This window comes from Apium graveolens, chromosome 2, assembly GCF_009905375.1.
Source record: "Apium graveolens cultivar Ventura chromosome 2, ASM990537v1, whole genome shotgun sequence".
NCBI lineage: Eukaryota > Viridiplantae > Streptophyta > Magnoliopsida > Apiales > Apiaceae > Apium > Apium graveolens.
The window spans coordinates 95073205-95145293 of record NC_133648.1 but is presented as its reverse complement, the minus strand read 5'-3'; the positions used below and the strand labels follow the sequence as shown (position 1 = coordinate 95145293).

The 72089-nt window shown below is 34.0% G+C and overlaps 5 protein-coding genes across 5 annotated transcripts; 2 read left to right on the top strand and 3 right to left on the bottom strand.

The window, feature by feature from the left end:
• Positions 1 to 26599: 26599 nt before the first annotated feature.
• On the top strand, positions 26600 to 30380 carry LOC141691538 (uncharacterized). The gene is made up of 7 exons (XM_074496269.1): positions 26600 to 26905; positions 27280 to 27593; positions 29107 to 29305; positions 29569 to 29916; positions 29993 to 30063; positions 30147 to 30237; positions 30321 to 30380. Exons 1-7 carry the CDS (start codon positions 26600 to 26602, stop codon positions 30378 to 30380), a joined length of 1389 nt encoding a protein of 462 aa, XP_074352370.1.
• Positions 30381 to 33428: 3048 nt separating this feature from the next.
• Positions 33429 to 36914, top strand: LOC141707663 (WPP domain-interacting protein 1-like). Its single transcript, XM_074510965.1, has 2 exons — positions 33429 to 34870; positions 36071 to 36914. The coding sequence occupies exons 1-2, from the start codon at positions 33820 to 33822 to the stop codon at positions 36715 to 36717; spliced, it is 1698 nt and encodes a 565-aa protein (XP_074367066.1). The 5' UTR covers positions 33429 to 33819; the 3' UTR covers positions 36718 to 36914.
• Positions 36915 to 38788: 1874 nt separating this feature from the next.
• On the bottom strand, positions 38789 to 39490 carry LOC141691531 (uncharacterized). The gene is made up of 2 exons (XM_074496263.1): positions 39059 to 39490; positions 38789 to 38905 (listed from the first exon to the last, which is right to left on the bottom strand). Exons 1-2 carry the CDS (start codon positions 39488 to 39490, stop codon positions 38789 to 38791), a joined length of 549 nt encoding a protein of 182 aa, XP_074352364.1.
• Positions 39491 to 39511: 21 nt separating this feature from the next.
• LOC141691525 (putative mitochondrial protein AtMg00310) lies at positions 39512 to 40066 on the bottom strand. The gene has a single exon (XM_074496258.1). It carries the CDS (start codon positions 40064 to 40066, stop codon positions 39512 to 39514), a length of 555 nt encoding a protein of 184 aa, XP_074352359.1.
• A 6143-nt stretch (positions 40067 to 46209) lies between these two features.
• On the bottom strand, positions 46210 to 48635 carry LOC141706017 (uncharacterized). Its single transcript, XM_074508859.1, has one exon. The coding sequence runs from the start codon at positions 48569 to 48571 to the stop codon at positions 46544 to 46546; it is 2028 nt and encodes a 675-aa protein (XP_074364960.1). The 5' UTR covers positions 48572 to 48635; the 3' UTR covers positions 46210 to 46543.
• Between the last annotated feature and the right edge of the window lie 23454 nt (positions 48636 to 72089).

Here is a 72089-nt window from a genome sequence, read left to right as displayed (position 1 = left end):
ATTCAAATCTTTCATTAATTCGTCAATCGATATGGGTATACATCCAAGTTCTTCCTGGAACACTATTACAGATGATATAATCCCTTTACTTTATCTTGAACCTTCAGTTCTTAAAAATATTCTTCTTACTAGCGTGTACCAGTAACATCCTGTTCCTCTTACTCATCAAAAAGAGCGTATTCTTCGGGATCAAACCTTGCACCTGATCACAGTAACATCACACTAATTGAACTAAGCCTTCAATTTACGTAACACCATTACTTTTTCCAAATTTCTTATCGTTTTGATTTCGGATCTGGAAATCATGTTAGAGCTTGACTCAATCTAATTGGAATCGATCTCCATTTAACTAACCATTAGTTGGTAAAGTTGATCAATTAATTCCTTTAACTGATCACTTAAACCAAGTGCTGACTAGCAAACTAGAATCGAAGACCAATTATATAAAGTCGGTTTGGTCATAACAACTTTCTCAAGAACCGAGATCGCAATTATTTGGAATACTGACGAGAACGATAATATACTTCTTTGTCCTTAACTATAGGGTAATTTCTGAAAATTTGGGCAGCACTTCCCCTACACCATTGACTACCAGTCGGACTCAAGCCGACACCATCAATCAACCAAATCGTCCGTAATCATATCTGTCCACTCCCATCAGTCACATCCATCCAGTCAACACAATTCAGATTATATCATTTTTGATCAGCATATGTATGATTAACTGGCATGACATATATCTTTTTAATTGGGAAATTGGGTCTTACACCAACAATGATTAATATAACCATACCCTTCTCAGTCCATTCAGAATATTACGAATTGTTATTAATGAACTTAAAGTTTGATTTCATGATTCTTTTAATTTATTTCTGACCATTTTTAATCGGTTTATCTTTTAATAGCTGCGCATGGTCTTCATTATTACCATCACAATCTCGTAGAAACTCAATCGTTAGATCATTATTTCTTGAAAAATTTCACAATCGAGTCACCGTTGCTTCATCTCCACTTATGGCTTCGCATCGAACTTTCGTCATTGACCCGGGTATGAGCATTAAATTCACCATCACTTATTTACGCAAATTAGAGAACTTCATAATTTCTTGAAGAACACGTTCGAAGTTTGATTACATATAAGATTTCTCCCATCTTGAATCTTCACGACAAGTATCTTCCAGCGATGAAGGGATGTTTCACGTCGTAATTGCATGTCTTAGTCATTATTCAAAATTTCCTTGATCTTTGATCATTGTCCTGATACTCGTTTGCTCCGTTTGAAGCACACAACTTTACTTCCTTATTTCGTAATTAATCTAATTATTACGGTTCACTAACAATTACTTTTCCATCGAAATTTTCCAATTCAAAGTGCATCGCGTTAACGAAATCTACCATACTGATAAGATCCTCATAACATGAGCAACTGTCAGATTTGATGTCCTTGCCACGACCGCATTGTCGGTGTATCCATTCTTCTTTGCTCACAAATATCCCCCATTTATCGGCTTGCAATCATATTCTTCTTCGACACGTAATTCTACCTGTCGCACGGGACTATTCTATTTCTTTTGTAATCATCAGAGAACAGACTCGATGCAAGAAGAGAGTTTGTGAATATGATTTTAAATGAAAAGAAGGATAGGGAATAACAATACAACAAATTGTTGGAAGAATCTGTAAGTTAATAAATTGAAGGAATAAAAATGAGTGAAGAATGAGACAACCATATTCGTACTCAAGATGGCCAGTCTTTCATACTATATGGCATACAACACATGATTAGGTGGCGTCCCACCCGACTCTCCGTTATTTTAACAAAGCGTCATATCACAACACTGTTGCCTCAATCAGGAATCAAGAATTTGAGAGGAGAAATAATTCAGAAGAAATACAAGAATTTTTCTTTCATTTTCGCCTCATATAATTTATCAACAGAGAAGCTCATACGTATTCAAAATTCGAGAAGAACATATGCTATCATTTTTGAAAAAGAATAACATTGTAGATCACCATTGGTCACCGTCCATGCTCCATTTACGTATGCCTCCAGGGACCATTCGGATGAGAGATTCACCGTTTAGGTCACGTTATAACTTCGGAATGTCTTCTGGAAATGCCTCCATATTCAAAGCTTTAATAATTCGATCACATCGCGTCCTTACAAAATTTATAATCATTGCTTCCCGTCGCATTCAAGAATCAAGAAAAACGTATATTATCGTATTAGAAGAAAGGATGTCAGTGTCGATCACCTTCCATGCTTCACCTACATCTGCCTTCAGGATCGTTCGGATACAGGTTCACGATTTAGGTTACCTCATTGCTTCGAAATGATGCCTGGAAATACCTTCACACCAAATGCTTCAATAATTTGATCTTAATCGCGTCATTCTGAAATTTAAAATCATGACTTCAGATTTCATCTATGTCGTGTAAAATATCCATCGACTACGCAACGCCTCAATTCCGTCGATAAAATATGATTCCTCTTCTACCATCTAGAAGATTCTGCCATTTCCTTCAATCATCCTTCGTCCATTCGAATCACGAATTTTGTTAAATTTTAATAATTTTATAAATTGGGTACATAATATGTTGATTCAATTATTGATTTTATTAACCAACGTTTACTTTCATTTTTCACAGAAAACTTTAAACCTTCTCCCTGCTGGGGTTTACTTGGCCCTTCGAATTAACAACACTGAGCCTAATTATATTCTTCTTTTTAGGTCATTTTTTTGTTTATAATAACAAGAACATAAATAGTAATTTGACAACCAATTTGTAAAACTCATTTTATGCCAAAAACCTTCTGAAAGTTGATTAAGATATCCCTTCCGGAATCTCATTTTAAAATTTTGGAAATCAAATATTTGGTCGTCATTACTATATAAGTTACTTGCTATTTTCCTGATTTACCAATGAAATGTCTAATTAAAAGAATGTCCATATAAGGGTCTCTTCACTTTGGTACCTCTTCCACATTTCCTCGGATTCAGCTCGCACTGATTAATCGTCAAAACTTCATTCACCGTCGTAAATCATTTTATTCGCAATTCTTATCGCAACGCTGACATTTAATACCATCTTTAACATTCTTGTCGTCATCCTTGACGTTATGCTTACAACCACGCATGTGATTCGATATTCTGTCCGTAGGTAAGGGTGCACCTTCTTGCCAGTCTTACCTGTACCTAGTAAGTTAAATATCATTCCTCGCGCAGATAGGTGATAAGAATCTTCTCGCAACAGTGGTGCCTTCGAAATGCGTAATGTTAGTTCTTCATCAGCTTCCATCCACTGGTTGCCTTCGACGTAGAACTCGTCCTAATACCTAAGTCAACTCGTACTAAAGCTCACCTAGCATCTCTTTCACAAGTGCTCACAAAATCAATCGCATTTTCTTCAAAACCACATGAAAAGTAGGGTAACATACCCAGTCTCCGTCAATCCGTCGATTCCTCATTATTGTATGATCTGAGAACCCAATATACCTATAATGTTGTGATATTCGCCTTACACTTTCCCAACGTTCCCATCTTAGCAACTCCATCTCAGATCTACTAACCCTAATTCGCACTCAACTCAATTTATCCTGAGTATGCCTAGGGTCTTTCCTATCATGTACGACCTATCATTTTTATCTTACTTTCACCTATTCTTATTTCAGTGACCAATAACCTGTAGCTCTGATACCAACTTGTAATAACCCAAATCCGGGGTCAAAATTTGGTGTCACTAAATAATCTTTACATAAAATAAAAGAATATTCAAATAACCCCTTGAATCCGGATCGTTTACAGGTTTTGGTATGAAACAAGAATCTAGCCCTTTACAACTCACAATAACTAGAATACAATTATAAATACCTTTGAACTAATTCTCTTGTCACATTCCTCTAACATCTTCAACATCTCGCAGCGGAAATTTCTCTAACTCCTGCTGTTTATCAAAGCTAATCACTTTTACCCTTATCTGTTTCTAGCAGAAATAAGAATTTACAAAGCAAGAGTGAGCCAAAAATGCCCAACAAGTATATAATTTGAGTTTCAAACATTAATATCAACAAAAACTTCCGGACAAAATCCGAAAACAATTTTAAACCATTCTATTTATTTTGAGTGAGAGAGCGAATAAACGTTGGTTGTCACCAGCCTTTAACTAAAATCCAAAAATGATAAGCGATTCCCCGATTCATCTCCTGAATCAGGGTTTTGTCCGGTTTTGAAATCATAAGACCATTTGAGAGAGAATGACGTTAATGGCGATCAATAACAAATTAGACTGGACACTAGTTCGCATCTATATTATGTTGATCAGTCAGAATATAATGCAGATCTATATCTCAATATATAGATCCAATCGGGTATCCAGGCACTACGGCCCATCTCGAGGCACCAGTCATCCCGGTCCTCGGGATTAAGACACACTTAATCCTTAAAACATCATCATTATCCAGCCCATGGAGTATTTTGATGTCAAATCATTTTGAATTCAAAACATCCCAATTCAGGGTTCGCAAATAACCCGAAAGAATGGGTATTTGCTCAAGAGAGCAATCGAATTATGGGAATAAGAATAAAAAAGATCATGCATAATCAGAGTAATTGCAGCGAAATGTAAAACATTTAACTATTCTGAACTTAGAATAGGAACGAATAAATATTTGCAGAAAATCAGGAATACTTGCAGTATTTAAAAGAAAAATCAAGAATACTTGCAGTATTTAAAAGAAAAATCCAGAATACTTGCCTCGATAAGCTTTAACCGCTATTACTAGTTGACTTTGGTTCAACTTGAACGTTTGGCTTTAACGTCAAACTACTATCCTATTCTGGACACGATCCCAACATTCAGACTCTTCAGTTGAAACTTCGTTGATCTCGACGTTTAATCACTATATTGTTCCTAGTCCGATGTCACGTCTCGGGTCTTCCAGCTAAAACCTACAGGGTTGAAATACCCTAACTCAGATAATCGCTTAAGCTTAACATCAAATCACTATCCTATTCTACTCATACGATTTCATAACCGAATTCATATTTATATGTATTATCGAAATACATATAGCAATTATGGTTCATATCTTCGAAAATCGGTTCGGTATTTAATTTTGGAAAATACGTATATTTGTCATTTTGAAAAATAGGGTAATCGATTATTAACAAAATATCTTGTCACGTCACGCAAATTGGTTTCATAAAGTTCAATTATATCCTCATTCGACGTTTCCGACAATTATAGGTTACGTTTCCGTATTTTCGGAATTAATTTTTCCAAAAATCGGGCAGCGTTTTCTTTGTTTATCGGCTTACCCGTCGAAATCAAATCGACGTCAATCCACAACAATAATCCAATCACAACAACCACACCCAAACACCATTCGCAATCCCAATCATCGATACAATTCAATTATTTTTATGTTTTTATTAGTATTTTTGTTCACATTTTTATTCATATTTTTTTTATTCGAATTTTTCATTTCGCAATTTATTTTATCAACTAATTTTTATTTGATTATAATTTAGGACTCGTATAAAAATCATTATCGCCCACCATCGGCTCGCCGAGGCTCATCGCCGACGGCGGTAAAATTTTGCGGTTATCCGATAAATTCTCGGGTTTTCAACGCAAAACTCCACCGATTATTTTAAAATCATTCCCGCATGAATAATTAATATCACGAATATTATTCAAACAATTCCTGCAGAAAAGAAAATAAAAGTTTAAGATTATAACAGTTAAATCCACTGCACAAACTTGGCCCAACAAGGCCCAGCACAAGCCCAACGGAAAAGCCCAACCGAAAAGCACAACAGATTAGCACAGCCACCACACGCGCGGCCACACGCCGCCCATACACACACCAACACAACCGACACACACACAATCACGAACACACACACACAACTCACACACGCGTCACAACACGCACCCACGCGCCACCATACCTCTCGGAGATTTCCGAGAGGCAGCAACACGAAGAACAACACAGGCCGACACAATACATACACCCCCGTATATATATATATATATATATATATATATATATATATATATATATATATATATATATATATATATATATATATATATATATATAATCAGCAATTATCCATCATTATAGAACTGTAACAAGCCAACAGAGCAACTGGGCAACAACCGGAAAAGAGTAGAGCCGGTGAACTTACGGGAACCCGACACAACAGAAGAAAGAAGTGAGAGAGAAAGGCTCTGAAAGAGAGAGATAACAATCGAGAGTTGAGAGAGAGATTTGGGAGAGAGAGTCGGTGAAGAGATGAGGAACGGGAGAAGAAAAGGGGGAACAGGGGAGGGTATCTCCTGTTGGATTTATTTTTATTGTATATTATCTCTTTATTCTAATTAATTCCTGACCCGTTTGTTCGCAATTTAGCGAAATATTCGCATCGTAATTAACGTTTTAAACAAATAACCTACGAGTAATAATAACCCGAGAATTTATCCGAACATTTTTTTTAAATTCTCGAGATAATTAAAATTAGTTATCCTAAAAATTTTATAATTTTAAAAATTATTTTTGAAACGCGCATTCAGACCCACATTTATCATTTAACGAATGCACTTGCAGTTAAAGAAAAGCCAGAAAATTCCCGAAGAAATTTTAAAATTCTCAAAATATTTGAAAGTTAATGAAATCAAAATTTTCATAATTTTTGAAGTATTTCCAAATTAATTACTGATTTTATAATTTCATGAAATCAAAAAATCCTTTAAATTTAAATAATTAATAAAATATTGACTTTTAAATTTTATAAACCCCTAAAAATAATAAATAAAATTATTAATCAATAAAAATATTTTTAGAAACAATTTTAGCATTTTTAAGAATAAATATTCAATAAAATCACTTTAAAAAGAATTAAATGCATACAGCTCGATAATTAATTATAATAGTAATCTTCGCGTCCAACCAATCAAACAAAAATAACAATATAGCAACACATAGCTGACAGAACCATCACATATTTTATTTATTTAATATTTCGATAATTACAGTTACAAACCGGATCCAAAAATAGGTTACTTAGCCGCTAAGTAACTAAATAACAATATAATTTTGATACCGGGTTTGGATAATTATCAAAACAGAGTATCTTATAAAACACTTTATACAGAAATAAGGTAATAATGTCTCGCCTTTTGAGAATATGGATTCTTATTGATATATAAAATGATTTGCATATCAAAAAATTCACTTCGAGACTCGTACAGGTCAAACCGTACCCCGGATCGAAAAAGTCAAAACATGAAAAGTGTTCAGAATTATCAGATTAAGTTAGAAAAGAGTTTTCGGAAGAGTTTCGGGTTGTAAAAACACAAAAACGATTGAAGTGGGACGATTTCTGATTCTAAAAATTAATGTTATAATTATGTAAGAATAATCATTATTAATTCTATAAATCCGTATAAAATCATATGGTTATCCAAAAATTACCAGACAAATACCAAAATTATCTATATGTAATTCTGGATAATTAAAAATTAAAATATTCACATTTTCATCAGAAATAAACATCCAAATATTAATATCAATTATCAAATAATTCACCAAAATTCACATAAAAATCAGATAATAATTATTTACTGATAAAAATAATTACATAATATTTCCCAGACGTTACACTAACTTTCTTCAAAGAAGGTTTTATTTGATAATAATCATAGTACAGGCTATGATATTCCTTACAAGTATAAATAGAATGTCATAAACTACCACAATGAAAACAAGGACTTTGTGGTTTAAACCTAACAGACTGACTCTAAACTCCTGATCTAGGAGGTAAAGAGTTTATATCTTTATTTTTCCTGCAAAGAGAAGCAAGATGGTTAGAGTTTCCACAGTTATAACATTTCTTTCTAGGAGCATTAGGAAAAGGCATATAATTACTGCTTTTATTCACACCTTCATTTCCATTCCTATTTTTCCTAGCTTCCTTTACCTTGTTCACATTTCTAATCTCTTTCAACTTATGCTTAAGCTGCTTCTTTGTCATTGAACCTATGTTTACTGAAGCTGGTTTGTCCTGTTTCAATTTTTCAGAAGTTGACTTTTCTTTGACTTCTGTTTTAGAATCATTCATCTTTTCAGACTTTGACACATCAGTTTTTGCTACAAATTTAACAGGATTAACTTTAGGCTTTTCAGCTTTCTTGGTAAAGTTTGGTTTAGATGACACAGTTTCCTTTTCTTCCTTATCATCTAGGTAACTGTTAGTCCCTAACAATGCAGCAAGAATTACAGAAGGGGGGGTTGAATGGAATTCTTGAAACTTTTTCACAAAGATATAAAATGTTCTATCTTAATAATATATAACTGTGTGAATTGATTTGCAAACTGCGGAATAATAACTTGGAATGAATCAATACACAAGTAATTAAAAACACAAGTCTTTAAAAACTTTATGGTGAATTTGAATCCACCAGAGATATATATTATATCAAGAGAACTCTGTGTAGCAATTAGCTCACAGCTGCTTACAAATTTTAACAACTAAGAATGCAGAGAAATGCTAAGAATACAGCTTACAAATGCTTCTCTCTTGGTTACTTAGTTAATTCTATTTGCTACTTCTTGGTTTATATATCACCAAGATTACAAAGTAATAGGACAAGATAATAAAACAAAAACTATCAAGTTTAATATTATGCTGCTTCATTACTCTATTCTAGCATCTTTGAATATCTTCATAATAGCATGGAAATGGCAATGCTTCTTTGTTCTCTAAAACCCAGTTGAATAGGCTTCCACATTCCTTTTGCATACACTCGACGCATGTGACTGTGTTGTCACTGTCAACAGATGTTTGAATTGATCATCCGTCGGGTACATGATCATCCGTTGGGTTGCCTTGTTGATCATCCGTCGGGTAGCTTTGTTGATCATCCATCGGGTAGCTATTTGGCACTTGACTTCATTTCATTTATGCAGAATTACAAGACATCATCTATGTACAATTAATCAACCTATTCTGCATATCTAATTAAAGTCAGCATGACTTATATGCTACTACAGAATCTATACAAAGGTGTTTGCAGAAATGTGCTACATGACTTATTGTTACATAAGCTACTCACTCGATGGATGTCAAATCATCATCCGTCGGGACTATATTGAGTCATCTGTCGGGAATATATTTGCTTATCCGTCGAGTGCTACATTTTTCACTTAGTAAAATCTACTAAGGTGTTTTATTAATGAAATCATCAAGTCCATAATATATTCACAACAATCTCCCCCAATTTATGTCTACTGGAATTGTAGCCATAAATTAAGAGAGACTTAATGATAACAAAACACCCTAAAAATACAAATTTAAAAAAGTAGATAATACTGTAAAGTGCTTCAAATAACAAAATGTACAAAGTTTTGCTCACAGTCATTTTCAAGGTGCTCTTCTAGCCTGAGCAGATTTATCTAACTTGAAGGTCTGGATCTCTTTCCAAGCTTTTTGTTATTTTCTTCTATCTGATTTTGGAGCTGTCTGTGGAATTCCAGTTCATCAGATTCTGAGAGATTTAGCTTTTCTTGCTTCTCCAAAAGAGTCTTATTGCTAGAGATGCTCAATTGGTCTTCTAATCTAAAAAATCTTCTAACCCCTTTGTCATCCATGAACTCCATCAGCCAGTAGGGCCTTAGATATACTCTACTTCCAGTGTAGGGAATGGTTAGAGTCTTTGGGAGTGCATCTTTAGCTCTAATACTCCTCAGTTCTTCAATCTTCTTTAGAACCAGTCTTCTTGCAGTTACATTGAACCCAAAGTTCTTCTTGAAAGATGAATAAACCTTTATCAGTATAGCTTGGCTTTCTTGAAGGATCCTGTGAAGTGGCCATTGAATCTCCTTTCCTCCCTTGTATTTGAAAACTAACCTTTCAGGTAGATTTCTGTATGCATCAATCCCTCTTACTTCTTCTAGTTCATCTAGATAGAGATTTAGATCATAGAATTCCTTGATGTCACATAAGTACATGTAATCTCCCTTGTTGACTTTACTTCTTCTAGTTCATCTAGATAGAGTTTTGACTAGAGATTTGGATTTGAGAGGTGACAACTTCACTTTCTTGACTGCTCTTGACTTTGTTCTCTTTGGCTTGTTAAGGATTGGCATATTGAAGTCAGGAATTGGTAGACTCTCCCGGTCTATTGGTTCATTCTTGGGCACAATGGGTTCACCATGAATGTTCCTGTAAGGATCCACCACCTTAATGTCTTCAAATACCACTAAGGGTTTTGGTGATTGAATTGTAGTTGGAGTGGATTCCTTGGGAAACTCATCCTCCAATTCCTTACCAACAAAGTTCAATTTCCTTTTGGTTTTTTTGGCCAATTCCTTGTATCTTTGAGATTTCTTCTTCTGTTGTGGTTCAACTTGCTTCTTTAGATCTTGAGATTCAGTGATTTTAGATGGCTGAGCAGGAATTTGTTGTGTTGGTTTCACAGTTTGTAACTTGGCCAAGATAGCAGCTTGCTCTTTCTTTTGCTTAGCCTTTTTGGCATCTAGAATAGCTTGCTTCTTTTCCTGCTTCAATCTTGCCTTTTCTTCTCTCTTTGCTTGAGCAAATTTAGGATGTCCAGCCACCACATAAATTTCTTTCCCATTCCTGAAAACTTTAGCAATTTTCCTTTTTAAGGCTGAATCAGCTGGATCCTTGTAGAAGGCAATTGATCTTGACAGAAGCTTCTTCTCATCAGGCTTAGGTGTCTCATACACTGTATCCAAAGGGTTCTTTAATGATTATTTTGGATAGTTCACCCTTGGCTTCAGAATTATTTCAGCCTTTGGAGATTTGATACAGGATGGTTGTCCCCTTTCCAGATAGTTCATCCTCATTTCATTCACAGAGATTTGTCTGACTTGAGAGTGATGAATGGCTGACTTTTCTGGCTTCTTTACTAGTCCAAACTTCTTATGAATGTCCTCATCAATCTTCTCCCAGTTGATTGGCTTCAACTGCTCCTTTTCAGCTGCTCTTAAATTGGCTGCTGCTTCATTTATTATATCAATGCTGTCTGTTACTGGTGGCTTGGTGAAAGCAATTGTTGGCACAATTACTTTACTGATTTGAATGTTGAGTTGTTTCTCCCCCTCACTTGGTCCTTTCTCCCCCTTTTTGTTATCATCAAGTTGAGTAGAGGAGGAGGTTTGTGCAGCCACCAGTTTCTGAAGCAAGTCTGTCTGTTGAGCTTGATGCAGATGAATGGCTGTTAGAGATGCTTCCATAGCTGACATTCTTGTATCCAAGGCATCTATCTTTGTGGCAAGATTAGAATTTTTCCTGAGTTGTCTCTTGATGTCAAGCATTGTAGCTTCTGGAAGCTTAGAGTCCATCTTGTCAGAAATAGCCTTCTTCATCTCATCAATATCTCCTTTGATGGTATTGACATCTCTTGCATGTTGGAAGCCTTGAATTTGTTGTAGTTGCAGAGAAGCAAGATGTGCTTGAAGGAGCTTCTTGGTGTTGGCATTTGTAGTGGTTAGAAGAGCATAATTTGTCTAATTTATGAGTTGGATCAGGGTTGTCTTGAAGTAGTGTTCATCACAATGTTTTGAAAATGTCCATAATGGCATGCCTGATCTTGAACTGGAACCTACTTCTCCCTTATGTCCAATGGCTCTTCTTCACTATCTCCACCTTCATCTCCAAAGAAATCTGCTCAACCACCAGTCTCATAATCAACATCACCAGCTGTAGAGGGCAAAGCTGTGATGGCATCCTTAGCTCTTAGCATTGACTGAGTGGTATGCACCAAATTAAGCGTCATTTCTACATTATCATTGCCTTGTTCAGCTAGAAGTTGATAAGCTAAAACAGGGTGAGTAAATGCCTCATCATCAAGGGAGGTGGATTCTATAACAGCTTGAGGTTGCTGAGATAGTCCCTCCCTGTCTGCATCCTGGACATTCATTAACTCACTAGCAATGACATCCATCCTTATGGATCATGTACCTGCATTTTTCTCTTGTTCTCTCTTTTGTTGCATCAGGGTCTCACCCTGGCTCCCCACCCTCACACTCTCACCTTCACCATCTAAGGTGGGACTCCTCTCACTCTCTTTTTCCAATCCTGAAGAAATGGATTGCATATTTTCACTCTTTTCCTCTCCTTTTTCCTGGGAGCAACCCAGGCTCTCACTAATAACACTCTCTGCCCTCAATCCTAAGAGTGACTGTACAACCACTAAGTCTTCTGCACTAGAGATAATGGATGAAATTTGAAGTTGTGTAGAGACACCCGACGGATGAGGAATATCCATCGGGTTAGCAGTTTGACTATCCGACGGATAAATGCTGTTAAGCTTATCCGTCGGGATACAATCACTACTCGACGGATGAGCAATATCCATCGAGAGAGTATAAATGAATGAACTTGGAATTGAAACTATTGTGGACTCTGTGCTGATTGATGAGATTTTGGGCGCAGATATTTCAACAGTTCCTGAAAGAATTGGCAAGTGAGCCAACAAATCATCCAAAAGATGATGCTCACTTGTACTAGATTTTGGCTTCCCCAACAAAGTTAAAGAAGGGGAATCAGGAATTGATGTGTTGATCATATCCACATCCAGAGAGTTTGTGGGAGAATTTGGTGTTTGAGGTGCTTCTATAACTAATGATTTTGGCTGTGACTCCACATTTATTGGAGCCACATCAAGCTGAATTTGTGAAGGTGATGTGACTGTGTCTTTAGCACCAGTTTGCACAGTGTGTGAACCCTGTGAATCCCCAAGGGTTTTGGATTTCTTCTTTCTGGCATAAGTTTGGGGTGAGCTAGTGTCCCTTACCCTTTTGACCTGTGCTCTTTGTTGAGAGCTTTATTCAATAGTCACATCCTTTTGGGAGGATGCAACTAGAAATGATCTTTTATCCTTATTAATCACTACAGTTTGTTGGGAAACTACAGTGTGGCTAGGCTGGGAACCACTCAACTCTCCATCCTTATCCTTAGGGTTTTTTTTATGTTCATCCTGTCCCTTACCTACCTTTCCCACCTTCACACTCCCCTCTTTGGTTTTGGTGGATTTTGCAACTGGCATCTTTTGAGAGATACCGGAGGAGGCTTTCTTTGACTTGGATGTAGAAACTTTGGATTTGGCAGCTTGGGTAGGCAACTATTGGGTCATTGACACAGTTGTCATAGCTACACTCGATTGCAAAGAAATTTGTGAGGTTGGAATAGTAGAGACAAATGAACGTACCTCACTTACCTGAGGTGCTTCCATTATAGGGAAATAGAAGAGTGGCACCTCTCTATGATGATTTGCCCTATTCAAATCTGCAATAATTCTTCTCTCTTGAACCCAACAATCTAATTTGTTGTTTGGGTTCTCAAGTACAATTTCCTCAGAGAGGTGGTTAGCTAGCATCATGAAAATCTAGCATAATAAATATTTTTACCCCTCTTATTTAACTCTCCTAATTTGAATCTCAACTCAAACAAAATAAGATCACTAAAGTTAAAGAAATTATCAGTAACTAGCATGTAAAGCATGTTAAGCATGGAAATATTGACAGAATCAAAATTACTGATTTTACCAGAAAAGACCTTAGTCACTACATCACACATGAAACTCCATTCCTTCCTAAGACCCAATCTCCTAATGTCACTTAACTTAGAAGTAGAGAGTGTATAGTTCATGTAATTAAGCATATTAACTATATCAGTGTCTGTATGTGGTGAGGTCACAGTATTATCAGGAATCTTGAAACATGCTTTGATAACATCACTATTAATACAGAATTCCTTACCTTTAATGGTGAGTGTGATGGTCTTATCTGTCGAGTTGTATGAAGCAGTAGTCCACATCTCTTCAACAACCTCACAGAATATGGTAGGTGATTCTAGCATTGCATAGCTGAGTTTGCAGTTCTTCACAAAATCCATCATTTTGTGGTAGTCACTTGAATGTTGAATCCCCTTGTTTACTAGAGCCGTGAAGTTGTTCTTCTCATAGATGTATCCAGTTTGTGACATGATCTTGACTATTGGTGCCATTGTTAGAGAGTGGAAATTATAGAGATAGGGATGCTAATTACTTTTGAGAAAGAGAGAATTTAGAGCAGATAATTTGATAATGATAAAAGAAAAGCAATGGAAATGAAATAAGCTTTTATACTATCTCAAAAATAATTGTTAAACATAATAAAGTAAAATGAAGTAACCAATGAAAATTGCCTAAAATAGCCGTTTAAAAATAAACTGTAAAAATTCCATCAATTATCCGTCGTGTTATGCGTACAAACTGTAAGTATACTCGATGGATAATGTTCAGAAAATTAACGGCTAAGATTAAGACAATTCGACGTATGAGGATAAATTGTTATCCGTCGAGTTATAAAGTATTACAGAAAAATAATTGATTTTTATTCACAAACAGTATTCCGACGGATGATCAAACTCGATGGATAAAGATCATCTGTCGAGATGTAAATTTTGACTTAGCCAAAATTCCATCTTAGACTGTAAAATCAATTAAATTTCTGGCTGCATAACAACTTGTAAATTATCTGAAAATATTTAAGAATAATTAAGCATGCCTAACTCACATACCAACCTTGAGAAGGTGGATTCATCCAGTGGCTTGGTAAAAATATCTGCAAGCTGCTTTTCACTTAGAACAAAATGTAGTTCTACGGTACCATTCATTATATGTTCCCTTATGAAATGGTACTTTATATATATGTGCTTTGTTCTTGAATGTTGCACTGGATTTTCAGTGATGAAAATTGCACTTGTGTTATCACAAAAAATGGGAATTATTTCCACTTGCAGACCATAGTCTAGTAATTGGTTTTTCATCCACAAAATCAGTGCACAGCAACTGCCAGCATCAATATATTCAGCTTCAGCTGTGGAAGTAGAAACTGAATTTTGCTTTTTACTGAACCAGGACACAAGCTTGTTTCCTAGAAATTGACAGGTTCCCGTTGTACTTTTTCTATCAATTCTACAACCTGCATAATCTGCATCTGAATAACCAGTTAGATCAAAACCAGAATCTCTAGGGTACCAAATGCCAAGTTTTGGTGTTCCCTTGAGATATCTGAACATTCTCTTGATAGCTAATAAGTGAGATTCTCTAGGATCAACCTGAAATCTAGCACATAAACATGTAGCAAACATTATATCTGGCCTACTAGCTATTAAGTACAGAAGTGAGCCAACCATACCCTTATAACTTGAAATATCCACAGACTTTTTAGTCGTGTTTAATTCAAGCTTAGTTGCAGTGGCCATGGGAGTTTTTGCAGATGTGCAATCCATTAGAGCAAACTTCTTTAAAAGATCATAAATGTATTTAGTTTAACTAATGAATATTCCATCACTAACTTGCTTAACTTGCAAACCAAGAAAGTAAGTTAGTTCTCCCATCATACTCATTTCATACTTACTCTGCATCAATTTGGCAAACTTTTTGCAAAGTTTTTCATCTGTAGAGCCAAAAATAATGTCATCTACATAAATTTGAACAAGTATACTAGAGCCATTAACATTTCTAAAGAATAAAGTTTTATCTACAGTACCTCTTGTGAAGTGATTTTCCAAAAGGAACTTTGATAAAGTGTCATACCAGGCTCTAGGTGATTGCTTCAGTCCATAAAGTGCTTTCAAAAGATAGTAGACATATTCTGGAAAATTTGGATCTTCAAAACCAGGAGGCTGACTGACATAGACTTGCTCCTCCAAGTATCCATTCAGAAAGGCACTTTTGACATCCATTTGATAGACCTTGAAATTGGCATGGGCTGCATAGGCTAAGAAGATTCTGATGGCTTCAAGTCTTGCAACAGGAGCAAATGTTTCATCAAAATCTATTCCTTCTTGTTGACAATAGCCCTTAGCAACCAATCTAGCTTTGTTCCTGACTACTATGCCATTTTCATCCATCTTGTTTCTGAATACCCATTTGGTGTTAACTGGATTCTTTCCTCTAGGCTTGGGCACCAGCTTCCATACCTTATTCCTCTCAAATTGGTTTAGCTCCTCCTGCATAGCTAAAATCCAATCAGGATCCAACAAAGCTTCTTCTACCTTCTTTGGTTCTTCCTTAGAAAGAAAGCTGTTGTATAGACATTCTTCTTGAGTTGTTCTCCTTGTTTGAACTCTAGAAGATACATTACCAATGATGAGCTCAAAGGGGTGATCCTTTGTCCATTTTCTTTGTTGAGGTAGATTAGCTCTAGATGAAGAGGCCTCATTATTGTCTTGATGTATGATTGAGTTTTGATTGTTAGAAACTCCCCCTGAGTTAATGGATCTTTGATTTGAGAAAGGGGAGCTTTCTGTAAGTGATTTATTCTGACTTCCAGCTTCTTTTGATGACCTGACGGATGGTGAATCTTGAGTACCGACGGATGAGGCTGGTTGTCTCCCGAAGGATAAGGCAGATTATCTCCCGAGCATTATGCAACTCGATAGATGTTGAATTTTGAGCTTCATTGGTAGTAGATTTTTCTGCATTATCCTTTGATACTGTTTCTTGATCACTTTCATCATCACTGTCATCACTAACCATCTCCACATTGTCAAATTTGAGGCTCTCATGGTAATCTCCATCTTGTAGTCCTTCAATCTTTTTATCATCAAACACAACATGTATTGATTCCACAATAATGTTGGTTCTTAGATTGTAGACTCTATATGATTTACCAATAGCATATCCAACAAAAATTCCTTCATGTGCTTTAGCATCAAACTTCCCGTTCTGATTAGTTCGATTTCTCAAGATATAACATTTGCAGCCAAAGACATGAAGAAAATTTAGAGTTGGCTTCTTGTTCTTGAATAATTGATAGGGAGTCATGCATTTTGCTTGATTAATCAGAGAAATATTCTGAGTGCATACAGTATTTACAGCTTCATCCCAAAAATATGTTGGTAACTTAGACTCTTCAAGCATTGTCCTTGCAGCTTCAATAAGTGATATGTTTTTCCTTTCTACTACTCCATTTTGTTGTGGAGTTCTTGCTGCTAAAAACTCATGCAAAATTCCATTTTCTTCACAAAATGCTCTCATGATAGAATTCTTGAACTCAGTTCCATTGTCACTCCTAATTCTTCTAACTTTGAAATCAGGATAATTATTGACTTGCCTTATGTGATTGATAATGATTTCACTAGCCTCATCTTTAGACTTTAGGAAATATGTCCAAGAGAACTTTGAGAAATCATCTACAATTACTAGGCAAAATCTTTTCCTTGAGATTGACAACACATTGACTGGGCCAAACAAATCCATGTGTAGCAGTTGCAATGGTTCTTCAATTGTTGAATCAAGCTTCTTTCTGAATGATGTTTTGATCTGCTTTCCTTTTTGGCAGGCATAACACAATCCATCCTTAGAAAACTCCACTTGAGAAATGCCTCTTACCAGTTCTTTCTTTACTAGTTCATTCATGGTCTTGAAGTTTAGATGGGATAGCTTCTTGTGCCATAGCCAACTTTTATCCTGACTTGCTTTGCTGAGAAGACAAGTAACAAATTCTGCATTTGATGAGTTGAAGTCACCTAGGTACACATTTCCTTTTCTCACACCAGTGAGAACCACTATGTTGCTCCTCTTGTTAGTCACGACACAGGCTTCTGAGTTGAAGGTTACTGAATTGCCTTTATCACAAAGCTGGCTGATACTCAACAGATTATGCTTGAGACCATCCACTAAGGCAACCTCCTCAATGATGACATTGTCTTTTGAAATCAAGCCATATCCCACAGTATAACCCTTGCTGTCATCTCCAAAAGTAATACTTGGGCCAGCTCTCTCCTTGAACTCTGTGAGCAGGGTAGAATCACCAGTAATATGTCTTGAACAACCACTATCCAAGTACCATAGATTCTTTTTGTTTCCCTACACACATCAAAATCAAATCAAGTTGATTTTGGTACCCAAGTTTTCTTGGGTCCTGCCTTGTTAGCTTTCTTTTTCTGTTTCTTAGGCTTTATCTCATTTGACTTGGGGATATCATATTCATCCTTAGTCATTTGAGTTGAACCTTTGAAACCATTCATTACAGCAGAATTATCATGCATATTTTGATTAACAGGGAATGGAATGCTATTAGTAAACATGTTATTTCAGTTAGGCATGCTAAATGGCATTTGTGGCATACTAAATGCAGCATAATAAGGATTAGGTGCAAATGGCATATTAGCAAACTGTGCATTCATATTCTGTGTAGACATAGCATTCATAGGCATAGGAGGCATGGCATTCATGTTGGGAAAGTGAGGTGGCACAGATATGGAAGTAGGCATGGCAGATTTGCAATTAACAGATAAATGATTTACACTACCACACTTGACACGGATTTTTCTAGGAGCATATTTATCAGGTGTGTAGTTATTGTGTTTGGTAATCCCTACTTTACCATTTATATTACTTTTCTTTTTAGCCTCTGTTTTAACCTCAATCTTTTCAAGTCTGTCACTCAATTGCTTGACAGTCATATGACCAACATTAGCCTTCTTCTCCTTCTTCACTTGACTAGATTCTCCTGGAACAAAATTCTTGTAAACTGATCCATATTTCTCATTTAACTTAACAAGCTTGGCTTTACACACAGGCTTGCTCACAGTCGACGGATGAGGATTTATATCACTCGACGGATAACCTTTTTTGTTATCGGACAGATGACCCTCATCATCCGTCGAGTCTACATCTGTTAGCAATCCTTCCACCAAATTGGATTCCAGCTTCTCCTTGTTCTTCTTCTAGGCTGCATCACAAAAGGACTCAGTCCCTTGAACTTTGGTGATTTGAGCATGAACATCTCTAGATGTTTTCCATACATTAATCACCTCATGTTCTCGTTCAAGCTACTTCTTCAAGATCTCTTCTTTCTTCAAGGACTCAGTTAATTCATCCTTAGCAATTTTGCACTCAATTCTTAATTTTTCAAATTCAATGAACTGAGACTCTAGCACATTATTCCTCTCACTTAAAAATAAATTATTTTCTTTGATTTTAGCATTTTCCTTAGTAAGAGACTTAAGTGTAACACGCAAATGATATAATTCTGTAGACATGTCATTTATAGCATCATTACACTCAGCTTTAGACAAATGTGCAAGGTTAGTGGTGATTACCTGATTACTTGAAGAGCATGTCTCTGTTTCATCAGACTTGGCCATAAGGGCTAGATTGACATAGCTGACATCCACATCCTCATCTAGACCATCTGCTGCCCAGTCATTTTCCTGTGTAATGAAAGCCCTTTCCTTTTGTTTGAGCAACTCAAAGTATTTCTGTTTATAATCCACAGGCTCAAACTTCTTTTTGTTGGAATCTGACTTTCTACACTCACTGGCAAAGTGCCCTGCCAAGCCACATTTGAAACACTTGAATTTTGATTTATCCACCATGTTTCTATTTGGCTTAGCTGCTCCAAAGTTCTTCTTGAACTTGAGCTTGGCAAATCTTCTGGAAAGAAATGCTAGATGTTCATCAATATCTTCCATGTCATCTTGGCTCAAAAAATCTTCATTTTCTGCTATCAGCCCCTTGCCCTTATTTTCACAGACCTTTGAAGTTGATTCAACAGCTTCCATCTTCATCTCTTTCTCTCTCTCTAACTCAGCAACTAGTGCAATGGACTCTCCTTTCTTCTTTACTCTCTCCATCCGCTCATCTTGCTCTATTTCAAGCTCATAAGTCTTCAGGATGCCATACAGTCTCTCCAAAGTAAACTCCCTATAATCTTGAGAGTTTCTCAATGAGACTGTCATTGGTTTCCATTCCTTTGGAAGAGATCTAAGGAGCTTCATATTGGAGTCTTTTGTCTGATAGACCCTTCCATGCAACTTTAGAGCATTTAGTAATTTTTGAAACCTACTAAAAATGTCAGTGAGAGACTCACTTTCTTCATTATGAAAATGCTCATATTGCTGAATCAGTAGCTGCATCTTATTTTCTCTAACTTGCTCAGTGCCATCACATATAATCTGTATAGTATCCCAAACATCCTTGGCAATTTTGCAGTTGATGCTGTTGTCAAACATGTCACCATCAACTCCATTGAACAGGATATTCATGGCCTTCTTATTTTTCCTGACTTGTTCAATATCAGGATCAGACCATTCATGCCTTGGCTTGGGGACAGATGACTCATTTCCAGTTGCAGCTCTCATTGGAACATGAGGGCCTCTTTCTATGCAATCTACATAGGCCTCATCTTGAGAAAGTAAATAAAGATGCATCTTTACCTTCCAATGATGGTAATTATCTTTGTCCAGAAAAGGAATTTTGACTCCAACATCCTTCTTGTTCATCTTGCTGTTTTGTTGTGATCTTTAAACTCTCTGTTTGTTAAGAGCTTGCTCTGATACCAATTGTTAGTCCTTAAAAATGCAACAAGAATTACAAAAGGGGGGTTGAATGGAATTCTTGAAACTTTTTCACAAAAATATAAAATGTTCTATCTTAATAATATATAACTGTGTGAATTGATTTGCAAACTGCGGAATAATAACTTGGAATGAATCAATACACAAGTAATTAAAAACACAAGTCTTTAAAAACTTTCTGGTGGATTTGAATGTATCCACCAGAGATATATTTATATCAAGAGAACTCTGTGTAGCAATTTGCTCACAACTGCTTACAAATTTTAACAACTAAGAATGCAGAGAAATGCTAAGAATACAGCTTACAAATGTTTCTCTCTTGGTTGCTTAGTTAGTTGTTCTATTTGCTACTTCTTGGTTTATATATCACCAAGATTACAAAGTAATAGGACAAGATAATAAAACAAAAACTATCAAGTCTAATACTATGCTGCTTCATTACTCTATTCCAGCATCTTTGAATATCTTCATAATAGCATGGAAATGGCAATGCTTCTTTGTTCTCTAAAACCCAGTTGAATAGGCTTCCATATTCCTTTTGCATACACTCGACGCATGTGACTGTGTTGTCACTGTCAACAGATGTTTGAATTGATCATCCGTCGGGTACATGATCATCCGTCGGGTTGCCTTGTTGATCATCTGTAGGGTAGCTTTGTTGATCATCTGTCGGGTAGCTATTTGGCACTTGACTTCATTTCATTTATGCAGAATTACAAGACATCATCTATGTACAATTAATCAACATATTCTGCATATCTAATTAAAGTCAGCATGACTTATATGCTACTACAAAATCTATACAAAAGTGTCTGCAGAAATGTGTTACATGACTTATGGTTACATAAGCTACTCACTCGATGGATGTCAAATCATCATCCGTCGGGATTATATTGAGTCATCCGTCGGGACTATATTTTCTTATCTATCGAGTGCTATATTTTTCACTTAGTAAAATCTACCAAGGTGTTTTTTTAATGAAATCATCAAGTTCACAACATATTCACAACAATAACCTAGACCTTATTTCCGATTTCCATTTTCTAAGATTTTCTGAGTTGTTCTTCCAGAGTTAGTCCAAGTTTTGATTATCTCCTTTTCCTTTTCCAGTTCAGATTTATGAGATTTATTCAATTTTAGCACTTCATCTCTAACATACAAAGCCTCATCTCTTTCTTTCTGAGTTTGATGAAGTATAACTAACTCTTTTTCTAAATAGTCATTTCTATTTCTAAGAGCAAGACTTTCAGATGTTAATCTTTCATTTGTTAAAGTATGATCTCTAAAACTAATGAACATGGTTTTCAGATATAATCTTAGCTCAGAAATATCATCAGTATGAAAAGCAAGAGTTGATTGAGGTACCTTCAATTCAGCAGCATCAGAACTGCTATCAGCATTTACCATCAAGGCATAGTTCACCTCTTCTTCGGAATCTGAAGTATCTGCCCATTTTTTCTTCTTTGTGATAAGTGCCTGGCCTTTATCACTTTTTCCTTTCTTGCAGTCAGGAGAGATGTGGCCTCTTTCACCACAATTGTAACACTTGACATTTGAGTTGTCTCCTCTGTCAGACTTTCTGAACCCTTTCTTTTCAGAACTTCCACCTTTCCTGGAAAACTTCTTGCCCTTTCTGAATTTCTTATAGGCTATCTTTGTGATAACCTTCACCATAAGAGCACACAGTTGCATCATCTCTGCATCAACATCCATTTCAGATAAATTTTCAGATTCTGAATCATCATCATCAGAATATGATGACTCTGAATCAGACTGTATGATGAGAGCCTTTCCTTTGCCCCTCTTTGAGATAATCACTTTAGGAGATTCCTCCTCAGCTTTAAGAGCAACTGTCTTTGACTTTCTTCCATGCCTTTTTCTCCTTTGATCCATCTCAAGTTCATGAGTTTTGAGCATACCATAAATTTTATCAAGCGTAGTTTCAGTAAGGTCATAGTTATCTCTTATGGTAGTAGAATTCAAATCCCAAATTTCAGGAAGAGCTAAAAGGAATTTTAGATTTGAATCTTCAAGATCATATTCCTTGTCCACCAGTGACAGATCATTCAAGAGTTTGGAAAACCTGTCATATAAATCAGTTAATGACTCATCAGCTTTTGAGTCAAAGTGCTCATACTCTTGTGTGAGTATAGTCTTCTTGTTCTTTTTGATTGCATCAGTTCCCTAGCATCTTGTCTCCAAAATATCCCATATCTCCTTTGCAGTCTTGCATCCAATTACCATGTTTGACATGATATTATCAATTGCACTATGCAGTAGATGCCTTACCCTTGCATCCTTGGCGATAGATGAGATGTCTTCGGCTGTGTAATCACCTTTCCCCTTTTATATCATCTTTGATGGTTGATCAGCAACTGCAACAGAAAGCTTGGTAGGCTTATATGGTCCATCATTAATTCTATCAAGGTATTCTGGATCTGTGGTTTCCAGAAATATAGCCATCTTTACCTTCCATATAGGATACTTAGATGCTCTCAGTATGGGAACCCTAATAGTTTTATATCGACTGTGGGTTTGATTGTTTTGAGTATCTTTAGTTTTGGTGGGATTAGTTGGAGTTTGTGTTTCTTCAGACATGATTGTAAACTGGATCTTACTGTTTGTAAATCAACAGAGAGGCTCGGATACCACTTGTTAGGTCACACAACACAATAGAAGGGGGTTGAATATAATGTTTATACAATCAAATCGATTTATCAACACATGTATGTAACATTAATCAAGTATATTCAATATAATAAACTCTATTACAATAGAACAATTGTTTCTCTCTCAGTGATGAACAATATCACTAAGAGCTGCTAGATTACAATGTATAATCTTTCTCGTGAATGATAACACATATAGTGTAAATCCTGAGCTGTGTTTATATAGTACACAGTTACAAGATATCTTCTAATTGATATGGAATATAATTCTGTCTCCTAAAATATATCAATCAGATAGTATCTTCTACAAGTCTTCTAGTCTTCTAACTCTTCATGCATATCTTCTATTATTTTAGTCACGATCCTTTCCTGTAAATCAGTTGCTTTCCTTATGTGAAGTACCCGCACTTAAGTCCTGATATAAATCCTGACGGCCTTAAGTTCTAATATAAGTTCTAACTTCAGTAAGTTCTGATTTCCAGTAAGTCCTGATATTAAGTTCTGAAACTAAACACAACATATTAGACATGACATCTCAAATATATCTAACATATTATTAAAAATTGATAGGCGTATAAAAGAAAATCTCATGCTATAAAAAGAATGGGAGACCAAAACATAAAAGAATGTTTATTTATACCAATTTTTATCTTCACAAATAAATAAAATCTCCTTCTGAATATAGATTGGCCGCTAAGTTGGCCGCTAAGTATAAACATATTTAGGTATTCTTTTCTACTTAGAAATATAGGACATATAAATAGAACTATAAATTATAATAATTAAATTTGAGAAGCTCCAAAAAAAGATAAATATGGTTCGAACCATTCTAGAGCTTCTAGGGTTTTCCTTTCTATATATAAATGATAAAGAAGACTAGTCGACTAAGCCGCACTTCGCAGCAGCCTTATAATTTATTTTATTAGACAATATAACATAGATTAATTAATCAAAAAATTTGGAAAAATATAACTTTATACATATTAGACAAAAAAATATAATTTAAATATTATTTAATTACTGCAAATTATATCATATTTTCTTGTGCGACACCCGTTGTAAATTTCAGTCCGAATGGTTTTCAATAATTCCAAACTTCGGATACGATATAAAACTTCGAATATTAATACATATTGATATCACCTCTTTTCGGGCCGATGTTTGTAATAAATTTCAATTCTATTTGATTCCAAGAATCTGAAATTTGTGATACGAATATGAAATTATGTACAAATTTTTAATTTCAATCTGATTAAACTTCATGTGTCTAAAATATCTATGAATATTACTATATTAATTTCTATTGGATCACAATTTCTTGGATTGTTACCCATTATAAATTTAATTCTTGAGTTGACGAATATGAAATTTCATCTTCCAATCCAATTAAAAATAATAAAATTAAGTATCCCAAATATTGCTGTCAATGGATAAGACGCATGTTATGTTAATTGAATGAGAATAATTATTTGTAAAATTTTAGCACCTCTAAATTCATGAAAAATTTGAAAACGGGCGATTATACAACACATTAATGACTTTATATTTAAATAATCAATTTTTAAAATAATTTGATTAAGTTTATAATTATTGAGAGACTTATTTTTTATTTTAGTTTTGAAAATCTCATATTCAACTTAAAAAAATATTTCATTTTTTTTTCAATCTGCTTAAAATAAGTTTCGATTTTTTTCTCTAAAAAATAGAAAATAAAAAAGGAAGTTTTGATTTAAAAAATCTCGTATTCAACTTAAAAAAAGTTTTGATTTTGTTATATCTGGAATTCAACTTAAAACAGATTTCGATCTTGTTTTCTAAATAATACTTAAAATATTTCAATTTTGTTCAATCTCGTATTTATCTTAAAAAAAGGTTTCGATTTTATTCTATTACGTATTTAACTTAAAAAAGACTTTAAAATGTTTTAATTTTATTGTATCTCGTATTTAACTTAAAAAAGGTTTCAATTTTGTTAAATCTCGTATTCAACTTAAATAGGTTTCACTTTTGTTCTCTAAAAAATAGGAAGTAAAGAGGGAAGTTTTGGTTCTAAAAATCTCGTATTCAACTCAAAAAAGGTTTTGATTTGGTCTTATCTCGTATTCAACTTAAAATAGATTTTGATTTTGTTCTCTAAAAAATGGGAACTAATGAAGGAAGTTTTGATTTTAGTATTTAAAAAAGAGGAGCTCTAAAATAATAGATAAATATGATTCGAGCGATTTTAGAGCTTGTAGAGGTTTTTTTATATATATATTTAAAGAAGATTTAAGTTAGTTGTAAAAAAAGTAAAATTTGTTTAAATAAATTTTAAATAGGATTGACTTCTAAATATTTATTATCTTCCCTGTTAATTTGAATAAAAATATTCTAAATATGGATTGATTTCTTAATATTTATTATCTTTCTTATTAATTTGAATAAACAAATTTTAAATACGACTCAGTTCTAAATATTTATTAAATTCCTTATTAATTCGAAAGGATATACGGAAATTTAATTTTATTGAATTAAAATAGAGAAACTATAGAAAAATAGATAAATAATTTACAGACGATTCTGGAGCTCCTGTGGATTTTCCTTTATATATAAAGGATATAAAAATATTGATATTGATTACACTATATTTCTTAAAAACTCCGTAAACTAAAATGAAAATACTGTATCCGATTTTCATTTATATTGCTGTGACAAAATTTGGTTGTAATTCTTCTAATTACTAATGAGTAATGAGGTATATAAAGTTAACAGAATCACCAAAATTAGGTGAATGACATCACAATTATAATAACGTGTAGCCTTTTTTCAATTAAATAAAAAGGTTAAAATTTTAAAATTCAAGTAATATAAATTGTGGTTTTAATATTTAAGAAATGCATTTTCAGAAGGGGATTTGTATAATATATCCCAAATTAGTATGTTATTTTACAGATGTATCATGTTTTGTTTGATAATAATTAAAATGTCCCAAGGTTAAATTCTAACTCTTATATAACTCATATACATATAATTAGTTTATATATTTGTATATTTATCTACTTAAATTGACTAAAATATCCCCAACATTTTACAGATAAGTTAACAAATTAGAAATTAGTTTTAAGTAACCACGTAACATGACCCGCCAAATTTTTTTATGTTAGGTGTCTACTCCCGCCATTACTAGTTATTTTTTTATCAGGTCTACACTCCCGCGTAATACACATCCCCCTACCTCCTCTCATTCCTCTCAGTGTTTTCTCATCATTTGTGTTCTAATATTTCTTGATTGTTCATCTGTTATTCTCTTTTCTAAAATCTAACAATTCTAATTGATTTTATAATATAATTTCCTTTTGTTAATTATAACAGAGCTTCAAGATCAACCTTGATCTGTAACCCACAAATTAGGTGTGTAACACCTAAAAAGTTGATTTATCAACCATCTACCAAAGTATACACTCCAAGAAAAAGTCCACGTTTGATTGAAAAAGTTAACATACTAAAGCAAAATATTTCAAAGATGGTGCTGAATTTTGAAGTCATGTTGAATAGTCAAGTCTAATGTCTGAAACCCGTGTTGCGAGTAATCAAGATTTTGTGAATATGGATGTTGATGGCCTAGATCCGAATTTCTGGAATTTGGTCTCTGAAAAAGTTGATAATTTTGAAGAAGCATTCGGTGTGATTCAAGAACCAATTATACAACTTGAGAATTTTGGAGAAGATGATTGTCATCCTGAAGATCAACCATGGAGCCAACCACTTATGTATAGTGAGGGTGAAGATGATAGAGAGTGGGATGAATTTCTTTATTATTTTAGCATGAAAAACAGAAGTGATGATGAAGATAATGAGAAGAAGTTGAAGGTAATTTTCCTGCTTTAACAAAGCAAAATGTTATAGTTAATGACAATGTGGCATCTGAGAACTTTTCTAATATTCCAAAAAGTAATATTAGTATTTGGCCATTGTTGAATGATAGTGATTTTGATAATTTTTTTGCTGTTGATTTGGTGGATCCGGAGTTGTTTTCTGAACCAGAAAATGATGAACAAGTTGTTTATGATAAAATTGAAGTAGCTTTGCAATTTTTGGACAAGACTGATTTTCAAAAATATCTTAGAAAATATTGTGTATCTAATAGTATAGTATGCAAGTTTCATAAAAGTGACAATATTATGATCGAGGCTGTATGTCAAAATTTTGGACACACAATCATGTGTCCCTGGTACGCACGGAAGATCCATGGTTTAAGAAAATGCAACCTACATCACACTTGTGTTGGAGATCCTAATGGAAAGAATTCAAGTGCAAATCATGAGTTTGTGGATGAGTATTTGTTTGAAAAGATGAAAAAATCATATAGCAAAATTATACCCAAACCTAATGAGATTGCTGATGAGTTCTGGGTCTTAATTCTCTATCATGTTGCCTGGAAGGCTAGAAACGAGAAAATTAATGGCAGTTATGATGAAAATTTCAAACTAGTACCAAGCTTATGTCAGATGATTACAAGAACCAATCCAAAGTCAATTGCAACCTACACATATAACACGTACATTTTTTAGTTTATGGTATTCTCTATTTTTAACTTATGATAATTAATACATTCTTTATTAAGTTAGTACATAAAGTAATATATATATATATATATATATATATTAGCATTAAAACTACAAAATAATACATATTTAAGTGTTTAATATTGTTTTAGTTTTAAAATTAGTAGATCTTTTTTTTCTTTCAGAGAAATTAACTTCATATATTAGTACAATATTGTTGTAATTTTTAAATTTTACTACATGTTTTTTCCCATGCAAATTAAAATATTTGTAAGTGTTAATATTGCTCTAGTTTTAAAATTGTGTACCTATTTTTTTCTTTTTTTACTAATTAATACATGTTATAGTATAACACTACTTTAGTTTTAAAGAATATGTACATATTTGTTTCATATAAATTAGCACGTATTTAATTGTTGATACTAATTTAGATTTTAAAACTAGTATATATTTTATTATAATTGTAATTTAGCATTCAAAATTAATACATATTTTTTTCTTTACTACAAAATAATATATATTTAAGTGTTTAATATTGATTTAGTTTTAAAATTAGTAGATACTTTTTTTCTTTCAGAGAAATTAACTTCATATATTAGTACAATGCTGTTGTAGTTTTTAAATTTTACTACATGTTTTTCCATGCAAATTAAAATATTTGTAAGTGTTAATATATCTTTGGTTTTAAAAATGTGTACCTATTTTTTTCTTTTGTTACTAATTAATACATGTTGTATTATAACACTACTTTAGTTTTAAAGAATATGTACATATTTTTTTTCATATAAATTAGCACGTATTTAATTGTTGATACTAATTTAGATTTAAAAACTAGTATATATTTTATTATAATTGTAATTTAGCATTCAAAATTAATACATATTTTTTTCTTTACTACAAAATAATATATATTTAAGTGTTTAATATTGATTTAGTTTTAAAATTAGTAGATACTTTTTTTCTTTCAGAGAAATTAACTTCATATATTAGTACAATACTATTGTAATTTTTAAATTTTACTACATGTTTTTTCCATGCAAATTAAAATATTTGTAAGTGTTAATATTGCTCTGGTTTTAAAAATGTGTACCTATTTTTTTTCTTTTTTTACTAATTAATACATGTTGTAGTATAACACTACTTTAGTTTTAAAGAATATGTACATATTTATTTCATATAAATTAGCATGTATTTAATATTTGATACTAATTTAGATTTTAAAACTAGTATATATTTTATTATAATTGTAATTTAGCATTCAAAATTAATATATATATTTTTCTTTACTACAAAATAATATATATTTAAGTGTTTAATATTGATTTAGTTTTAAAATTAGTAGATACTTTTTTCTTTCAGAGAAATTAACTTCATATATTAGTACGTTGTAATTTTTAAATTTTACTACATATTTTTCATAGAAATTAATATGTATTTTTAGCTAAAGTTACTAATACTTATAACTTTAATTTATGTGTGCTTTAACTTTTCTTTTTCTTGTTTCAGTGAAGATAAAACTTTTGAGTCCGTAACAATATCTTTTGATGCACCTATGAAGGCTTTTATTAATGGTTGTAGAAATGTGGTTGGTCTCGATGGATGTCATCTTAAGGGGAAGTATGGTGGATGCTTATTATCTGCTCTGGATGGACAAAACAGTTTGGTGTCTTTAGGAATCATGATTTGTAATAATGATTTGTTTCAGGTTTGTAACTACATTTTGATATTTCTTGTTAGCTAACCTCTGTAATACATGATTTTGCATTAATTTTTAAATTGATCACAGACTTATGTTTAAGAACTTCAAATCACATTTCAAAGGTTCTAAACTTCACACTATATTTTGGAATGCTGCTAGAGCTTATAAAGGTAAACACTTTGAGGTGATATTCTTCATTACTATTTTTTTTGTAAATTCTAATAGTTTTCATTAATTAAAAATTGCTAGATAAATAATTTTCATTATAGGCACACATGGATAGTATGATGGTGGAAAATGTTAATGCTTTTGAGTACTTGATGGGAGAGGATCCTAAAAGCTGGTGTAGGGCTTTCTTTGATCATAACAGCTCTTGTGAACACTTGAGTAACAATTTCTCCGAAAGTTTTAATAATATGATTACGAAAATTAGGGAGAAACTTGTTTGTACATTAGTATTAATGTACGGTCAATTGGTCATGGGGTTGTTTTTCAAGAGAAGAACTGCATGTGTTGGTTGGGATTCTGGAGATTTGGTTCCTAGCACCAAGAAATTACTAAAAATAATGTTCAAGAAAACAAGGGAGTACAAAGTAGCAGGAGCTGTTGCTGGCAAGGTTTATGAAGTTAAAAGCATTCACTCTTCAATTTTCACCGTTGACCTTGATAAAAAAAACATGTAGCTGTGTGCAGTGGCAGTTGAGAGGTTTTCTTTGTCAACATGCAGTATGTGCTTTGCAACAGATCAGACCCAATTGGGTTAAGTAAGTGTTCAATTTAATAAATAAATAATAAAATAGTTGTTAGTACATGTTAATATTATTAATATATTTTTGTGGATTCTCAGTTATTGTGCTAGATATTATTCTGTGGATAATTGTAAGATAACATATGCATCAGAGATGGTACCTTTGGAAGGTCCTGATGATTGGGAAAAGGTATTTATATTAAAGGGTTGCTATATTAAATTATATAACCAATTTTTTAAGACAACTAATAATCATTATATTTGTTTGTGTAGCCTGGAGCAATTATTGTCCCACCTTTACTGAGAAGATTGCCTTATGATGAGACATTTTAGGAGAAAAAAATAAGGTGCTGCAGCAAGTGTAAGCAACCTGGGCATAACAAAACAACCTTGTTGGTGGTCCTATAGGCTCTAACTCAAAAAGAAAAAGGCTTAGAGTGAAAATTGATAATTGAATTAGTTTATTTGGATTGTTGATTTTTTCCATAGTTATAGTTATGTTAATTACTTTTGAAACTTTTGAATTTTTTTAATAGTTTTGACTGGAGCATCTATATATTTACTTTTGTGAGGATGATGATTTTTAGTGTGAGACACAACTAAAACAAATAGTGTGACATTGTTAAAAAGTTTCATGGCAAGAATATGTTATAATTTGAATTAATTAATTAAGTATTCTACATTTAAATAATTTTACAAGAAGTAAAGTAGTAATATTTAAAAATATAAAATTTATGAAATTAAGACTAAAGGTTATATATGTCATACAAAAATGTTAAATAGTAAAATTAACCATGGTTAACATAAAATTGTTAAAAAATTTGAAAATGGGATATATTTATAAATAAAATTATAAATGGGACATATTTGTAAATCCATATTTAAAATGGGACATATTAATAAAAAAACCCTTTTCAGAAACATGGTCCATTGTGTCTTATCTAATTAGTTTAATAATCAAGTTTTTATAAATAAAAATCACATATAATTTTCACATCAAGTTTTACACACGTACATTTTACTCCCTCCGTCCCGCTGAATTCTTTACATACTTTTTTCTCATGTTAAGACTATTATAAAATATAATTTTATAATTTATTATTAAAATTTTGTTTTAAAAAAAAAATAAATATTATATTTTTATTTAAAAAAATAATTTAAAATTATTTAAAAAATCATATTTTACGAAAACTTTAAAATACTTGCCTATTCCCTGCCCCGAATGTAAACAAACCCATGGAACCGGTGAACTACATTCGTGTGTGATTTGTTTGTTGACAAAACATGTGTACGTTATTCATTTAGGTTGCTTATAACTGCAGACCTTGGTTGCATATCGTGATTACTAGGATGAATGTGGGTCCCGTTGAGCGGATTATGGATAATAAATTCAATCAATCTAATTAATTTAGTTTTTAAAAAACTGAATTCGTTAAATAGAAAAATTATTTTCAAATCAATTTTATTCTTTATATATTGGGTCAATTGGGTTGGGTTGGATTAAAACTTAAATAAAATTACTTAAATATTTTTAGGTGTTAAAATTACAAATAAATTTAATTAAAAATTGAAGTGTACCTCATAATTTAACAAGAAGATAAATATTATTATATATTATATGTATCATCTACTCTTCTAGTTTAAAGTCAATAACTAATTGTGTGTTATTCGTAAAATAATAATTTTATTTTGAATATATTATTTATTCTAATAAATACATAAATTAAAATTTTAAATAATAATAGTATAATTATAAAATCGGGGGGGCGGGGTGGGGGTAGGGTGGGTTTAAATTTTTTAAACCTTGACCCAACCCATTATATTCACGTTGACAAAAAATTAAACCAATTAAATTTCGGGTTTTGGATTGTTCGGCTTCGTCGACCGAAATAAGGAACCGGTTGGGTCGATTTTTCGATTTGATCGATTTTTTGTTACCTCTAGTGATTACATATTTTCTTTTATTCACTTAACCAAATTTCCCCTCGTTTTATCTCATATTATCTTTTGATACTCTGTTTAAGCACTTACTCAATTAAATTCTTATATTCATGTCGTTTAATTAGAAATCATTTACATTGTACTTCTTTCTTAATTATTATTATTATTATTATTTATTACATTATCAAATGTACATGTTGACATGAAAATTGATTTTTAAATAATTTATTTTATATATACAGTATTAATTATCATAACCTAGTAAAATATCATAACGTAAGTATAAGAAAAATTACCTGCGCTTGAAAAAAAATGCGTGCAACAGTCAACAGTGTATCACTAGCCTTTATTTGAAGAAAAAAGAGAAAAATCTGTGGAGAGTATCATGGGTCTGATCTGATCTCACCTAGGGTGCCAGCCCAGCCGGCCATCTCCATCACACTCCGTGGGCCTCCCTCCCATGTGCCCCTTCCCTTAATTTTCATTTATAAATTTATGACAATTTCATTAATATATTTTGTTTCTTTTATTATAGTAGATTTATAATCCCCCGCAAAATTCACCATTTAAACTATTAATCCTGTTTAATTATATCCAAAGTGTATAAATGATTCAATTTTTAAAATTCAATAGATTCTTATAAGTAATTTTAATTATAATATAAATAATAATTCATCAAAATTTAAAGGATATTTTACCAAATATCCATTTTTTTTCTTAAAAAACCTAAAATAGCTATTGAGAAAAAATGCCGACCAAAATATTCGCTAGAAACGTATTTAAGTAATTTATATATTATATTGTAAGGACAATTAGTGTATTTAATATATATTTTTTGTTTCTAGGAGTGCACATATTTCAGAGCGGTATTCTTTATTTTATTTTGATAAACAATGCGTATATTAAACTTATATTAAACAGGCACATTCATTAAAATCAAATTTTTTACAATATTGAATCTACGTAGACGATATGCGTATAGTTTATAAAAATGAATATGCACGATTTAAATGCTTATTAGACAGGTAGTTTGGACAATATTTTATGTCGAGGTATTCATCAATTATTCAAAACTGATATTTTTTTAACATTATTTCAAATTTAAATGTTATATTTATTTAAAATATGAATCATTATAAAACTTATAATATAATAAATATATATATTTAACTGTTATAATTATGATAACATTTTAAATAATATTGAAATATTAAATAGCATCAATTTTCACTCCTTGTTAATTCTTTGATAAATCGACGATTTTCGATCAATCCTAAATATATATTGTATAGTTCTCTGCCTTGGTTCCTATTCTCGATTTTTACGATACTAATTTGGGATAATATTAATTAAATAATCTAATAAATTAAATAATTAATTACATGATCTAATTAATTATTCGTGTTTCCATTTTATTATTGAATTACAAGAAAGAACCATCATTCTCTATCTTTCTTGTTTTTTCTTGGCGCAAAAGTTACCCTTTTTTCATAAATTCTATTTGTGTGTATTTGTATATATTTATGCAATTTGATGTCATTAGCAAGTTATTAGTGGTACAAGTTTCCTAGATTCGCATGATTTCGTACAAGTTGATTTATGTCTAGATCCAGATTATTTAATCTATAATTTAATGTATTATTTAATTCTAAAGTTATTGTCGTTTACAACGATTTATGGTTCCTATGTGCTGGAATGATGGTTAAACGTTCTTGATCTTGATCTCAACTTTATCTGACCCTTCTCTATAATATATATGTATATACAATTTTACATTTATTTTTGTGCTGTATAGTTTGTAAAGTTTAGATTTTTATAAGTTTATAGAGTGATGGATTTGGAAAGTGAGAGTTCTGTAATTGGATCTGTGGAAGATAATGAAGTGATTAATTCGAGTGAGAATCTGATAATTCGGAATGGGAGTAATGGAGAATGTAGTGTTGAACATGTTAGGGAGGTATTGTTGGGGGATATGAAATCTGAGGGGATTGATTTAGTGTCGAGTGATTCGATGGGGACGAATTCTCGGGTGAAGAAAGGGCTTGGGTTGAAGAAGTGGAAGAGGATTCCGAGGGAATCGAGTAAGGAAAGGGGTAATAGTTTGGATAATGGTGTGGTTGGGAAGAGGGAGTTCTCGAATGTGACCCCTGATTTGAAGAAGGCTGTGGTTTCGGCTGGGATGAAGGAAAGAAGTGAGGGTTCGGTTTCGTCTACTAATGGTGTGGTGAAAAGCTCGGGGCTTTTTGCTCATGGGTTTGGTTCTGGATTGGAAGTTGGACTTGGACTTGGACCTGTGTTTGATGAGGTTGCAGATGTAGAAAATAGTGAAGATCGGAGTAGTAAGTCATCGACTGCAGAAAGTGCTCCTCAACGGAGGTTGGAGATACCTGCAGCAGGGGGATTTGTGGGTGATAGTAATGGGATCATTAGTGAAAATGGTGATCATGATTTAGCAGCTCAGAGGGAGCAGGGTAGAAATCGGACGGGATCTGGTAAGAAGGCTAGAGCGGAACAGGTCAAAATTGAGAAGGAGAAGTCGTATTGCAGCGTGGAGTCTGATTCGCAGGGATCCAATTTTGTCTTTATGCAGGAAGCTAACTCTGTGACCAGTAAGGGTAGACAAAGTAGGTCCACAAATTATGATGGAGAAAACAGTGATGATGAAGCTCAGGGCAGTGACCAGCATTTTGTTGAGGAACTTCAGTCTGGATTCAGGAAAAACATGGCGGAATTTGAGGATGTCTCCCAAAGTTATTTACCCGCTGACTTGAATTGGGATACCAAGGAAGAAAACTGTAATAACAATGGGTTATCAGAAGATCAGGATCCTTTGCTTGAGTCTATCACCACACTCCAGTCTGCACAGGAAGCACTAGCTGAAGGTGCTCGATCCTTCTTCATTACAGTATTCATTGTGCCTAATAGTATAGTCTTTGGCTATTCACCAAATACTTTGTTTAGGGAAGCCATTTATTTTGTTTCCAAGTTGCAACAAGGGAAATTTACAGGTTTTGCAAGCTCAACAAATAATTTAGTAAAAGTACTTGCATTAAAACAAACATCTCTGCTGAATTATATACTGATATTATTCGAGTAAAGATGAAATACTATGGTGGTTAATTGTTAATGCCCTGTTTGGAGTAGAAATGAGGTGGGATTGAAATGCAATTTAAATAATTATTTTGACGAATTTATTAAGTGAGTTGCTCTACTATAATTTCAGCTAGAGCTCAGTCCTTCCAGTTTAGTTATGAATGCTCGTTTCATCCTTCCACTATCCTTTACAATTCTAATTATTTGAAATAAATCAAAGTCCATCATTTTTTCACCCATCTCTTCCATCCTTAGCTTCCCTCTATGTTTGTTTTCTTCTCAGCTTTCATTTGATTCCCACCTCCATACTTCTACCTAACGGAACAAAAGTTTTCACCAGGTCAAAACAATATCTAAGGTAGCAATTTATGTTATTCAGGAAAGTAAGTATGATGTGTACTTCGTACGATCTGCAAATGCATTAGAGTGCAGTAAGCAAGATTTTATTGGGCTGATGCAAGATGCTAACTGTTCATTTCTTTTTGTTGTTTTTGCTGGGTTTTTTGGCCTTTGTTGGATCTGCTCTTGCTGGCTTTGTTGGACTGCTGAACCCTTCCGCCCCCTAGTGCGTTTTAGCTTTCTTGGTTCTTTAAGTTTATTCCTATGGCAAAACTTTTAAGTCATGTGCAGCAGCTTTTGGTTGTCGTTACAATTGTTCTCGTACAGTCTGCAATCGCAGTTTAATGCCTGTTTGTAGGGTAGTTTTTTTTAATTCCTCCTTGTAGAGAAGGCAGTTTGGTGCTGTATTCTGTTGCCTTAAAAATTTAGTCCTTGGATACATAATAAAATATAATCTTTAAGTATTAGGGTTGAATAGGTACATCTAAAATTGTCCGGATCTTAAGCTTTCTCCATTATGATCCGAAAATCAATTATGATCAACTTACTGATTCCATGCCCCCTCCCCTCTTTCTACTTTCATGGGTTTAATTTCTGTGACTGTAATTTTGTGGCGGTGAGGCTGATTCTATGTCTTTTCTACTTTGCAGAAGTTCAGAAATTTAAGGAAATTGGAGAAGATGATATATTCTTCTTCGATGATGTGGTCCAGGATGGTAGTCCAAGTTCATGGGAGAGTAACATAGTTAACTTAAAGAAGAATGTTTATGAGTTAGAAAGCAAGCTTGAGGAGGCAAGGTCTCTGCTCAAGGTGAAGGAAAGCAAGGTTATTGAACTTGAAACCTCTTTAACTTCTAATGCATCAATACAAAAAGAAAACACAGAAATCTCAGATTTGGAGCAAAGAAATTTGAGAGAATTGGAGAAGGAACTTGAGGGGCTCTTTGAGCAGAGGATTGAAGCTATGGTCGAGTACTTGGTAACGTCGAGAACCATTAAAGATCTGAAATCAGCAGCAATGAATCAAATCACATTTTTGGAAGAACAAAAAACTGTAGCTACAGAGCAAGCACAGGTAGTTAGCTTCTCTAAAAGTGTAGGAAACAAAGCGAGCATGCTAAAAAGACGAGTGGAAGAGTTAGAAACAGAAATAGAAACCGGTGAAGACGTGAAGCTGAAGAAGGGGACATGTAAGTTTGCTTCAGTTTTCTTCATACAGTTTATGCTACTATGTGTAGCACTTTATTTTTTTGTTTTGCAGTTGGCGCCTCAATACACTGAGGATGTACCCACCTAATTTTGAATTGAGTCTGTTTTTGTTATACTTAGCATTCTCCCTTGAGGATCTAATGTACCTGTTTTTTTCTGTACAAGTTGTGGTATACGGATTTATATATGTTATATTTCTTAATCTTCAGCCAATTAATTATTATAAAGTTGTATACTTTCTGTTTGATATCGGGTCATCTGAATGGCAAAAGTTCAATTGATTAATCTTGTACGGAGTACTAATTGTATGGAATACGAAGTAGATACCTATATTTAGTCAAATTGGAGAATTGGAGACCTATATTTTCACAAGTGTTTAATGTCTTGTTCAAATATACTTTCACCAAGTGTTGAATATTTTCTTGTTCAAATATTTGATAAATGATATTTTTATGTTATAATCTTGTCATGGTTGTATTAGAAGAATTGAAAATTTTGTTCATCTATTAAAAGGCCCATGGTCGTTTGCTCTTAACTGGGAGTAGTGTTGACAGTGAAGAAAGATTGATGTTTCATGGATAAAGATCGATGACGAAGGCAGGAGGAAACTTGTGGAACATTTGTACTATGTTTTTGTTTACTAAATTGATCTACATACATGAATGAAGAATTGATACATCTTTACCTTTTTCTATGTTTTGCTTCTAATAGAACACCATTTTCTTCAGCATGACTGTCATAGGAAATATCATACGACTTCTCAGTATTGCCCCCCACAATATTCAGTGTATGCCGACCCTGTTTGTCTTATTTTCTTTTTTATTTACACATTTTATATATACAAAAAAAATTAACAAAATATATCCCTTTAAAGCATCTCAAATGCGGGAGACCATTAACAATAATATCTTACGTTTCACAATTTTAAGCAATTGATGCACTCTGTAGAATAAAACCCTTAGCCATAAAATTTAATTATGGTTATATTTGGCTAATCTTCGATATCTGTTGGCAAGTATTTATAACTAATATCATTGAAGTTGTATAACATTTTTAGTTGACAATATTTTAATCAATTGTTATAGCCAATAAAATAGCCAACCAATTTACCCGGTTTATTTTCAATAGTTTGACAATTACTTGTTTTGTCATCGTATTTTTCCCATGAGACCAAGGAGATGAATGCGAACCATGTTTTTTAAATGAGGTAATTGCATCTTGCTATGAACACCGATATATAATATGTGATGATCTACAAATTATCTAATTTTTTGCGAATTGGAGAAATTCTAAAAATATAAATAGATGGTTAAATCATGGATGACTAGGAACCAGAACCCATCTTATACTTGTTCCATTATTACTTATTTGGTTTGCTGCATTTTGTAATGATATTAACCATTCCAACTCCATACCTGATGGTAGGAGGGAGAGTTACGAGGATCAACCTTTATTTCACTATTTTAACCTTTATTTTACTATTTTAATTTTTATTTAAGTAATTAAATATAAAAGTTTAGTATTTTTTGAAAACAAAGACTTTCATTACCTCTTCAAATCATCCAAAATAATCTCCACCACATGAGTAGGGGGAGATGTAAACACAAGAAAACTATTCAACATAGAGGGAACTCTAGCTAAATTATGAGTTACCCTATTAGCTTGCTTACGAACATGACATAAACTAATGCGAGGTTACTCACGAAGGAGCAATCTGTAGTGCTCAAGAACATGCCAACTTCAAGCAAATTCGTTGTACCATTCTTCAATGCTCGAGCCACCAATAATGAATCAGTTTCTACAGTTACTCTTCTATCCGTTTGCTTTACTATCCATGACAAAGCTTCCCTCACACCAATACACTCAGCTTCCATCACAGTTACAGGTCTAAGAAAAGACATACACTTATTAGCCAAGAACACTCCTTCGTGATCACGCAAAGCCATGCCAACTGAGAAATTCTCTTGCCCTGGGAAGAAAGATGCATCGACATTGAGTTTTAAGACCCCTGATTCTGGAGGTTGCCATCTTCTCGAGTTGCTGATACTACTGTTGGTAATACTCCTCCTAGCAGCATCTGATTTGCGAGCAGATTTCCAATCTTTATACATCTTGAACGTATTCTCCATGGCTATACTAGGATTAATAAATTGATTTTGTCAGACCCTCTTGTTTCTCCAAAACCAAATCCCCCAAAGCACAAGACAGATTGCCACCACTTCATCATACCTAGCACTTGACAGCTTCTGCAACAGCCACTCCGGAGCTGAAAACACCTATCTCATGTCATAAAGAAAATTCACCGATTGCCAGCAACCATTAGCTAATTGACAATCGAAGAATAGATGAAGCAAATGCTATATATCCCTATTACACATGGGACATGTAATAGGAATATTAGCACATTTACCACTCAATCTATTACGCACAAGAACATTGTTTCTACAGAACCTCCACACAGAAATTTTAACTTTGTGAGGAATGGAAAGCCTCCAAATACGCTTCCAACCCTCTGATTGAGCACAATTTGAATCAGCAGCATAAAGGTTTTGCCAAAAATAATAGCCAGTCTTCACACTATATATTCTATCTAGCGACTTAGCCCAAACTATTCGATCTTCAACTTGACGTTGTGGCACATTCGTTGCCAGAATAGCTGTAGCATCACCATAGATGAATACCGAATGAACTCTCTCAGGGTCCCAAGTTTTTGAGTTCGGATAGAACAAAGTTGCCACTTTCTCCTCACGTCCCTCATACATTTTCAGATTATCGACTCTGAAGTCAAATTTCTGAGCTAACCACAGATCCTTCGTTGCTACAGTTGACCTTCCATCACCCACAACCCACTGAAATCCCATAGCAAGCTTCTCTTTTGCTTGCTAAATGCCTGACCAGATAAAACTTGGGTTCACTCCTTTGCTAGCTGTCAAAATACTACCATGAGGAAAGTATCGAGTCTTAAGAACACGAGAGACTATAAGATCCGGATTTTGAATACACCTCCAGATGTGCTTACCCAGCAAGGCTATATTAAACCCATGCATACTCCTAAAACCCAAACCTCCTCTATGTTTTGGACTCGTCATTCCTTCCCACGACATCCACTTCACTCCCTTACCGCCACCAGACCCCGAACACCACCAATAAGCATTGAATTGCCTTTCGATCTCTTGCATCATAATTTTAGGAAGCAGAAAGCATGTCATACAGTAGGCAGGAAGAAATTGAGCTACATTCTTCAATAAAAAAGTTTTCCCGCTTCGAGAGATTTGCTTAGGCTTCCAACTGTCAATGTGTTTGCAAACTATCTCTTTGATAAAACCAAATACTCTTTTCTTCGATCGACCTATAAGAGAAGGCAACCCCAAATAGTTACTCGAAGTGATATCTCCATGCACACCCAAAATAGCCGATATTTCCTCTTGCTTATCCATCCTTACGTTCGAACTAAAAAACACCTCTGATTCAAATAATTCACTGCCTGGCCTGAACTATCAGCATAATCATTCAGTATAGTTTTTAAACGATGAGCTTCCTCCCTCGTAGCTTTAAAGAATAGGAAACTGTAATCCACAAAAAGAAGGTGAGTGATCTCCGGAGCACCAGGACAGACTTGACACCCATGAATTTTATTCTCATAAGCAGCACCACTTAATAAATTCGACGAACCATCCACACAAAAGAGAAGCAAATAAGGAGAAAGGGGGTCTCCTTGACGCAACCCTCTCTTTGGAATAATTGGTCCAATATTCATACCATTAAAACACACCTCATACGAGATAATAGTTACACAACGCATTACCCAACTAATCCACTTCACACTAAATCCAAGATCTTGCATTCATTGTTTAAGATAGTCCCAGTTTACTCCGTCATAAGTTTTGCTGATATCTAGTTTCAACGCTACCTCTTCTTCTCCACTCTTCTTATCCCCCCTCATATGATGAATCAGTTTGAAGGCCACCACTACATTATCAGTGATGCATCTACCTGGAACAAAAGCGGATTGTTGTTCAGAAATCAAACCCGGTAAGACTTGCTTCAACCTTTTAGCTAAAACCTTAGCCATAATTTTATATAACACATTACACAACGCTATAGGTCTAAAATCTTTTAGAGAACACGCATTATCTTTTTTAGGAAACAAGATAATATTGGTATGGTTCAAGTCAGCCGGAAATGAGGTACCACGCAGCCAATCTCGACAACATTCAAACACATCCTTGCCTATCACCTTCCAGAAATTTTGATAAAAGGCGGGGTTCAACCTATCAGGTCCTGACGCCTTGTCAGGCTGCATTTGACTCACAGCCAATGCTGAACTCTTCGAAAGTTACATCTGCAATAAGATCCATATTTTGCTCCTGGGATACAATACTCGGACTATCAATATTAACATTTGATCTAATCTCCCTTGGCACCTCAAAAACTCGTTGATAATAATCTTTAATCAGTTCACCCATATCCTCTTCCTTCTCCAATCGAACCCCATCATCATTAACTAGAAAGTTAATCCTATTCGTTTTTTTCCTTGTTGTAGCGAAAGCGTGGAAAAAACGAGTATTTTCATCGCCCTCCCTCAGCCAAAATAACTTACACGCTGCTTCCAATATAATTCCTCATGCATAAGAATCTTGTTAAGTTTATCTCTCGCGTCTAAATACTCTCTAATACTTTGATCATCAGTTCCCTCCCTCAGTAAATCAATTATGGCTTTCTGCTTCCTTACTTTCTCCTTGAACTTGTTGAAAAAATCTCTTCCCCATTTTTCCATAAAACGAGAAACTAACATCAACTTAAGCATCAAATGAGCCATTGGAAAATTATCCCAACAGTTCCTAACTTCTGAAATAAACGATTCCTCCTTCAACCAATAGTTTTCAAACCTGAATCTAAAAGTTTTCTTTGACACTGTGGCTTCAATAAGCTGCAAAAACAGAGCCTCGTGATCAGACTCCACTGTTGCAATGACTTTTAGATTACATAAAGGAAACAAACTTCACCAATCAGCATTAGCAAACGCTCTATTTAACCTCTCCTTAACCCACTTATTCGTTCCTCTCCCCTTTTCTCAAGTAAAACGCCCCCCACTCAGCTCTAACTCAGACAACATACTCTTATCTAAAGCATCACGAAAACCACGCATAAGATAATCAGGATGCGGATGAATACCCTCCTTATCTGTTGAATAGAGGAGATCATTAAAATCACCCATAATGCACCATGGAAAATTCGACAGCGTAGATAATTTGCAGATTAACTCCCAGGATTGCTTCCTTCTGGTACGCTCAGGCATGCCATAAAAATAAGACAACCTCCATTTAGATATGCCATTCTCATTGAAAATTACGTCCACATGGTTCTGCGAATACCCCATAATATTACAATCTGCTCTTCTTTGCCAAAAAACAGCAAGGCCTCCACTTCTACCAATTCAATCAACCGAAAAACAATTGGCAAAACCCAACTTTATTCTTATCTCTTATTTTACTAGCTATAAAGATAGTTTCCATAAAAAATACCACATCGGGATTGCGATCTCGAACAAGATCACAAAGAAATCGAACTGTACGGGCTTTCTCCAGGCCCCTACAGTTCCAACTTATGCAATTCATGGCGCCTGGCTAGCTTGCTCCGCAAGCTTAGTCAATACATAAGAAGAAGATTCAGTGCAATTCACAATAGAAAGCCCAGAATCTGATGTTTTTAAGTGGAACTCTTTGTCTAAGTCCATTGTTTCACTAGGCGTGGTTCTTTGTCTTTTTCTTTCCTCAACAACCAGCCCACCTAATTCTTCAAAACCTGGCCCATTAGTTTGAACCGGAATAAAAATTCCCTCCTTATTCGTTCCTACATTAGCGCCTATAGAATTTGAATTCAACTTATCCTCCAAATCCTTCCTCCCCCCTCGCTGAGATCCCCTTGATTGCACTCCAACATAATTTTGAATATCTTGAATCTTATCTTTCCCTGAAATCTCGCCCCATCCTTCCGAATTTTCCTCCCTCAACCACCTACTCCGACCTTGCGCCGCCCCCCTGCGTGGTGGTGCCCTGAGCTACCCTCCCCATCCTTTCACCTCCTCGACCACCCCAGCTTCTACTCTTCTTCTGCATGATCGTTCTGTGTGAGACAAAATACCACACCTGAAGCAAAAGTCACCTAATTTTTCATATTTGCACGTAACAACAAACTCAGATCTGTCTCTTTTACAAATTTTTTTCTTCCTCTTCAATGGCAATCTCACGTCCACCCTAATTCTCAATCTCATGTACTCCCTCCATATACTCGTGTTATTATTACTGTCATACTCCACAAACTTACCAAAGAAATTTTCCAGTTGTCGACCCACAGCTTCTGTCATGAAACTAGTTGGGAGATCATATATTTGCACCCAAAATTCGACTTCGTTTAATGGTACTTTTGTTGGATCTTCCCCCGTAGGAATTTTGCTCGTAACCAGAACATCATTGTCAAAAGACCAGAGTCCATTATTCATCATCCATTGCATATCATCCTTGTGAAAGAATTGAAACAAATACAGACCCGCCGTTAACGTTTTTATGCTAATTCCCATTGTTGGCCTCCATATGTCCGCCAGTTTGGACTTCATTGCTCGAACATTAAGATTCTTCTCAGTTAAGAATTTTCCAACCAGACATAATTCAAATCTATTCCCCGTCTATTCAACCTCCTCATCGAATACCAGTTCTTCCTCTTCTTCATTTGAGATATCCAAATCATCCATAAGTTTATCTAAATCAACATTGTTAGCCATTGCGATTTCGGCTCTCACACTGCTCCTGAAAAGAAATGGAGAGAAAAATTCAACCCTCTCACAAGTTCATGGAGAGATTTCTAATAAATGGTATACATTCAAATGATACTTAAAGGCAAGTCAGCTCTAGTTCTCTTCTATCTCCTAATCTTTTTTGTTTTCCATAAAGCTAATTCATGATATCGTGACTTCTGAATTTCATTTTTCATAAAAGTTTAGTATTCAAAGAAATCTATGAACCTAAAATATATTGAAATAATAATAAAATTAATATATTTAATTAAATTAAAATTATTGACTTAACATATTTTAAATTAAAAATATTTATTACAACACTTAACCAAACACATATTATCAGATATAATATCTGATTTATATACCGTTCTAACCCGATTCTTGATTACAACCCAATATCACATCCGAACCACCTCCCCCTTGAAAAATCATCGTATTAAAGCATACACTTAAAGTCCCTAAATCTTGAAAAATATTAACTCATGAATCTAATATAACTACAAACTCTATGTTATTATACAACTTAATTTCTAATCGCAGTGAACTTTTTTCTTATCTTTTTTGTATAGAACCAAACACTTTCAAAATTAATTTTAGTAATTCAAATTATAATATAATAAAATAATTAATAAATCAAAAATTTTTTTAAAAAACAAGAGAATTTATAAAAAAAATGGAACTTTTTGTAAATTTATTTGCTATTTTACCCACTTCAGAAAAGATTAGCAAAACATTATAATATTTTTGCAGCATGTATTTTTGCAAATATTTTTAAAAAATGATATTTTTTTGCAAAAAGTTGTAAAACTTAAGTATTTATGAAAACCCACCAAAAAATAATATAATAAAATTTTAACTATCTAAATTTTGAATCATTGAATAATATAATACATACAAAATGATACATAAATATTTTAATTTCATTAATCTAAATAATATATAATTTTATTATTTTTTATAACTTATTTATAAAATAATAAATTTGCAAATGTTATAATGGTGCATTATAAGCTAGTATATCTTATAAGTGCAATAACAATTGGCCAAATTAAAGGATACAAATTAGAATTACCTATTCACATTTATGCAAAAAATGGTCAGACTAACCTGTAAAAAAAATGGTCAGACTAACCTGTAAAAAAAATGGTCAGACTAAACTTTTAGCATTTGGTACCATAGAAGTTCTAAACTAACTTAAATTGATTTGCAAATGCAGAGCTTTCTCTGAAAAATATTATGTAAGGTCACGAGAATGTGGCAATAAAACAGTTGAGCCATCCATCTGTCTCATCCGCCATAGTAATTATGCAAGTATTCTCTGCGCTCACACCAAACAAAATGTCATTCTCTAACAAGAAGAGTCAAGATATAAGGGTGAACATAGAATGAGATTTATGTCTCCAGATTGACTGCATACACCGGAAGAAGATTTTAAATTTGTGTTTACTTGTAACATATATTGCACATATAATCATTTCATTCTTCCAACTAAACTTAACATATTAAATCTTAGTGTTCATTCTGATCATGGAATTCCAATCTAGTTAACAAGAATATAAATATGAATTCAATACAAAAATATATTAGTATCGCATTCCCGTTGACGGGCTTTAATTCTCATGATCCAAACAGCACCTTGGCCTCTTAAACTAATGCAACTACTGAAGATCTTGATACATCCTGCAGATAATGCATTTGGGTCTGGCTATATATACTGCAGTGTACCATTAAAATGTTGATATGACCAAAATATTTAATGTCAACATTGGGAAGATATGAGTACTCTTGATATTTATGTAAGTATAAGTGGAAATTCTTCTTTCTGACTTGGTCAAATAATAAGAGAGTGAAAAGACCCAATGGCAACCAAGTAAGAGTAGAGTAGTTGAGATAAAATCCCTAGACCAAAAAAAGGTTTCACATGTAAATACAAATTACAATGTAGTTGGAGGGGTAAGCCAGTCTTACACTCTTAATACTTACTACTACTCTATACTCTTACTAGTAGTAAGAAACATAGTAATTTGCAAGTTTGGAAGTTTGTAGACATCATTGTCCATATTTGAATCTCTTTTGATTGCCCCCACATGTGCTTGTTTCTGTGGGATGCAAGTCCTTTTCTAATCTTTCAAACTAGAGCTTGGAGCTAGGGACTTCTATTGCCTTGAGAGTATGATTTTCCCCAAATATATCATGAAAAAACAAATGTCAAAAATATTTACGGAAACAAAAACAACCTCTCCGGTAAGGTGTACATCTTTTCCTACTCGTGCAATACACAATATGTTCCGCTACTTTTTTCAAGATTATACATGGAAAATATGCCTAAGCTTGAAGTAAAGAATGATACAGAATTATATTTCTTGCAAAAAAGTGAAAGTGAAGTAGGCAGTTTGGCAAATTCCAATTCAAGACATTAGCCCCCCCACTTGCAAAAATTCTTTTATATCTCAGAAAAGTTAACCAATAGCAGCAGCATGAACTATGATATGATGTCAACATGCATATATTACAATATTTCAGCTCTGCAAGACTAGAGTTCAAGAAGCAATCTAAAAACCAAATATGAAACGTTTCACATGTACACCACAAAAACATCAAACTAGAAAGGACAAAAGCATGCATTCAGTGAATGTGATAAGAAAACCCACAAAAGATAACTAAGAGAACTTTAAATCTGATTTATCAACATATATATGTGCAGCAACATCAGCAATTTTGCAACATTATCATCTGATATACCCAAAAAGAGAAAACATAGAAAAGTTGTAGTAGCTTCTTTAAAATTTTCTTCACAGATGTAACTATTAGTATATAAGTAAGTTCCACTTTCCAATGAAGAAAGTAAACACAAAAGACAAGATAGTTCCTGATGAAAGACCTGGCTACTTGCAGACCAAGTGATAACAAGAAACTACAGAGCAGATCTTCCTCCACATCACTTCAATGTCAGAAAAAATAGCACTACTTAAACAATTAAGATTATAATGGAGGCAGATAACAGCTCTGTAGCTTACTAGTTAAATCACTTTGCTAAAACTGAAGCTGCAAATATTCAACTATCTACTTAAAATAACTAGTCCATATAACTATTATATATCAATACTCAGAAACATGATTACAAGTATAACCTTGTTGCATGTTCATCATCAGCAGCAGTACCACCACCACCTTCACCTTGTGCTTCACCATCATCATCTAAGGGAGGAGGAAAGTTGAGATCAATCCCTATATTTTGAATGCGGGCTCCACCTGTCTTAGTACTAGCTTCTTCACCTGATGATGTCATCCCCAATGGTGCTTGAGCCTGAGGCTGAGAATTAGTTTGATCAGCTGATGCAGTCCAATGGCACCTCTTGTGACCCCCAAGAGCCTGACCTGATGGGAATATCTTGTTGCAGACTTCACATTGGTGTATAGTGCTGCTACTATGATCACCCTTTGAGCTGCCAGCACCTTCATTATTGCTGTCTTTTTTGATGGCACAATCTTCACTAATCACCCTGTTCACTTTATCAGGACTTGTAACAAGCTGCTGGTGGTTCTGATCAAATTCTTCATAACCCGCCCTGTGATGATCGGAAGCTGCGAAACCATTGACAGATGAAGATTGATGAGGTTGAATATTGTTAGTGCCAGAGTCTGCATTGATGATTGTGAGCTTAAACTTGTTGTGACTAGACCTATGACCACCCAGTGCTTGGTGACTAGAGAAGCTCTTGTTGCAAGTGTTGCATCTGTATTTCTCAGCTGTTGTCGAACCCGAAACCGCAGCCTGTCCAGACCAACCTCCAGCTGATGGTTTCTCAGCCTGTCCAGACCAACCTCCAGCTGATGGTTTCTCTTGATCTAAATCCATCATCAGCTTCATTTTCTTAACCTTCCTGTTCTTACTACTACTCCCAGTCACCATCTCCACATTATCATCCTTGTGATTAGCCCAATCAAAGTACTTATGACCACCATTGTTCATCACCAATAATTCAGTCCTCCTGCTATCAGATTCACCATCAACATCAAGATTTCTCACAACATGATGAGCTGCATTGACCTCCTGTCCCATATGATGATCACTAATATTCTTGATCAAATGATCATTAGACCCACCTTCCTCCACTCCCAGCTTTTCCATCACAACATGATCATCATCATATTCAACATCAACTACCCCAAAACCCCTCTTCATCTCCTTCTTACTACCCCGAAATTTAACATTACCCAACTCATCTGATCCCCTATTATTAACAGTCAAAGAATTACCATAACTGACCTCCTGATGTTGATCAATCCCCACATTCACAGCTCTAGAATTTTGAGCAGCAACAGCAGCAGCAGCTAAAGTACTAACTCCAGAAGACTCCGAACAATCCACTTGTTTCAGCAACATCAAATCATTAACCGCATTACGTAACTTCTCCTTCTCCTCCTCATCCTCAGTCTCCTCCTCCTCCTCATCATCCTCAGAAACCATAGCAGCAGAGCTACCCGGAGCATCAACAGAGGCCTTCTTATAAACACCCTTCTGTCCCCTCCTGGCCTTTTCACCCCACTTAGGCATAGCCGCCAAAAAATTAATCACCGGACCACCACCACCATCATCGTGATCATCATCGTCTTCAGACGAAGAAAAGTTGTTGTTGTTATTATTTTCAGGCAAGAGCTCAAGAGGAGGTTGAATACCTCTCCACTCTCGTTCAGGATGACATCTCATATGACCAAACAAAGACTTCATTGACGGGAACTTCTTACCACAAAGAGTACAAACAGGTCTTTTATTCATCAAAGACACATTCTCCTCGTTCTTCAACTTAACAGATTGATTAGGGCTTCTAAGCATCTTCTTGATTCTTTGTTGTTTCTTGATAGCTTCAGCATGGATCCTCATGTGACCTCCCAAAGCTTTACCTGATCCAAACTCTTTGTTACATTGAGGACAAACCCTCGGAGTGTTGTTTGTTATATGATGAAGAACTGTATTGTTATTGTTATTATCCTCAGCAACACCCCCAGCTTCTTGTTGATGATGATCAGAAGATGAAGAATCTTGCTTGGGGGTCATCTTAATCTTGATCAAGAACTTGTTGTTGTTATGGTGGGCTTGTTGATTATTATTATTATTATTATCTTGGTCAGGGTCTGATTCCATTGAAGCTAAGCAGTGAGAGTAGAACGAGTAGACAGCGAGAGAGAGAGAGAGAGAGAGAGAGAGAGAGAGGGGCGAGAGAGTTGAAAAGGTGGGAGTTAGAGGGAGGTGTGTGTAATTGTAATATATATGTATGTGTGAGACCTACCAGTAAGGCTTTTTTTTATTAACCCTAGTAGGGACCAATTTTTTTTGTATCCGGACTGACCCACTATAATTAAGGAATCACAAACATTGATTTTGTTACTTATAAACCAACTTTCTTTTTTAATTAAAAAATATAATTTCTTTTTCACTAAGTAACAACAGTATAGTAGTGAGTTAGGAAGCAGCAGCTAGCTAACTCCAAATCAAATCAAATATTCCATTAAATCTCTAAAAATATGGAGTTTATTGACTTTTAGCTCCCAACAAACAGAAAGTTACCGTTTTCACAATCTGTATCTCTCTTTAACAAGCACAGAGAGAGAGAGAGAGAGAGAGAGGTTGAAGAAGGAAGGGAGGATGGTAAGAGGGATGAATGCAAAGGAAAGGGGAAGGGTCTCCTAGTTTTCACAATCTCTATCCTTTCTATTAACTTCTCGAAATTACATGCTATCCAAGTTTTCAATATCACAATTAAATGACACCATTAACCACGATGGTTACTTATATGGATGGGACAATCTTTATTGATTTCACACTTAATAAGCGGAGTATCCTTTTACTAGTATTATTTTTAACTTTTTGTTCTTAATTATAAGCGTGTTTGGTATGGTAAATTGGTAGAGGATATTGGACAGGTAGTAGGTAGTAATAGTATCCATGACAAGTATTTGGCTATGTTTGTGGAAATATACAGAAACTATGTTTTATTCGGGTCTCTACGCTCCTTTTATTAGTTATCTTATCTATCTATATGTCAATTTATCTCTTAGCAACTATTACAGGACATTAAACTATTGACTTCTTTTTTATGTTTACCATCGCTTCTATATATTAAAAGAGAAAATGGGATAAATTGAGTCATTCTAATGGCTGTAAAATTACGGTTTTGTCCCTTTATATTGAAAAATTATAAAAATATTATTTTTATACAATTTTAGTTAAAAATAAATACAATAATTATATCTATTTGTAATCAAACCCCTTAGCTCCTAATTATCAATTTTATGTTGCTACTATATGTGCTACAGAACATTTTTGAGTTCATTTTAAAATTCTTATTAGATAACCTATATTCTCTCTTTTTATAAATTTAAATTTTGAGTGGATAAAATACTGATTTATATTATTTACTGATGTCACTCTTTTTTTTAATTTAGTTATTATAGTCTTCTTCTATATATTTAAAGGGGATTATGGGCAAATTGAACTAATAAAATAGGCATAAAATTATCATTTTACCCTTATATACAAAAAATTTACAAAAATGACATTCTAATATAATTGTGCTAAAATAAGAAATTCTGTGGTACTAAGAATCAAACACCTAGTATCCTACAAGGAAACGCACCTCATAACCAATATGGCATAAAGAACTTTGAGTTTTTTTAACATTGTTATTAAATAAAACACATTCTCTCTTTTTCAGTCCTAATTGTTTATATTATTTTAACTTTGAGCAAATAAAATATTGATTATTATATGATTCCATTTTTTCAGTTTTCATATTTTTATATATAATTTTAAATTCAATCATCTTTTATAAGTTTTAGTACCCTTAAATTATTTTTGATTAAATAATGCTAAATATATTTTTAATTATTATAACATTATTTTATATGCTTCATTTAAATTAGTCATATTATGATTGGGGGTGTAAAGTGGGCTGAAACCGAACAAATTCATACTCAAGAATGAGATCATTTTAATTTGTAATGTTTATATTTGAATTTAATATCATTTGATTCGAATATAATGTAGTCTCAGATATTATAAATCATATATTATCTAATAACATAATGTTGTGCAAAACATGCCTGTACTTTAACAAGACTAAGTCAAATTGACAACCCTAAGTAAGTTATATTGTAATCTTAGTTTGCATTTTGTATTGTAACATTTAAAGTCTATAAAAATGTCAAAAGAGCAGACTGAAGTCTTTTTCTTTAAACAGTATCAAGCCTAAGAATTCTATCTGGAAGAAGATCATGCCTCAGAAGAATTATGAAGAAGTTTGAAGTTGAATAAATCTGTTTCGGGAAAAATGTTCTAAGTCAAGATCTCTACAAGTCACAGATTTAGTGTTATAGAGAAGTCATTCGAGAACTCCAGAATAACTTATAAAGAACTCAAGAAAGCTACTAGAGAACTCAGAGATATCGACAAGCCAAATTGAAGACATGAAGATTGGAGACATCGACAAGTCATTTCTTACTAGAGAACTCAGTGTTATCGACAAGTCAACATTCATTAGATAACTCTGAGTTATCGATAAGTCAAATTTCATTAGAGAACTCAGAGATTTCGACAAGCCAAAATTCACTAGAGAACTCTGAGTTATCGACAAGTCAAATTTTAATAGAGAACTATGAGTTATCGACAAGTCAATAAGTCACTAGAGAACTTAGAGATATTGATAAACCAAAGTGAAGATATGAAGATGAGAGATCTCGATAAGCTAAATTCTCTTATAGAGAACTCAGAGACCTGTACAAGTCAAATCAACTATGGAGTATTAGAGATCTCGATAAGTCAATATACTTATCGAGATGTCAAGATCTCTATATGCCTAACTGGAGATCTCAAGTTAAAATCTCAAAGTACAAATTGCAGACCAGTTCAATATCCAAGATTAACAATCAACAAACAATCCAACCAGTTGGATTGACAAGTCTACAAAAAACAGCTTGAAGAGTGTGCAAGATCAAGGGTGAAGATTAACTGACAAAGGAAGATCAAGTTAATACAGTATGCAAAGATATGCTAAGCCAGAAATGTAAGATATACTTTTCCTAAAATGAAAATGATAAGTGACAGTTTACTAAAGTGAATAACATCTCTTATTATACACTGTGTAAACCAGTAGTTAACTATGTTATAAAGTTAACACTGGTCTTTTGTTACTTGTAACAATTTAGATAAGAAAACCTTGTATTCTCTCAAGGAAGCAGCTAAGCTCTTTATCAACAAAGAGCCTAGAAATTTTGTAGCAAAACATTCTTAATTTTTTATATAAAATTAAGTGAGTTTTGAAAGATCTGTGTTCATTGTTATCGCTTGTTTAATTTCAGTATTAACACATTTCACTGCAAGATTTAATTTACTTTGTTCAAAACCATAAATACTTCAAGAAAAACATAAAAATACAAAAACACATTCACCCCCCCTCTGTATGTAATTCATTACCTAACACATAAATTATGATTTTTATTTAAGCTATTGATAACTAATAACCTGAAATTTTGAATCTTTAATCGACTAACAATAACATCAGAAGTTTCTATAAAAATTAACCAAATATTGAAAAGCGCAAATAAATAGTTTATAATAGATGACCATTGATTAAATATATTAAATTATATGACAAAAGATGTACAATCCGATTACAGTATGCTCATCCTATCTATTTCTTATTAATTTTTCTCAAAATGTACACTTGTTGCGTAAAATACTGATGTGCAAGTGTACACATTCGCAAACAAGTAATATAGTAGTAAATACCGGATATCGTTCCTCAAGGACTGTATGTTTGTATAAATCGTAATTAATATCCAACAATTGGGTTATAAAACACAAGAATGAAGTTTTTGATTTATCTAATTAAAATATTTAATACCTAGATTAACTAATTAATAATATGCCAGCAAAGAGAGTTGGATGTTCAAATACGATACGCTGAGTCAAGATAATTACTTCCCCCTAATATGTTCATGTTGGTAATAAAGCAGTGTAATACTACAGCAAGATCACAGTTCATTAGCTAGAATTCAATGGTCGTAGGTTCTTCTTGAAATCAATACGATATAATTCCTATAAAATAAACTAACATATGTCTATTCTAATTTACTCTTCAGAATTTATTTAAGCACCAATTCACAAAGTTATGCATGGTCACAATATATGTCTATACTGTAACAATATTATAATCAAAAGATATAAGCATGCACCATTCAAGTATTGTGTCAATTAACTATAACCCTCTCAGTATTATCATTAACTCGTTAACCTACCAAAGTTGATCAGACAATAGCAAGTTGATCAGACAATAGCAAGTATGTATTATGAAAAGCACTTAAACGAATAAACCGCAAAATGCATACAATACTTCTTATCAAAACACCAACAATCACATACCAGGGTCATATAAATTTAGTTCATAATCAAAGTATTAAAACAATTCTAAGATAACCAACACATATTCATAAGAAGAGATATACAAAGATAAGAGAAAATAAAGCAAAATAGATGTCTCCAATGGCTGAATTCTTCTCCGTTGATGGCTTATTCTCCTCCTCCCTTGTGCGGCTACTTGTCTCTCACCTCTTCTCTATTAGGTCCGGTCTAATCTAATAATCTCCAATAAAAGTCCTTTTTTATGAATTAAAATAAATATAAGGAGATTTCCTAATTAGAATTGAATTCCAAGAAAAGAAATTCGTAGTTGACTTTTGGGATCTAATTATGGGCTGATTCAGATAGATATTTAATTCAAGACCACATCTGAAATAAAACTCTTCTCATAAACTTTCTGCGGGCTGTTTAATCGTCAGAATCGGACTTCTAGAACTCTAGATATGGCCCAAACAATGTAGACTGCGCAGGTGGCCCATAAAATCCGATTTTAAATCAAATTAAACTCCAATTCTGATTTTGTAAACTCCAAGCCTTCCTTTATTATAACTCCTTGATACCTACAATAAAACATTAATATTTATGATATAAAAATCCAAATTAGTACAAAATAACTGAAATTTAGGGATAATATTAAGATAAAGTGCACGCTCATCACATCTCCACACTTAGCATCTTTCACATCTTCGGGCAAAGAATAAAAGATAAAGTCTAAGTCCTAAAATACTAGTACTACTTCCATAGGTGATCACGGTTGCATATGACATATGCAACAAGCCCTTTAAACCCCAAGATAGCCCAAGTGGACGAGTAAGGTCTCGTGAGGGCCTATAGTAAATGTACCCACAAAATTCCCATATTTTTTTCTGATTGCCAAGTCTCAAACATGAAATATATCATAGAACTCCACACATGTAAACATAGAGATGTAATAGCTCATAGATGTCATATAATGCAGTTCCTCAACTTTACACACCAACGCAACTATTCAAGCACACACACATAGTCTCACAAGACTAAAATAATCATGAATAACATCTAAGTCTTAATCAACAAGAAAATAGCATGCTTTGGATAAAAAATAACCTCACAAACACTCAAATCACACAAATGTTTAGGTTTAACTGTATCACTCAATTTCAATTAAATAAATATGTGCTACCATAAGCTTGCTTGTCCACCAAAATCTCTAGACTTTGCGCATGTATAAATCAAAAGGTCTTTGTCAAGGGTTGTAATGAGGCTTAGCCAATGGGTAAGATATCAAAGAAATAGGTTAACACGTGACTAAACTTGGTAACTAGCAGATCAAAGTGTTCACTTTTAATTATAACACCCAACATGAAAAGTAGATCACGTACCTTCCCACTTTCACATTATACAAACCAATTGACACCAACTTTACTTGATCTTCTTCTTGATCAATTTTTTTTTAAAGTCAAGTCATTCTCCAGTAACTAAGGGCAGTGAAAAGTCACCAAGACATTGTGCTTAATACCAGTACATGTACATGGATTGTTCCTTTCATATGACATTACACTTGCCACCCATAGATCTCAAAGGAGTACTTGATACTTTATTGCAATGCATAATTTTTTGTTCTCTTTTTTTTCGAAGATCATGTGCATCATCTTGATTCCCACCAAAATATCCCACTTGGATAAAAAAAATCCCCACACTTAAAATTTTACCAATCTCAAACATACATCACAATACTCTACTAGTCAATCAAGACAAGAATAAATAATTAAGATCAAGATTTATTTGGTGACATATGAAGAAAAAGGATATAGGCTCAAAGGGGCTCACTAAGGATTACTTTTCAGGGTACTGTTTGGGACAATACAGTTAATCCTAGTGCCTTTATCATTTTTACACATACACAATATCAATATGTGCACGACATGGTGTAAAGCATGTTCTAGAGCAACATGCACAATGACGAATAACTCACCATAAAAAAATAGATTGATAAAATAATGTATCAATCATAAATTAAGCCCAAGATCTCACAAGTAATAGCATGCTATACTCGTCAAAATTGATAATGACTTATATTCAAGTTTTGGAATTTATGCAAGCACGTACATGACATCATAATGTATTAGGTATTTTACTCCAAGGAGACATACATATAACACACGAAAAATAAATATACATGGTGTGTACTTATCCTTATTAACATGCTATATTGACTAGGCAATCAATTTTTAAATTTTCTATTTTTTTTGAATTCCCCATTTTTTTAACTATCCTAAAAAAATCTAAAAGAAAAGGAAAGAGAAAAGAAAATTATCCTAAAAAGAAAAGATTTTTTTTTATGTTGGAAACCCCTCCCCACACTAAAGTGGTTCATTGTCCCCAATGAACAACATATATGAAATATACAACTAAAAAGATTCTAAAAAAATACACAAATAAAAAAAATAAAAAATAAAAAACTAATCTAAAAATTATATAAAGAAAGGTGAAAAATACTCTCCTACTGCAATAGCATGAGGTGCCGCGATCCATGACTACCGCGGTGGCCGTGTATTGCCGAGGAATAATGGCTATGGCACAACAGATTGAGACATAAATACCAGCAGTAACCCTTTGTTCTTTTTGTTCCGTTTGTAGCAGCGCTAGAAGGATGTGTACGCGGGGTTGCTGTCTTTCTTCAGATGGCGTGATCAAATGGCATATTCATGCACCTCTTAGTTTTTTCTTCTTTTTTTTTACTTTCAAACTAAGGTTGTGTCCACGTAGCCTGGTGTAAGAAGCCATCTACTTCTTCTGGTTGTAGGTGAATCAATGCGGTTAGAGTTGCAGATTGGTAAAGCATAATTCTCTCATAGACATGGATATTGCATAATCACTCACACTTTGTAATTTGCGATGACGCATGAACACACACATAATTGGCATGGACATGCCAAACCATAGAAAAATTTCAGTCACGCTACAATACCCAGACAACGTGAGGAGCTTGAGCATGATGTGTGTACTGTATGAGGGTGCTGCACCGGTGTATGAACATGCAGGCGTTGGCACGACCATGCCAAATCCTCAAAAGAAGACTGTAGCTCGATGGGCGATCCAGAATGAGGAGCATGAGCATGTTTGTCAACGACATGAAGGTGCCAAATGGTTAAAAATAAACAGACGACGCAACTTATTGAAGTGTGGATAGTGCATGAGCATGCCGAAAAGCTGCATGCTCATGCTGGAGAATTCATTGTACAAGATATGACCATGCTATTCTGTGAAGTGATCATGCTGAATTTTCAGATGAAATAGACGCAAGAACAGAGCATAGATACGAGGAAAAGAGCCTGGCATGAGCATGCAGCAAAGGTGCCAGAACATGCCAAATTGGCAGATTTTGTTGTACGAGAAGCATGATCATGTAATGAGATCACGTGGAGATGCCTACCATAAGAAAACACCAGATGTCCATACTGAAATTGACTGGACGTGCTAACCAAGTAGTTGAGTGTCATGGTGACTAGGCGCTTGTGTGGATTTAGACTAGGATGACAACGTAGCAGCTGATGAATGATGATTGGTTATGGTAACACAACACAGAGAAACAGAGTGTTAAGAAGTGCACGTGTATTTATTAAAGGAGCTGGTTGCATGAACATGTTGGAAGTGCATGATCATGCCAATTAAATAGTAGCTTGAGAAGGTCTCGCGTGATCATGCAATGGTATGGCACATTCATGCCATTATAACAGAAGTATCTCACAGGACCTGCATATGCATGCTTCTACTTGCATGTTCATGCTTTGCTGGGAAGAGAAATGCGTGTGACTTAAATAAATCAGTTGAACAACAGATTGCAGTGAACATGTGCTCTCTACTCTGTACCAAATAATTGTATAAACCATGCTAAACACTGACATGGTCATACTAAAATGGCAGAATTTGCAAACGTTGTGTCCAACATGTGTTGTATGATCATGCAAGAGGGGTGCATGACCATGCTGAATTGGAAGAACACCTCATAAATCTTCCGGACATTTATGAGCTCATGCTTTAAATCAACATAGTCATGATGGTTCTTTTCTCCATTCTAACAACAAAATCTTCTCATAATTCAAAGACATACAACATTCATGGGTTGCCTCCCAAGAAGCGCTGTCATTAACGTCATTTAGCCAGACGTCATTCTCTATTAGGGCTCTATTAAATCAAGTGAAGTTTTATTACGAACAACCTCACCTCCCCAATAATGCTTTATACGTTGTCCGTTCACCTTAAATTCTCCACCTTGATTATCACGTAGTTTCAAGGCTTCAGAGTGTTGTACTCTCATAATTGTAAAGGGACCGGACCATCTGTTGAGTGGCATTTATGACACTTTATAACGCTCCATTAAGCTTTGAATTGGTGTTTTTGTACTCAAGTTATTGGTGTTTTAATGTGTTTTCTAGTATTTTTGCATTTCAGGCATTAATCCGGAATTTAGGTGAATTAGCATTGATTTGATGCTAATATGGTGTTAGGATGGTGTCCAAGGAATAAAGCTCGTGAAGACCAACTCATTGCAGCAAGAAAAGAAGGAAAAAAGAATTTTCTCTAGAAGGTCGGCGCGCCCGCGCTGTCATAGCGCGCGCCCGCGCCCGAAGAACAGAGTCGGCGCACCCGAAAAATTCTGTTAAGAAAATCCCTTTTGAAAACTGGTTTAAAATTTTGAAAATCATACACCTGGTCATCTTTACTATATGAGTTGGTTGTCGTCCTTCTCAACAACTACAAGGTATCAAATTAGGGAAACAATCAGGTAATAGCCCATTCATTTCTATATATCTTCTACCCTTTATTGGGTCCATTTGCCTTCATTGGTTGACAAAAACTCCATTTACCGTTGCATATTATCTCATTCGTAACTTCACTTCTAACTTTCCATACCGATAACACTCTCATCATCATCTCTTACGATTACTATGTATAACAAATCTATCCAGTAATCATCAAATTCATTTTATAAAACAAGGTCGACTAATATCACATTACTACTATACGTATCATGATTGATCATAACATCATCATCAATTCCAAGAAAATGCTCAATTTCCAATCTTCTCAAACTACCTTAAAATCCATCTAGCTCACTTCACAAGATAATCATGAGTGACATACTTACTAGTAGTTCCATATAACCTGGTAGCGGATATCTTTCGAAACACACGTATCCTCACTCTAGGTTCTTTCTCATATTTCTTAATACTTCGTGTACTCACCATATGTTGCAGCTCTTGAATCCATCCTTATGGGTGTTGTTACTTCATAAGATGAGTTCTAAACGGATGTTATAGAACAAGGTGTAGAGTAGACAGAAAAGATGCACTCACAGTTCAATATTTGGTAGAACCATAATTAGCATGTGGGGGATTCTCGAATAGGTAGCTTCGCATCAGGGGATGAGATAATAGCTTGAAAAGGTGAAATTATCGCAACAAGATGTGACATGGCTAACACCGGTGGATGAGCAGGGCGTGAATCAGATGATGGTCCTCCGACTGAATGCTCCGATTGATTAGACGATACCGGGATAAAAGAATCTTCCATCGCTGCTATCTGAAAATCGCGTCGCCAGATAAGAATCTCGAATCTCATCACGAATCATACCAAAACCTATTATACAGTCACACTCAACCTCTCAATGTCCTATTTTTCCTATTTCTTAATTCCTAATCCTAACCCTCTATCCATTCTCGCCAATCTAGGCTTGTTTCAGTGACTTATAACCTGTGGCTCTTGTTAGGCCACACAACACTGTAGAAGGGGGTTGAATACAGTGTTTCTACAATCAAATCGATTTGAACACAAGTATGTAACAAAGATCAAGTATATTCAATAAACTCTGTTGCAATATGAACTGTTGTTCTCTCTCAGTGATGAAAAAATATCACTAAGAGCTGCTATGTTACAAATGTATAATCTTCTCGATAATGATAACACATATAGTGTAAATCCTAAGCTGTGTTTATATAGTACACAGTTACAAGATATATTCTAATTGATATGGAATATAATTCTGTCTCCTAAAATATATCAATCAGATATCTTCTACAAGTCTTCTAGTCCTCTAACTCTTTATGCATATCTTCAATTACTTTAGTCCAGATCTTCTCCTGTAAATCAGCCGCATTCCTTATCTGAAAGTCTTCCCGCACTTAAGTACTGATATGTATCTTCTGACGACTTAAGTTCTGATATTAAGTTCTGATTTCCAGTAAGTCCTGATATGTCCTGTTGTTAAGTTCTGAAAACTAAACACAAATCAGATTAGACATGACATCTCAAATATATCTAACAATCTCCCCTAACTTGTAAATTATGCAAAATATATAAGTTAATAGATTTGATGATGTAAAAAACATTTTAAGTACAAATGCAATGAGAGTTTAAATAGAAAATTAAATACAACTTACAGTCCTTATAGCTTTTACCAATCTCATTGAGTCAATCTGAATCCAAAGTGATTCTTGACAAAATTTGATATCAACTTTTCTTCTTTATTCCTCAGGACTTGAGATAGTGTAGCTTTGACTTGCTTCAATTCTTCACCCTGACTCCTAATCTGGTAGATTGCAGTCCTTAGTACAGAGATATGGTTTCTTTCTAAACCATCACCCAGTCTTATAACCCTTGGATGAGAAGAATCTTTATTGTAGCATAGATATTTCTCTTTCAGAATCACTTCAAGTTAGCAGAATTCTTCTTCATTGGAATTTCACTTACATCATCTTCAACTATATTTGGAATGAATTCTGTAACCCTTGAACCAGAAATTCTTGCTTTATCTCTTATGGTTTCAATATGAAATTTGACCATCTCCTGGTAATATCATACTTTATCTCTAAAAGATAATAAAAGAATTGAAGTTCTTTCAGAGATTTGTTCAACATATCTAATTCTGACATTTGATATGTCCTTCCATCTTCAAGAAATAGAATCAGATTTTCTTTGACATTATGCTTGTCATGAGCATCCAGTACCACTTGAACGGAGATAACCTTATCAAGGTGTTTCTGTGTAACATCTTCAAGAGGTCTGTCAGTTAACAAAAATGGATCTCTAGTAGCAACTTTAACTCTTGTCTTGATCTTAACTTCATCAGAACCTATCCCTGCTCTGTCTCTTGGTTCTCTAGCATTTAACCCAATAGTCATGAAATCAGACAGCAATTGGCTTTTCTTTGGATCTGATGGTCTGACATTTTTCCATAGAAGTTTCTTTTTATCAGCTACTTTTATCTTGTCTAAATCAACTTGAGCTATGTCAGAGGTTGATGTCTTGATGACTTTATCAGAACTTGATGTTTCTTCTGTAGCTAGCTGTTCTTCACTCTGAACAACTTGAGCTCTGTTAGAGGCTGTCTTGGATTATTCAGTAATCTTCCTTCTTTTCAGAGTTTGAACAGTTTCATCTTCAGCAAGAGTATCATCATGAACTTGAACCATTTTGCACATAGGTTTCATCAGGATTTGAGGAATCTTCATCTCCCGTGGCTTTGTTGGTTCATCAACTTTTCCTTTCCCTTTATCTTTGGGATCAATCTCAGTTTGTAATCTAATCTTGGGCTTTGATGCCTCAGTATTTGATTTCTCCTTGATCACAATGCCTTTTTCCTTAGGCCTTGGAGGTTTCTTTGCAACAGAAGCTTTTGACTTTAGATTTGTCTTCTCAGCTTTAAATCTAGCTTCTTCCTCCTTGAGATTTTCTAAATCCATTCCAGGATTATGTTTCAGAAATAATCTTCTAGTAATCTCTTCATCAAGTGTCTGAATCTTGGGATCTTTGTAGTAGACAGTAGTCTGCTTTCCCTTGAGCTTCAGAGTTCGCAGAAACTTCTGAGAGTCTTGACTTCCACCTTGAATCAGAACATCAGGCTTTGTCATCAGACTTTACTCATCAGAACTTGATATCAGATTTTGATTATCAGCACTTGCTATCAGATTTTGAGTTTGAGCAGCTTCAGAACTTGTCTTTTTTGAGTAGAAGATTTGCTTGCATCAGAAATTAGTTTCCTAAAAGAAACCTTGTTGCTTTGCCCTTGACCTTGACCCTTGCTAGGGTTTCCCTGGTTATCTTCATTATTATCCCTTTTCTTCAGTATCTTAGTATTAGAGCATTTGGACTTAACTACCTTCTCCCCCTTTTTGGCATCATCAGGTAGTAGGAGAGAGAGAAGAAGTTCTACTGAAGATTGAATTTCATTAAATTGAGCTTGTTGAGAGGCTTGATTTTGCAGGACCTCAGTAATTTGGGCCTGTTGCTTTTCCTGTACCTTTTCAATAGCTTCAACTTTCTCATGGATAGGTCTGATAAGTCTTGACTTGTCTAATTTGAGAGTCATATCTAGCTTTTCAGTTGACTCCAAAAGTTTATCAACCTTGGCATGAGTTTGAGAGTGTAGACCTTGAAGATTTTTAGTAGATAGAGATGTGACTTTGAGTTGAGTCTTGAAATCAGAACTTGTCATCAGCTCATCAGCCTTAGCAATGTACTCTGTCAGAACTTTAGAGCTTGGAATGAAATCAGTTTCATTCCACTTCTTGGTCCACTCCACTCCTCTGTGAGTTTCTTCCCAAGGAATAGGAGCAACTTGTTCAACAAACTTTTCAATCAGTGCTTCCTTTCCAAGAATAGGAGCTGAAGTATCTACTGAAACACTGTCTCCAGAACTTGAAGAAGACTCATTATCCTCTGACAACACAAGAGTATGTGAGGCTATAGGAGGTTCTAGAACAACTTCATCTAAATTCTGATCATCAGAATTTATCTCCAGAATTGGTGTAGATGGCATTTCAGCCTGTAAGATTGGAGAATTTACTGTAGATGGCTGAGCTGCTGATGGAGCTTCCAGATAATGAACAGTTGGAATGTGCAGCCTATGGATGTCAATTTCAGGACTTAATCCTGAATCTTCATGTTAGGTCCCGAATAATCGTAGAAGGGGGGGGGGGTGAATACGATAATCACTAAATTAAAAATTCTTTCGAATCTTTAGCGGATAAAATATTTAGTGCTCGGTTAGTGGTTTCGTGTTCTTAAGAGGAATAGTGTTTGGAACGATAAAAGCAAGGAACACAAGATATTCGTGGAAATATATATTCGTATATAAATCCTCGAGGGTGTTGCTACACTCCGGTAAATAAATTAACCGGCTACAATCTAAGAATAATAAAGTTCCTAGCTTCTACAAAGATTTACAAATCAAATCCTATACAATGATCTAGCTTTTGTTTGTCTAGGATTTAATTACCGGGTAACGATTATAATGCCCCTATGAATATACAAGAATTAAATCGGGCATTATAACGTTACTCCGGTGAGAAGTTAAACGAATATACAAAAAGCTTGAGCTTCTCTGTAAATCATTGCTGCCAATTTCACTTCTCTTTTGGGAGAGAAGATGAACAGAAAATTGATTCAAAAAATGAATTGCTCCTTTCTTCTGCTGCAAAGTGTAGACTTTATACACAATAAAATTGTGTGGCTAAGGTTGAGTACCTTATGTGGCGACCAATCCTTCTGTGGCGACATGAGTCTCTGTGGTGATAGGGAGGCACACTTGTTTGTTTATTTTGTATGGCGACAAGGAGGGGAGGGGGAAGAATCCTGTGGCGACGGCTTCTTTACTACATGTAATAAGTACATGTTCATGTACTTATAACAAAAAGATGTACACGTATTTTTGTTTATTCTTTATTCTTTTTTTTTCTTTTTTCTTTTTGCTTTTTCTTTTCTTTCTTTTTCTTTTTATTTCCTTGTCCTTTTTCTATTTTCTTTTTCTATTTTTTTCCTTTTTTTGTTTCCTTTTCTTTTAGTTTAAATTGTAATTAAATTAATTTATAAAATAAACTTAAATATAACTTATATAAATAAACTAATTTAGATTTATAAAATAAACTTATTTAAAGTTTATAAGATAAATCATTTTAAGTTTATTAAATAAATTATATTAAATTCCATTAAATAATTTATTTAATTTAACAATTAAACTTTGAGCTTCGCCAATCCCTTGAGCTGTTTAGCTGTATACCCCGCGGACCTCTTCTCGTACTTTAACAGATAAACGTTCAATCCAAGTACGTTCCTTAACTTGACAATCCTTCTATAAATAATACCCAGATTCCTTTCACGAGCTGTTGATGCCTAGTGCAACTGGTCTGGTTCACAGATGACTAACCCAGATTCAGGTCTTCGTATTATAGCCTTGATTACATTGTTAAGCTTGCCTCAACTTTATTGCTTCAGACACTGACTATCAATAAACAACTGTACTTTTACTGGAATCCTTTATAGTACTTTAGACAACGTCTTCATTAACTTCTGTCTATACCCTGTCTTCAATTCTTCAGATTTCTATAGTTCAAACACTGTCTATCTTCAATCAATGCCAATACACTGAAATCTTCCGGTAGTACTTGTATACTGAATCTTTAATATTTCTGAAACCCTGAAAGTCTTTAACCTTTGTTCTTCACTGAGGTATGATCATATTAATGAACTTCTTTCAGTGACCTGTACGCAGACTTCATGCCTTCTTCTAATCTTCTGATTCTTTGTATTTGCCTTGTCTTCTCTTCCTGATTTCTTGTGTAGACGTAGTATTATTAACCTGTCCAGTTCTAGTGTTGTTATCGTGTTAAGTTATCACGTAATTGTTCATACTGCTACGCAGTCTCACCAACAATCTCCCCCTATTTGATTGTTAAACTTAACAAACAAATTAAATAGAGAGGATAACTCAACTAACAACTAGAAAAAGTAATGTACCAGGACTTGTAAATAATGCTACTGGTTTTCTGGATCAAATACTGTATTTCCAGATTTCCTGAGTAACTGAAATGAAAGATGCTTGTTCCTCTAGCACTGAACTGATCTTCACATAGTTTCATTTTCATTTCCTTGGTTCTTCAAATCTCTGCCAGATAACACTTCTCGGTCTTGAAGTAATCATCAGCAGCTTCTTTTGTACAAACGCATTTCCTGTTGAGAAGCGCATATCTCTCTTGCTTCTCCCCCTATGAGAATCAACTGCTTAAAGGAGATCACCTTCTTCTACCACCTCTCCCGTACAATAGGATCCGCAGATAAGAACTAATGGTACTCCCCTTTTGGAAAACAGCTTCTCCCCTTATAAAGAATAGTGATGAACCAAACCACTTCTTCTGATTGCTAGGAAATCACCTTGTGTTTACCACCTCTCCCGTACAATAGGATCCGTAGTTACAAACAACAATGGTGTGGTGTAGTGTACATGTGCTTTACCTTTTTCCTCATGCTTGCTATTTCTCCCTCTTAGTTGAGGAATCCTCCAAACTATTATATAAGCTTTTACCCCCCCCCCCCTTAGAGAAGGAATGTATGCTGTCATCTGAAGGAGTTCGCATATGTTACTTGGTTGGAAAAGAAATAACAAGTCATAGTCTGATCAACCATGTCCCTTTAAATGCTGCAAATATGACTTCACTGTTGACCATCATGTTCACCAATCATCCCAACTCCTTATACCTCCTAACTGTGAGATCATCAATTGTTACCAATTGTCAGCTCCCAAAGGTCCTAAAGTATTCTAATCCAATCTGTAAATGTTAGGTCCCTAAGATTTAGGTTCCAATCATAAACAGATTCGAGACCCGAAGTATCAAGAACCATGTTTAGGGATAGGGAATGGGATATGATGTTTCTCTTTCTTCCTCACTGTGAGTGTGTGATTCTGTTTCGTGTACCTCACAAGTGTTTCACTCTTCTCTTCACTCGTGTTTACACTTATTCTCACAAGTGTATCACTCCTCTCATAACTCCAAAATCCAGTTGTACCTGCAAGGAAAATCACCTTAGCCATCCTTAAGGAGGTCACATGTGGTGCAATGGGAGTTCACAAATCCCCATCCTTGTTAGACTCGTTAGATAAATCTGAGTCATAATCTACAAGTTGCTAGTTTCCCTTTTAGGGTTCCAGATTTGAACTCTGGGAAGGTAAACAATGATCCAAAGAATTTAGCATAAAGATCAAAGTTTCCTTCTTATGTCTGTGAAGACATTTCCTTGTGACTCATCAGGAAATATCTGAATCATTGTCAACAAGTTGCTGATCTGCACCTATGTCAGATCCACTATCCGCAGATGCATCCAGGTTTATTAGTCCTGGGGAGGTAGACACTGACCACTGACATATGGCTATTGGATCAGTATCCTCTCCTAACACCTGTAAAGGCAATTGGTCCATTAAAGAAGCTTGAACAATCGAATATGACCGTAAAATGGTCGAAACTCTTGTTTTCGTCAACTCTTCTTTTGTGTGTGAAACCTTTCCTTGTGCATCAAGAATTATTTATGTTTAAGGTGGTGACACTACATCGGATGCCTTGGTCGACAAGCGAATTTCAATAGACGCACCCTGTTGAGAGGATGAATCTGGTAACTGTTTTGGTGCCTTTTCAGCCATTACATCTTTTTGAGAAGATGTATGGGAGCTAGCAGTTGGCTCAGTTTTGATATATTTCAACTTTATAGGAGACAGAGCTGCTGGGTTGACTTCAGAACCTTCCTTATGTGGTGCACTAAGGCACTTTCTCCCTCACGCTCCGTCATACTTCATTTTAGGGGTAAGAGAGTGTTGGTTGGTTCTGTTTCTGTGTTTGTCTTTACAGTTTGGGATAGAAGTTGTGGGTTTTCAACCTCATGACTATTAAATGAAAGAATGCCATTGGAGGATGAACCTGTATCACAGAGGATATGGCAATATAGAGATAAAATGCACTTAAGATCTATAATGAATGAAAATTATGCATTTAATCTTTTGAGAGAAATGATGTACAATAGTGATTTCAAAAGATTTTAATGAAATAAGAAATCACCAATGTAGAAATAAGTTTGATTTTCTCCTAAAACTGTTTGAGTGCAGAAGTCTGTTTTTATGCCTAAAAAGATAAATGATTTGATAAGACACAGACTGATGACTTAGCGGTATTAAGAAGAGAAAGAAAGATTTTGTCTTTCAATATGAATGAGTTTTTGTAAAAGCATTGATCACTTAGGGTAAAGTCTAAGCAATTCTCATTCATATCAAAAGCTCCATAATCTATCTTTATAAGATCATTACCAACAACATTGTTTATTGATAAATAATCTTAATAAGACTGACTATGCTGCTAATTTCAAATTATAGTGAATCTTTCAGATATAGCAAAGCATATAAATCCACTAGAACTTAAAATCTCACAATTATCTGCAATAAAATATTAATAATATATCATTGTCTGATACTTGTCAAGTACTTTAGATACCAATAATTATGTTACATCCTATTTTAAATATTAAAATAAGATAACAATGAATTAAATACCAATTATCTATCAAAAAGACATCAACATTCAATTTTATATATCATACAACTGTTAACTCCTAACAACTGTAATATCTGAAACAATATTGGTTCGATAAATAAAGCAATATTAACCAACATTGACTTGTTTGCAATCTTAGAAAAATATTCTAAGTTCCATATACTTTGATCCATTGAGTATTGCATCTATTATCAAAGTGTTTAGGAATTTACAAATTAGCATAAAAATTATTCTAACTTGACAACATATGGTTACTTCTAATAAAGCAATCAAACATTTTAACCATAGTTGTACTTAGGAAAAATTTCTACACTTTTTATATTAGTATAAGTGATTGAAGATAAACATTGATTACTTAGAGGAGTTCTAAGTAATGTCAAAAATACTAATACTTCACAATTAGTTCATAGTTAAAATTTTAACTAAATATCATTAACTGATATAAGTCAAAAATTTACACACAACTAATCATGCTACAATCATATTCTGATTTCAGTGAATTCTTGAGATATAAGTAATGCTAAATTTACTAAAACCAAAATCTCATAATAAGCTTATAACACATAAGTTACAATCAATATACTAGATATCAATTGTTGATAGATTTAGTTATAATCAATCATACTGCTTATTTATTTTAAGTTAGTTTGAATTATGGAGCAAATAAAATCATTGAATTGCTTCAATTTCCATAATCCAAACTACCCAAAATAAATACTAAATAAATAAATACTAAATATCTATGAGTTATATACTAGCACTTAAATATTTATAATTTTAGAAATACTTTCTAAGCATATAAAATATTGAGAGTTTTATACACATAACTTAGAAAATACTTCAACTTTTAATATCAGTGATTTTAGAAATAAGCATTGATTACTTAGAACAAAAATTCTAAATAATATCACTAATACTAAAAGTATCATAATTATTCATACATGATACAAATAACTATGCTGCATATTATTTTAATACAATTCAAATTATGAGACTGATATGGAATGGAATTGTCTACAGTCATAATTTAAATCAATTAAAATAGTATTCAAACTTAATGTTGTACTACTTAACTACCACAAATGTATATGACATTGTAATCATGATAATCAAGATAGTAGTACTAAGTACGAGGTACTGGATTACTGATAAATTCATAAGTCCTTTAAATATTAAAGATCTAATACTTGTGAACTTATATGAAGAAATTCTTACAGATGGGATTTCCAACTAATATGCAATGAATGATATCCCACATTTACAAACCAGTCTTGAAAAATTAACTTTATCAAGTGATTTAATAAATGTTTATGTCAGTATCTCTTTGACTAAAAGACATGCTCTCTAAATAAATGATACCTGGTGTCAAAGTACCTTGTCATAGAGTGTTCCACAGAGTTGCTGGAGTTGAAGTTATTTCTTATCGTAACAAGAAATCAATCTTCTTCCACGAAGTTGACAGCTTCCTGAGATGATTCTCCTGTCACTTAAGTTGATAGCTTCAGAGATGCTTCTCCTGTCTTTCTTAAAACCTGCATAATCTATATCTATATATCCAAACATGTTACACACAATATCTTTAGGGTACTTTACTCCAAGAGTTGGTAGTCCCTTAAGATATCTAATAATCTTGTTAATATTTATAAGATTGGATTCTCTATGATCCACTTGGAACCTTGCACATTGGCATCTTGAGAACATTACATGTTGTCTATTAGCATTTGAGTAAAAGAGTGAGCTCTTCATACCTCTATAGCTTGTGATAATTACCTGAGTTGCATTGATCAAGCTTTAGTGGTTTCTGTTGGTAAGTAGTCTTGGCATGTTCGGAATCTTCCAAAATTTTACATCTTCAGAAGATCCTTACACTTTCTTGTATTGCCATCATCCTTTTGGTTTACTTGTGCTCCTAAAAGAATTGTTCTTTTGGCTTGCTTGAGCTCCTAAAAGAATTATCCTAATGGCTTGCTTGAAGTAATTCCAAAAAGAATTGTAACCTTTCCAACATGCTCCTCCATACCTACTCTGCAATAACTTGGCAAATAATCTTGCACAAGTCTTTGTTAGTAGACCAACATATAACATTATCATTATATCACTGCACATAACAAATAATATGTTTGTGCCTAGTGATAAAAGAGATATTAATATGACGACTCTACTAGTTCATATTAAACTGTAACTTCCGTTAGAGTGCCATACCATGTCCTTGACGATTTCTTGAGTAATAAACTAGTTCATACCAGCCTGAAGTGAGATTGTGAAGAAGAGATATGCATAATCCAATAGATCTGCTACTGCAAAGTTCATGAACTGTTGTGCATTGACTTCCTCTTTTGACTCACCAACCAGGAGTGCACTTGTACACATCTACTAGAGTCCAATTCCAAGTGTAATGTGTATCAGGTGCCTGATATGTCGTAATATCCTCAAGTCTCGTCACTGGTGCTTTCTGTCAGATACTGCTTCCAGATAATAACCTAGAATCCAGTTTGGCCTTGTCCCTCGTAACAACGCCATTATCATCCAGTTTTGACTTCTGGTTATCCTTCCACCAATTACAATATTGTAATTTGGTTTGAATACCAGCTTCCCTACAATCTGCTTGCTGACTGATTGAGTTCATCTTGATTTTCAATCACCCAATCAATCCGGATCTATTAGAGATTCTGTAACTTTCTTAGTTTCTTTCTTAGATAGAAAACTAGAGAGATACTCATTCATACTCAGTAGCCCTACTAATCATTACTCTACTATCTGAATCACTCAAGAACTAGACTCTGGGAATAATATTGACATTAAACCCTTTGTCTCAGCAGATATGTTCTTTACAGTCCTCTGATTTTCAATATAGTGTTGTGTCTGACTAGTTGATCCTTCTATTGCTCCCCCTAAGCTGTTGCTGGGATTACCTGAAAATCCTTACCCTTGCTGACTGGCTTCATTGAAATAATGAGTTGTGTTATACACTACCATTCCACTGCTTAGATATGAATCATTAATACCATTAATTTTCTCCTGTAACAGCTTGGAGCATTGAGTTGTTGAACTGTGCACTTAGACTGTCAATCATCTTCTGTTGATCAACCACAAATGCCCTGTAGGTTGTAGACTCCACTGAGTAGCCATGGAAAATATGCTAACTGTAGAACATTCTCTCCAAACACTTTGAGGTTATCCAGTGTTTGCTTCTATTGGCCATTAACTCATTTTTGGTCTTCATGTATACAACCTGATCAAAGCCTGATCTTACTTGTAGCAACCTGTATTGACTACTCCAGCCCTTTGGTATTTAGAAGATCTTGATTAGCTTGATATTTCCCTTGTAGATTTAATCAAGTTCCGGTTCTTCCTTTGTACCACTCCATTCTGACACGGAGCTCCCAGTGCTGAATATATCTCTACAGTTGCTTCCAGTTTGATCTCCTGATATGATCAATCACCATCTGTGATGTCTTGTCTTGAGAATGCATGAACAATAACTTTGTTTCACAAGAGTAGTCAACCACCATCACTAAGGTATATCTTTACTTGATGTGATATTGTCTTTGACTTCTCTTTCCGATATGCCTCACATTTACCATCTTCTGAATTCAAGATGAGGCAGTCTTCTCACTAACCCCTTTTCATAAAAGAGTTCCTTGAGTTGATGTTCAAGGGTGAGAGCTTCCAATGCCATAGCTAAACTTCTGTCAGATGAAGCTTTATAGTAGAAACCATTGACTTCACCTTTCCTGAGATTCCAGTCTAGCCATGAGCATATCCTTTCCTTACTCTAAGAAGAGCAAGCTTCTCAATCTTCCTGCTTCAAATGAGACACTAATCCTTCATTGAATTGACATTTTAATCCTTTGATGCAGAACTCTTTGATAAGAGGATTTGTGCCTTGATTCTCCAGCAAGGAAGTTGCTTCAATTGTTATCAGTGACTCCAATATTAGTTGTTATCAGTATAGCAATTATTGAGTCCATGATGACATCCCTTTTCTCCATAGCTTGTCCCGTAATGAAAACCTTTGCCATCATCTCCAAAGATTATTGACGGAATAGCTTTTGTTGATCACATTTGATTGTGAGGCTCTTTCTTTGATCATATGCCTTGAGTATGAATTACCAAGAATACATATGAATCAATTGAGATGTTATGTCCTGCACTCACAAATGAATTAACAGTTCTTGGTACCCAACTTATCAGTTTAGGTCCAGTTGGATTAGAGATTTTATTATAAACAGATATAACAACAGCTGCTACCTTATCATGCTAATTCTTATCCTTGACTAACCATTTTTTCCATTTTAATACCCTTGACATATTGTCTCTAGGCTAGGGGAAAATTGGTTCCAACCTTACATAAGGAGGACTAGCAGTCTTTGCCCTATAGTAATCCTAAACATGCTTTTTCTATAATTAATGCAAGTACTAAGAGATGCATTCATGGCATATAAATAAACAAGCATTATATTAGGAATACATGGCATTCATTCAGAAACATTACACATAAGAATTAAGCAAGACATGCATGATATGGAATAAACAGAATTAACAAATGAATTACTAATTCTATCTAGTCCAATCATATTGATGTTTCTCAATCCAATTATTAATTAATACATCTTAACAAACAATTCAGATCAAATGAATAAATCACAATGTAATATTATACAGAGAGTAAGCATTAACAAAGGTCTTATATGCTGGAAAACATATATCTCACTAAAGCAATTAATCATGTTCAACAAATATTCAAACACATATTTAAGATCATCTAAAGTAGCATGCACAAGTTATACATCAATCCTAGTTACCAGAATATAATCTAGTGAACTAGTTCAGCATTATCTATGTGTGATGTTATCATTATTGTGCGAGTGTTAAACATTTAAACACTAAGATCTTATCATGCATTGAATATTGAGAACATGATATTGCAGTGGTTCAAGAAATTGAAACATGAGATATGTGAGTTGGACCATCTTCAGAGATTACTATAAAAGCAAGATATTCATGATTCTCGTCATCTGATCCATCCCAACTCTTTCCCGTGTACTATAAGTTTTGACTGGCCGCTTCCCTAAGAATGTTGGGTTTCGAGGCATAAAACGCAGCGGATAAATGTAAATAAAACAAAAATTTCGAAACCCAAGAACAGGATCCATGTATAATTGTGGACAGATTATGGAGATAACGAATCATACCTTTCAAGAGCTTAACTTTCACAAACTCAACGGAGATCCTAGCTATCACGCTTTGTGTCTACCTCTCGGAGAAACACCTCTATGGTATCCACACGAGCACCTCCAAGAACGTCTCATGAACTTGACTACAGAATGGATGTACTAGCCTCCTTCTTGACGATCTGAATTGCCTCTGCCTATCTTTGCTGCTAGGGTTTTCTCCAAAACGTTACCTACCTCTTAACCTATCATTATCTATTTATAATGACTGATTAAAAGGCCCATAACAGCAAAGCCCAACCCTAGTAGGTATAGGATTAAATAATAAAAACTAATTTCTATTATTTAATTAATAACTAAGTCATACTTAATTATTATGGGCAAAAACATTCCTTTTAATTCAAATTTATATTATCTCAATTAAATCTTACTTAATTATAATAAAATTCAAATAATCATCAATTAATTTAAATCCACAATTTAAATTAACTATTCCATTAAGTGCTCTATTTGTGTGACCCTATAGGATATTATTTAATTGGCAATAATTTTATTATCTAATAAAATTATAAACAATAAGCGGTATCTAGTAATACATCATTGTTACCCAATTAAACAATAATTAAATCATGATTAGATAAAACCTTTCGTGATTAATGTTTTTCGTGTAATATAATCCCTTTAACCATACATATTATAGATTAAACTCGAGGCATGTAT

Excerpts from the sequence above, each read along its gene's own strand:
- LOC141691538 (XM_074496269.1), top strand. The coding sequence starts at position 26,600 with ATGTCTGAAACCCGTGTTGCGAGTAATCAAGATTTTGTGAATATGGAT. Across the intron at positions 27,594-29,106 it reads GCAACCTACACATATAACAC|TGAAGATAAAACTTTTGAGT; the intron begins GTACATTTTTTA and ends TTCTTGTTTCAG. Across the intron at positions 30,238-30,320 it reads GTCCTGATGATTGGGAAAAG|CCTGGAGCAATTATTGTCCC; the intron begins GTATTTATATTA and ends TTGTTTGTGTAG.
- LOC141707663 (XM_074510965.1), top strand. The coding sequence starts at position 33,820 with ATGGATTTGGAAAGTGAGAGTTCTGTAATTGGATCTGTGGAAGATAAT. Across the intron at positions 34,871-36,070 it reads ACAGGAAGCACTAGCTGAAG|AAGTTCAGAAATTTAAGGAA; the intron begins GTGCTCGATCCT and ends TCTACTTTGCAG.
- LOC141691531 (XM_074496263.1), bottom strand. The coding sequence starts at position 39,490 with ATGGGATTTCAGTGGGTTGTGGGTGATGGAAGGTCAACTGTAGCAACG. Across the intron at positions 38,906-39,058 it reads TCTGTAGAAACAATGTTCTT|GTGTTTTCAGCTCCGGAGTG; the intron begins GTGCGTAATAGA and ends GACATGAGATAG.
- LOC141691525 (XM_074496258.1), bottom strand. The coding sequence starts at position 40,066 with ATGGATAAGCAAGAGGAAATATCGGCTATTTTGGGTGTGCATGGAGAT.
- LOC141706017 (XM_074508859.1), bottom strand. The coding sequence starts at position 48,571 with ATGGAATCAGACCCTGACCAAGATAATAATAATAATAATAATCAACAA.